Raw genomic sequence first — 65,857 nt, 5'->3', positions numbered from 1 at the left:
TGTGGTCTAATGTAGTACTTAATTTGGAGTGTTTTTCTCCGGATCCCAAATAATCTAACTGGGTAGCTGTTCCAGTGCTACCGCATTCATTTTGCAGTGTTATCCCCAAGATGATTTGGAGTACACTGGGAGAGCACTACTTTCTAATATTTATCTAATATCTGTTCCTGATTTATTCAAAAATTACCACAGAAAAGGTGCGTGTTTAGGAAACTGTCATGGCATCTGCCCAGCAAGGTGTAGTTGTCTTTTGTTTTCCTGTACCATCCCAGACCAATCCATAGAGAAACTCTTCAAAGTACTGCTTCTTTTCCATCTTTCAGATCCTTTCCCTGTTTTTCTACCTTCTCCAGTTACACTCAAGTTCTCTCAAAAAGGTGGTGGCTTTGAGTCATTGTTGGGGAAATAAAATTGTCCAGTCTCATATTCAGTGGGTAAATGGACCTATACAGGGAAATAGCCTTGCCTGTAACGTGGAGGAATTTTACACAATGTTCACAGCAAATGCCAGAAACGTGGGTATTTAGGTTGCTCATTTCTTAACTCATGTTGGCAATTTAGAGGCTCAGTAATCATTGCTTTATCTGTTTTTGAGAACTCTGCGAATAATGTGAGTTGAGTAAGGGTCAGAGTGCTGCTGGGATGTCCATGGAACAGATAGGAAGATTGCTTTCTGCTTTCACCTTTCCTCAGTTCTGTATGCAGACTCTTAACAGTTTCTGCACATAGCATGAACAGTATGATTCTGTCCCTGATGAGCCTGAAAAGACAGGGATTGGGGAAGGCAACTTGGAAATGGAGCACTGTACTCTAAAAACTGAGATAGCAACTTCATTGTTAGATTTTCTTTTTAACAATGTAACTAGTAATTTTTGTCCTGTGAGAATTAAAAAAGTTCTCTAAGTAGGAAGATGTCTTTACACAAGGAAATCTTTAAGAGGTCTATAAAGTTGGCTAACAGTTGGTGGGCATTTTTCCTGAATTTGTGAAGGATGTGATTTATTAATGTTATGTACATGAGTATTTCTGGTTTTGTCACAGAGTGGTTTGACCAGCTCTGAGGCATTCCTGGTAAATTCCAGCTGGAATCTTTCAGTGTCCAGGAACTTGGTGTGGTTTAACTTTAGCTCTTCAAGGCTCAGATTAACGAAAATCCTTCCAAAGTCTGTCTCTGGGGACAAATAAACCAAGTGATCAGTTCCAGTAGGAAAACACTCAGGAAGTCTTTCCAACAAAGAGCTGTGACCCAAAGCAACTTAGGCTGTGGAATAAGCATGGAAGTGAGGCAGTGCTGAGTGGCAGAGGTGGAGGAAGAGTGAAGGTGAGGGGTTTGTTTTGTTGGACAGTCTGCGGTGTGAGTCTAATGGTTCAAATAAAGGTTGAGTTTGGTTGAAAAAGATATGCATGTAGTTCTGTTTTACCTGTTTAAACAATTCTCTTCCAAAAAGACAAGGAAAACCTGTTTTGAAAAAAACTTGTCTAAAGATAACTAAAACTCCAAGGTGGCAGTAGTCTTTTGCAGCCAGTCCTTTGCAACCCAAACTGAGTTGCACTTCAGTACACACTGGAGCTGGACAGAAGGTTCTTGGGAAAACCTTTGGCCAGTTAATAACAATTTGCTAGACCTGCATGCTCTCAGGTGCCAGGGCAGACTTGAGAACCCTTCTTGACTGTCCAGATTTTAATTTTTTTTCTTGAGAGAGTATTATTAAATAATGTTTTTCATACCACTCTACTAATTTTTTTGTTTCACACTCTGGGTACTAAATGTGTGTGTTTGACAGAAGCTAGAATGGAGATGTAATGTTCTTTATGGTGCTAGATGCTACCTAATCCCACAGATATTTCTACTGGCATCAATAAAGTTGCTGACACCTTACAGCTGTGGAATTAATCAGTGCCCCAGGATGTCAGAATTTTAGCTGAACACTGACAGTGGTCGCACTATTCCCTCTCTCTTACATCTGAGTTTCGTTTAGTCTGAGCAACTGTAACTGGCATCCTGAAGGGCAAAGAAAGAAACTGGAAAGTACTGGAGGCTGAAAGGAGCTGAGTAAGTTCAGAGAAGTTCCTATGTTAATCTCCAGTTTTTCTATCCTTGGCTTTTCTTCTTTTTGTAATATACTAGCTTTTCTGCTTCTTGGTTTATCAAAAATTTATCACTACTCAAACTAATTCCCAGTCACTGCTCTCTAAATATGTTTGTAATGCTTTCAAGGTATTACGATCCCATTGTATTAATCAATGTAATAAGCTCATCCTTTAGTTGAAAATATTTTCCACTGTTTAGGATGGAGGAATGTTTGGAGGCTCCTGGATTCTTTTACCAACTTTTTTTCTGGCTCTGTTCTGTCTTTGAACAAGTTGATTTGTGTGTCTTGGTTCTCCCTTAAATGCAAATTATTGCCTCTGAATTGTGGTTGGTTGGTAAGCAGTTTGAGGAACTAAACTGTCAGCCCCACGGTGGTTTTCTTATCTCTTGAAATGCTGGAAGATAAACAGCATGCAAGTGCAAAGTGGCTTCCAAAAGTGGAAATTGTTCTTGAGGTCAGCTCTTTAGGAGCCCTTTATAGGGGCTTCTAAGCCTTGTCTACCTCTGCCTCACTTTTCCAATTGTAGAAATTAATTTGCAAATATTTTCAAATAAAAGGGCGCCTAAGGGGCCTACCCTAACTGTAAATGAATTAATGTCTTCCCCAAGAGGACTAAAATGTCACACTTCAGTGACTGAAGTAAAAGAGATGGAAAAAGTTTTCACATTTCTCATTTTTGAAAATATTTTATATAGCCAGGTTCAGCATCTTAACTTCTAAGTGCCTTCTGGTTTGTGAAGGCAAGGATCAACATTCCAGCTGAACGTGAGCAGCAGTGTGCCCGGGTGGCCAAGAGGGCCAATGGTATCTTGGCTTGTATGAGAAATAGTGTGGCCAGCAGGACCAGGGCAGTGATCGCCCTGCTGTGCTCAGTCTGGTGAGGCCACACCTCAAACCAGGTGTCCAGTTCTGGGCCCTTCACTGCAAGACAGACCTTGAGGTGCTGGAGCATGTCCAGAGAAGGACAACAGAGCTGGTGAAGGATCTGGAGCACAAATTGTATGAGGAGCAGATGAGACAGCTGGGGGTGCTTAGCCTGGAAAAAAGGAGGCTCCAGGGAAACTTACCACTCTCTGCAACTACCTGAAACGAGGATGTAGCAAGGTAGGGGTTGATCTCTTTTCCCAGGTAACAAGTGACAGGACAAGAGGAAATGGCCTCAAGTTACACCAGATGAGGTTTAGATTGTATATTAGGAAAAAATCTTCACAGAGGGTTGTCAGGCACTGGAACAGACTGCCGAGGGAAGTGGTGGAGTTAACATCCCTGGAGGGATTAAAAGATGTGTAGATGTGGCACTTGGGGATATGGTTTACTGGTGGACTTGGTGATGTTAGGTTAATGATTGTGGATTGGACTAAATGATCTTATCTTCTTCAACCTAAATAATTCCATAATTCCCTATTTCATACTCCTGCTCCTCTGGTAGAATATTTCATTATGAATAAAGTTTGCTCACGAGTAAGTTTTAGCTCTCCCATAGCTCCTCCCAAGATAATTAGTGATTTTTGGTTAAGTGTACCAGCTAATCACTTCCAAAGGAGTTCCCTAATTAAAAAGTACTGACCCTATCAAAGAGTGAGAGTAACTAAATCCCTGCATGAGTCTTCCAAATAATTTGATGATGCATTAATAATAACTCTATTCTGACCAGACATTTGTTGGTAATCAGTGAGTGTAGCTTTCTTAATTACAAGGTTGTCATTCAACATTATCAACAGAATGAGTAAATACATTGATTTTTTTTCCTATTATTTTATAATGGTGCTAAGACTCACCACCACCAATCTGTTGTCACTAAATGCCCACACACACAGACACCAGGTGTGCTTGTGATGCTGAGGGGTAAGGCAGACGTAGCAGGTTTCCTGATAATGGTGCCACAAATGGCTGCACTGAGGTTAATGGCAATGCTTTCAGGGCTCAGGTTTTCAAGATGCAAACTTTGGTTTGGGGTTAATTTAAATGTCAGCAACATATTTAACAACTTTTTCTACCTGAAACTAAAAGATTACTTTTATTTTTTAGCTTATGCCAGTGAACACCTTGCATTTCTTTATTCAGCCTTGCTTAAATTATCTGAATGTGTGATGGCATCATTACACTGTTCTCTCCCCACACTCCAGTTTTTCCAGGTACCTACCCAAGAGCAATGGAAGTGGTGACCTTTGCTACAAGAAAGTATTCTTTAGAATAAGTACCTTAATTAAAACAGGGGAATAAAGGAAGAAAAGAAGCTTAAAACAACAAAAGGTGCCATGCCTATGATATTTGCCAGCCATCTTCTCATTTTCTTCTTCAGGGTTCCAGTCAATATTAACTCACTCTTGGTCTATCCCTTAAAAAACCGCTTTTTTGAAAGGTGATTAAATCACTGCGTATCCTTCATAGTGTTTTAATTTGGTGAAGATCAAATTCGACAAATTAATGGATCATGCAACTTTTGATGACCAGTGCCAGTAGTAAACTTCCCTCTCTTTGAAAACTGTGCCAGATGTTTTTACCTGCACTTATGTACTAACTCCCTCTATGCCCAAGACCAACCCCAAGATAACTATTCCACACTAACAAAATAATGTGTAAATAAGGAGGAACTTAATAACCTTGAATAATTTTCCTTGGATAATCCTTAGGATAGTGGGATTGTTATTCACAGTCCTTTGGGCAGTCACATTGATGTCATGGTTGCAAGCAGTTAAAGGCTCTTTCTCCCACTGTGCTAACCCAAGCCACCCTAGAACAATTTTGATGGGTGGGGATTTCGGTGTGGACTGAGGGTGCTCAGTTAGTTCTGCTGCCTATGCTGGCTGGGAGCACACTGGTTGAGTTGTCTTCTTTCTGGCTGGCAAAGACTGGCAAAGCAGGGAAGTATTGGTTGGTTTTTTTTTTTTTCTCTAACAGGAACAATCAATAATTCTAAAGATACACCAGCACTCTTTATGGAAGCATGTGGTTACCTTTAGCACTTGGCACAGAGTCTGGTTAGTTTGACTGGCATCTCATTTGTCTATTTTTCACTATTTAGTGTCTTCCAGCATTGCTGCTAATTTTGATTGCCATATATCAGCCTATACTGAAGACTAATGATGAGGGAATAAAAACCTGGAACATGATGTATTGCCTATGAATAACAACAAATAGAAAAAAAATTATGAGGATGCATGAATCCTATTCATCCTCAGCTGTTGGTTTAGTGTGCAACACGAGGAAAGGACGTGGCTTTTCCCCATCCCTGCTGCCCAAGCAGCTGTTGCCACACAGCTGGGGACCCTCTCCCAAACGCTGGCAGAGAAGTGCCCACAGTGCACCCCCAGGGCTCAGACCAATGACCAAATATATCTCAGGCTGTGAGACCATTAATGGCTGTTACAACCATTATATGCCATTGTGCAAGATTTCTGATTGCTAAGACCTTAGTGTTCATTCCCATTGCATTTTGACTGCAACATAATTAATAGACAAGAGGTGAAGGGGAGTAGATGTTACTGTAATAGCTAATTAACCTGCTTTCTAAAAAAAACATATGTAGGTTGTCTTTCACTGGAAAGTGTTTATATGCTACTATGTTTAACAGAGCTGAATTCCAGCCTGCAATTATTTTAAAGTAGAATTCAACACTGTAGTAACTGTCAGATATTGCTGAGTTAAGCTTTTTCTTCTTATAGAAAGATTATTTCCAGAATATTTGGTTCAAGAGCTCTTTGGACCTGTAAATAATGCCTTTTTAAACCACATTGCAGCTGGAAAGCTGCCTCTGTCTTCCCTACACTATTTCCCTTCGACTGCCCAGCGCTGGAGGATGAAGATGTAACACCTTGCTGGGAAGGCGATGGGTAACCAGACCTGTGGAGAAGGTCTTTGGCAAAGGGCGGAAATTTTTATGGCTTCGATACCGGAGGCATATCATCGACTGAAGGGTTTCACTCCTGATCTCTCTAAGAGGCCCCTTTGTCCGGGGCACCCCTCGGCCCTACGACCGGGGCTGGGCACATGCCGGGAGGGAAGGGGGAGCCCCCCTTGTCCCTGTGACAGGTGGAGGCGGCGGGGCGGCCCGCCCTGCCAGCTGCTGTCCCGGAGCTCCGGAGACACCCTCGGGGTTGGCGGCCGCGCCTCTGCCGCGGGGAGCTGTCCTGGTGGGGGGCGGAGGACACCCTCGGGGGCGCGACCCGGGCCGAGGAGCCCCGCGGTGGCGGGGGAGGGCGGCGGGGCGAGCTGCCGCGGATCTCGCCTCGCCCCCGCCACCAGGCAGGAGGCGCCTGGCAGTGTCTTTCCCTGCGCCCCGCTCCGACGTGCTCGGGGCGGGGGCAGGAAGGGGATATGAAACTGCCGGGCACGGGAACCCGACGCGGCGGGCTGTGGGGCTGAGAGGCTCTGCGAGACGGGACGGGGACGGGCTGTTGCCTCTCCCGCAGGATGCGCTGCAGCCCGAAGCGCGTCCGCCGCGGGGCCGTGGCGGGGCAGCGCCCTGTCCCCGGGGCGGAGGTGCCGGCCGGCTCCCCGGAGCGCCGCTCGCCGCCGCCGGGCCCCGCGGCGCCCTGAGCCCCGCGCAGGGCGGGCGGGCGGTGCCGTGATGCCCGGCGGCGGCAGCGGGGCCCCGACGTAGCGTGGCGGCGCGGAGCCCGGTCCCGCGGGGCGGAGGATGGCGTGTCGCGGCGGCTGCTGCTGCTCCAGCGCGGGTCGCCTGAACGCGGACAACGCGCGGTTCCTCCTGCTGGCGGTGCTGATCCTGCTCTACATGCTGTGCGGCGCCGCCGTCTTCTCGGCCATCGAGCTGCCCACGGAGCGGGAGGCCAAGGAGCGCTGGGAGGAACGGCTGGAGAACTTCACGCGGCGCCACAACCTCAGCCGCGCCGAGCTCTGGGGCTTTCTCCGGGAGTACGAGGAGGCCAACGTGGCCGGCATCCGTGTCGATGACATCCGGCCCCGATGGGATTTCACCGGTGCTTTCTACTTCGTGGGCACCGTCGTTTCTACTATCGGTGAGCAGCGGGACGCGCTGGCGGCGGCGGCTGGACGGGTGGGCACCGGGGCGGCCGTGGCGGGGTCAGGGCCGGGGGACCGGGAACACGCAGCCCCTCTCCTCCTCCCCAGCTCCCGGGCTCACAGCGGGCTCCTGCCGGTGCCGGGCACGGTCCTGTCTCCTCGCTGCTCCCTTTTTACCTTCCGCTGTCAAAGACACGCTGCCGCGGTCGCACCACGCTTGCGGGAAGCGCTCACTTCTGGGAGCGCCCCCGGAGCCCCGGGCAGCACCGGCTGGCGCTGAGGACCGTGCTGCGGGCGGGCAGAGCAGCGGACACCACACTGCTCCCCTCGCCCGTCACTTGCCTGCGCGGAACAACTTGTCCGGGATACGGCGGCAGACTTTGTGAGAAACCAGCGCAACCAAAGCCGAAAGCTCTAAACGGTCGCTCTATGTCTTTAAATTCTGGGAAATCTTATAGCAAATCTTAGATGTGGAGGTACGTTGTTTCATAGGCTGTTAGCTCAGAAGGGCTCTTTCTGAGGATCGTCTGGTTCTTACAAGAACCATGAAATAGATTTTATGGTGTCCAGCTGCAAAGTGTGCAACTTGGAAAGGCTGGCTTTCAAACCACTTGGCTTTTTGCTCTTCAGGCTTTTCAAGACAGAACCATCAAGTCAGTGGGCACGGCTTATTTCGCTGTAATAATAAATAAATAAACACAAGTTATTCAGCCTGAAGGAGCCTTCAGGGGAAGGTGATATTGAATAGAAAATCTGAGGGGTGTGACAGGTGTACATTAAGATTAAAAGGGATAGCACCAGGAACTGACATAAGCACCCCAGGGTGCCCATGGGAGTCAACAGGAAGGCTTCATTCAAGCAGCTGCAGACAGCTAAAAGCCTTGGAGAAATGGAGCTTGCTTTAGTCAAAGACAGGCAATCTGTGTGCAGTTACCACAGTGACAAATGGGGTCACTAAGTCTTAGTAATGGTATATCCAATTCACATTAGACTCCCTCCATAAGCGAAACACACACTGAGGTGTTTAATCACCAACAGCAATTCTTCAGGAAGTGTCCATTAATAGTTTTTTCCTGCAGAGCAGTTTAGAGATGCCTTGCTTTTTGTGGTATGTGTGAGAGTTTGTGCTGTCCTGCAGCACACCCCTCCCTATTACTGACTTTTTTTAGATCTGGGTTTATTCTGTTGTTATAGATGTCATCAGTTTGGTTTAATATTTCCTCAGGGCCTCAAGACTGGGTGTTTTGTGTCCTTAAACCTAAAATCTGTAAGATGCAAGAACTATGCTTCACTGTTCTGCTGAACTGGTAATTTATAGTAACTTATAACATTGTTAAGCCCATTTTTGTGAATTTCTGTAGTTTGTTTGCCATTGTAACATCTCCCTTAAAGCGTGCTTCTTGTATGATCAAAATACTATGTTTATGCTAACCTCTACTACAGCCATAAAATCGTATAAAGAGCCAGGATGAGATCTCAGAAGTCCACCTTGTTTGCCTCTGTTCATAGAGGAGGTTGGTTATATGTGACTTCTTTTTTTTTTGTGATAGCTTTTGTCCAAGCTGCCATTTCAAACCTACACTGCCGGGGATTCCATAGCTTCCACAAGGAATCCAGCCTTGTTCATTATTATGCTGAGGTTTTCCTGATGTCTGCCTTACTGCAGTTCAGTCACTTGTTTTATTTTTGTCTTGCCATCCTTCATACCCAGAGAATGGCCTCTTAGGTACTCAAAGACCACTGTCACTGTGTCCCTTCAGTCTTCTCTCATTTCAGAAAACCGCAGTGTTGTAACCCCCTTTTCCAGTGATACAGTTGCTTCTCACGTGTATTAGCTGATGTTAGTAGTTGTACATTAACATATGTCTTCTATAAATGAGATTGTTAAGGAGAGAAGTGTATCTGTGGTATGACTAACTGTAGTTGCTCACAAACACAAGTATCCACTTATCCACTCACACTTCTTGGTAATATCTCTGGCTTGCTGATTTCCATTGCCCACATTTTACAGCTCCGTCAATGTTTCTGCGGAAAAGTCCTCAAGACTCCTTTTTCCTTCAGACTGTGTATGATCTGTAGGCTTTGACAATTGACATCCCGTCTCTTCTTTTTACCTGACATTGCTTTTCTAAGTCTTATCAATAGTGGCACTTTCTCAATGTGTTTTATCATTCTTTCTTAATCCAGACAGTGGCATTGCACACTTTCATCATATCAGTGGGGACATGATGTGGCCGAGGGAATGGCCTGAAGTTGTGTCAGGGGAGGTTTAGGTTGGATACAAGAAAAAGGTTCTTCAACCAGAGAGCTTTTGGACACTGGAACAGACTCCTCAGGGAAGCGTTGACAACAACAAGCCTGACGGAATTAAAGAAGCATCTGGATGATACTTTCAGGCACATGATGTGACTCTTGGGGTCACGTGGTGTGACTTTGGTGCAGGGTCAAGGGTTGAACTCAATGATCCTCGTGGGTCCCTTCCAACTCAGCATATTCTGTGATACTGTGGCATGTCTCTTTCGTAATCTTCTCATAGCACTTCTGCTTTGTGAGACTGATTGTGCATTTCAGTGTTTTAACTTAGCTTGTGCTCCAGGCTGGGCTCTGCAGGCATTCACAGGATTGTGCTTTGACCAGGTCCCCTCAGATGTGCCACTCAGGAGCATTTTCCTGCAGGGTCTCCAACCACACACTCATGTGTGTCAACCATACTGGCATCCTAACAATAGATTTTATTTTACACACCTAAAATAGAGGGAGCCACAAGGATCATTGAGTCCAACTCCTGGCCCTGCACAGGGCACCCAAAGAGTCACACCATGTGGCCAAGAGCATTGATCAAATGTTTCTTGAACTCTGTCAGGCTGGTGTTGTGACCTCTTCCCTGGGGAACCAGTTCCAGTGTCCAACCACCCTCTGGGTGAAGAACCTTTTTCTGATGTCCAACCTAAACCTCCCCTGACTCAGCTTCAGGTCCTGTCACTGGTCACCACAGAGAAGAGATCAGTGGCTGCCTCTCTGCTTTCCCTCTTGAGGAAGTTGTAGACTAATATGAGGTCTCCCTCCAGTCTCCTCCAGGCTGAACAAGCCAAGTTACCTCAGTCACTCCACATAAGGGTTCCCCTCTAAGCCCTTCCCCATATTCATGGTCCTCTTTGGATGTTCTCTAGTAGAATCATAGAATCAGATGGGTTGGAAAGGACCTCTGAGATCATCAAGTCCAACCCTTGATCCACTACCACCACAGTTACTACACTATGGCACTCAGTGCCACGTCCATTCTCTTCTTAAACACCTCCAGGGACGGAGAATCCACCACCTCCCTGGGCAGCCCATTGCAATGCCTGATTACCCTCTCTGTAAAGAATTTCTTCCTAATATCCAACCTGAACGTCCCCTGGCAGAGCTTAAGACTGTACCCTCTTATCTTACTGATAGTTCCTGGGAAAAGAGACCGACCTCCACCTGGCTACAGCCTCCTTTCAGGAAGTTGTAGAGAGTGATGAGGTCACTCCTGAGCCTCCTCTTCTCCAGGCTAAACAACCCCAGCTCCCTCAGCTTCTCCTCACAGGACTTGTGCTCGAGTCCCTTCACCAGCCTGGTTGCTCTTCTCTGGACCTGCTCCAGCACCTCAATGTCTTTCCTGTGTTTAATATCTTTCTTGTACTGCAGTGACCAAAACTACACAGGTCTTGAGGTGAGGCTGCACCAACACAGAGTAGAACAGTCCAGTCAGCTCCCTTGACTGGCTGGCAATGCTGTGTTTATTTGAATTTGTACAACACAAGGTGTCTTGTTCTTCTAACTGACATCTTTCTCCTTTAAATATTGTTTATGTTGCAAGCAGTCCTAATAATTCAAAACTACCTCCTTTAGCCACTGAGCCATAACCAAGGCTCCATAATCCCAGGTGGGACAATAAAATAAGCTCACAGGAGCTATTGTTTTCTTTCTCGTCAATTCATTCAGTTTCTGGAGTTTTCTTATCATAGGTTCTGGTCTATGGTGCTGACACTCAAGGAAGTTGTGCACATGCAACGTGTCCTGCTGTTTAGATGAAAGCAGTACAAGTCAGTGGTTTTAGTTACACGCCTAGATGCACCCCTCATTCATTAATGAAGTGTAATTGTCATCTGTGTGCTTCATTTTATCCAGGCCAACAATGAGAGTAGAACTCGTTGTTGAGGTTAAGCTCATTTTTATGCCTATAAAATGTATTGTCATTTTGGCCTTTGAATACCAGTTGCCTAATTGTGAGCTTCAGAAAACACCACCAGACCCCAAATCCTGTTCCAAATGTAAACCCATAGAAATTTTTATCCTAAAGAGATTCTTCTTGTCCTTAAAAACACCAGCATGCAGCTGTGTGATTAAAGTTCTGACACAAGATGGGGAGTTTGGGTTTCTCTTTCCTGTTTTGACCACAGCTTTCACATTCTAGTTATTCTTGGTGAAGGCTTCATGTAATGGAGGGCAATGTGTAAACTATAATTAGTTTCCAAGATAACAAAATATTCTAAGAACTCCTAGTTACAGTGCAGAAAACTGAACATTCTATTCTATTGAGTAGAAATAGTATACACAATACAGCCTCTTAAAAATGTCATTGCAGTAATTAATGTATCAACAACTGTATGGTGATAATTTAAAAGTGAAAAGTGCATCTGACTGAATAAGTAACACTGAAAAAGGAGATAGGCAAGATAATGCTTTGAAATATTTTACAAGGATATACAAGGAACAAAATAAAAAAAGAAGTTACACTGATTTTTTTTTTGAGTCTGTTTGTCCAGAAGGTATTGAAACAATCTCGCTGGTCTTCGTTATGTAAATAGAACAGAACAGGTTTGGGTTTGGATATTTTTCAGGTTTTTGGTTTGTTTGTTGGGTTTTTTTTCAAATAATGTAGCACTTGCTTTCATTAAAGATAAAGATAGAAAATATGTCACTCAATAGGTGTGTTAAAAGTGGAGATACAAAAGATAAAGTATCAGTAAGGCTTTTCCTGTTCCAAGAGGAAACAGAAAGCAACTAGAAAAATGAAATTAGAAGGAGGGAAGAATGAAGAGGTTTACTTGACACAGAGGGAGCTGGCAGAGTAAAAAAAAAAAAAAAAAGAAGAACGTTTCCATGTTTCCTCTCTCATTTTGATATTTTGAGAAGAAAGTTTTGTCTCATGTATATGAGACAAAGAAACTCTTCGATTAATTAGAAGCCATCTTTAAAAGTGTGTTGTAATACACCTGCAGTGATAGCCCTGAGAACCTAAAAGGCCTGTGTTCTCTGAGAACGAGGATGGGGCTGATTCCATTCTCTTCAGCTTGGGAAGGTGCCTCAGGAGAGGCATCTCTAGAGCAAAAGGCTTTTTAGGGAAGTTGCAGGTAAACTGAAGCCATTTACTTGCCTTACAGAGACTACCAAGCACTTAACTCACTTAAGTAGTAAACACCACCAGCCTAGGACTACACCTGTTAATGAACTAGAACATGCCCCAGCCTTGAAAGACAAACTTAACTGAATGGTTCACTCTTAAATTTACTGAAAGCTTTCTGTAATATGTGACAAATCTGTATAAAGCAAAGATGTAGGGAAAATGTGAAAAAGAGAATGTTGTATATAATGATGGAGTTATCACCAGTCTCTGCTATATGCAGAACAGAGTAGAAATCTTAAATAAAGCAAACCATGTAATAAAAAAGGAAGTATAAAATTAAATCAACCTGGAAATCTTGCTTTTAGAAACAGGATCTAAAAAAGGTACAGGTGTGATAGCCTAGCATGTTCTCTCTTGGACACTGGTTAAAATACAAGTTAAACCACATGGTTGTAACCCACAAGGTTAGGGGAAAGGCCGGGTCAGTTTTCACATGGAAATTTTCTTACTTCTACTAGTGTCAGAGTCTTAAGTCATCCAATTTTACAGAAGATATCTAAAGTAAGTCAGATGAATTAATATGTCCTAATGTACCTGTTGCTCTTCCCTGACTGGAATAAAACAACTGATGTGTCAAGTGCAAAGGTTGATATTTATACTAGTGTTGAAATTTAGTGTTGAAATTTAGGTGAAATAAATCCCACCCTACCAGCCTCCAGATGGGCACCCAGGCAGTAACAGAATCAGATCAACACACCACTGCTGACAAAATGACTCTAACATCTCTGCCACAGGTTCTTTCTCCCTCTTAAATGAGATCTGTACTCTGTAAAGGAAATAATGTTAGCATTTACATTCTCTTAAGAGATTGGAATTAGTTCTTTTTGTGAGGAGTTGGTATTCTCCAGGGCATGATTTTATCATAATAGGGCATTTCTCTATTTACAGGTGTATGTACTGGAAGCTGAGCACAAGCTCTCTAGCAAGTTTTTGAAACATATAAGCAACTTAAGAAAAAAACTTTCTGTATTTGACTTTAACCTAGGAAGTGTAGAAGGCAAATTCTGTGACCACAGAGTGGCAGAGTTCATTATTCTTTAGAGAAAAAGCAGAAAGTACAGGAAAACAGGGGATTTTGAGAGCCAAACATTAAATAAAGAAGGATCTACAATTTGGAATCTCAGAGGAATCCAAACTGAAGAAGGCAGGCTATCAGTTTTCTGTACAAGAGATATGAATGATGCTGGCTCACAGGATCCAGTTGTGAAATGTAGAAAGACAGGTACTGTAATAAAAGACACACGTGTCTAAATTTTAAGTTAGTTGTTGTTTTCTGTCACAAGAAGGAAACCTATAGAGAATGGGTAGAAAATTAGATCAGTGAAGACAAAATGAATAATATGGAAATACAGGGAACAGATACAAAATGATGTGCTATTAACAAGGAGTGTCAAGGGTGATGTGAACTGATTCATCAGCACAATATTGTTGGAAAAGACTAAGAAAAATATTGGTCTGCTGTATAGAAAAGAGGAAGAGCTCTCAAGAAATGATTCCAAGAAGGCTGAAATGTTTAATGGCTTTTTCTGCATCAGTCTTTTGAAAAGGTCAACTCTGAAGTGATGTGTGGTACAATTAACACTTGTGAGAAAGGGGAAAAATAAAAGAACAGGTTAGAAACCCTAAATCTGTCAGACCTTTTCAAATCACTTAGGCCAACTCAACTGCATTCTAGAATATTCAAAGAAATTACTAGAACTATAAGGAGTACTTTGGCAACTTATGGAAGGGGCTGAAATTCCAGGTGACTTAAAAGGACAAGCATTTTCCCAGTCTTTAAAAAAGGAATGATGGCAGGAAGGAATTTTCAAAGAATGGGCTTAAATTGCAACAAAGAATATTCAGGTTGTATAAGAAAAAAAGTTTCCTAAGTGAAGCAATTGTGCAGTCTCCCTAGAGATACCATAGAGACTTCATCACCAGAGTCCCTTCATCATCATCATCATCATGGCTAGGCTTCGCGAACAAAGATTTGAGAAGGGCTCTACCCACACTTGCTGCAAGTGTGCTGAACCAGAGTCCCTTACACTCAGGTTAACCAGGCACCCTAAAAGAATTACATCAGAATCTTTAATTCCATCATTGGTCAGTGAGTGGACAAGATGACCTTTTTCTGCCTCTACTGAGGCATTTTTTCCCCAGGTTCTATTGTAGTATGTATTCATTATCCCTGTTATCCAAAAAAAAAAAAAAAGAAAGACAAAGTGTTGAACACACAGCATGTAAAGTCTTGTTCTTTGGCAATTTTTCACTTGTATTTTTAGAGTGCAGGTAAAATAATTTGACAAATTTACATGGAACTTCTTAGATATTGTTTTTAACTTTTGGGAAATCAAACCAACATTTTAATTTTAGGATGAAGCAGGCTATGAGATGTGCAATTATGCTACCCTGCTTAGTATACATCTCAAATTAAATAAACTTTAAACCAGCCCAAAATAGAACTGATCGTGGACTGAGAAGCACTTACTTAATTAAAGCAATGAGATCAGATATAACAATAACTTAACTGCTGCTGGAATAAAAAAAAAAAAACAAAACAAAACCAAACAACAAACCTGGATGGGCAGCTAAAAATAAACAGAACATTACTTTAAATAATTTAGTCCTACAAGGAGCTAAGTACTTTGCTGGAAGTCTGTGATTTGGCAGCTGTAATTACTTGTACCTCCCTCTGCTTGTGTTTCATGTACTGGTATGTTTTGGAGACAGAGAGCATGAAGAAAGTACTTCTACTGTCCTTTTTTTGCACAAAACACTGATGAAAATGGAACATAGTCCTTTGGGTGGCATGCAGCAGGGACCTTTGTAGGAGCTCTGTGTACCTGAAGGAAATGTTGCCAGTTTGCTGGGTGGACAATTGGAAGGAGTCTCCATCCCCAGTCTGTTCCACTGCAGCCCTCTGAAGAGAGGGGAGGAGAAGAAGAGCACATCATGTCCGTGGCTGCCAGTCTGAGCGTGCAAACACTGGGACAAGAAAAACTCCAGTAGGTGTTGGGTTTCTCCAGATGGACCAACTGGAGAATGGGTCTGTTCTCCAGCCAGGTTGCTCTCAGCCAGTGCACCTCGTGAACTGATAACCATGCTGAAATTCTACTTTGTCTGCCTAATACTTACTTCTAAAGCATCTATCATATTCCAAGCCAGAAGTTCCCTAGGGAGCATATACTACTAGAGATCAGTTTTATGTGCTGCTGTTTATGTACTGCAGCACTCAGCAAGTGAGGTTTTCTGATGGGAGTGTTGACACGTGCAATGCTAAATTTCCTATTTCCTGAAGGAAAAAAAGCTCCTTTAATTGAAAGCAGAAGCCTAATCAGGGCTGAGAACATTAGACATACCATGAAGTGGGATAAGTTGGATGGAGAAAAGAAAAACACTAATTTAAACAAATTACTTGCTGGTTATAGGAGCAGTCTTAGTTTGTCCAGTGGATGAATTCTAGGAATAAAGAGGGCCTGGATATGCCAGATAGTGATGCTGTTAAAATGAAATGAGAGGAACTATACTTACTTAAGTGATTAATAACTAGTCAGTTCAAATAATGATTTATATTATAGTTATTAATATGAAATAATTATTTTGACTTAGGTTAAACCATGTATGCAAAGAAGGAGAATTTTGTCCTAAATTAAGTCATAAATGCTGGGGGAAGGCTTGCAAACTTGAATCCCAATATTAGCTGACTGTCTTAACTGATTTAGAGTAATTAGGTCAAGATATAAAATACTGAAAATAAAGGCTTTGTTACTATTTATGTTTACTTATGGATAGCACAGTATGCAATGCATGCTCAGTGGAATTATTTCAGCTGTTAGAGTGAAACATTTGTTCAAGTGACTGATACACCAACAGCTAATATATTAAAACTTTTTCAGTGTGGTAAAATACTTCAAAACAGAATTGTTTCAATATTAAAAATGAAAAAAAAAAATTTTTTTATATGAATGGTGAAATATCTTTGAAATACCATTCTGTAATTTGTATTGCCAGAAAATATATTTAGGATTATAACATTGTGATTTTTGAGGCATTCATGAGACATGTGTTTCATTGATTTCACACTGCCATCCCTGAAGGCAGAATATGGCTTGTGAAAGTGTTTCAGTCTTCTTGACTTGTGAAAATTCAATATATCAGTAGGTGCTGTTGATTGCAAATATAGCCCAGGCTTTTTGCAACCACAAACCAATTTTGAATTTGAGGTGGTTTTGTTCTCACTGTGAGAATGTTAATAAGGCCTTAAGTGTGATTTTATTCACACAAAAATAATCATACCTATTTTAAGTGTGACAGTTTTGAATAGAAAACAGTTCTGCTGATAGTCTGATAGTCATCAGTTATGAGAAAACTAAAGAAGTGGAAAGTATATATTCCATCAGGGTGAAACTGTAACATTGTAAAAAAAAAAAAACAAACACAAAAGTAGCAAAACATTGACTTTAAAAGTACTAAAGGTGCAGACTGAAAAAAAAAAATTATATATATAGTTTTCTGCAATGGTCTTTTGCAGTAATTAGTCAGAACTTCACAGTAACAGCTGTCCAGCCTTCTTGCTAGAATAGACTGTTCCTTGTGTGCACCTGTGCTTGTGATTCTCTCATTCATGCCTGCCTGTATGGACAGCTGAGCTTTTTTCATTCTCTCTGGTAGAGGACAATGCCTGCCAAACAGGCATAATACTGAATTTTGTGTTCTTATGCACACAGAAAAAAGTAATTTATATAGTCAAGCTTAAAAATCCTGAACATCTTAGAGTGAAACTGTGTTCCATGAATTGTTTTGAAAATAAGGAAATGTTATAATCCAGTTAGAAGCAGAAACTTTTTTTTCTGAAGTTATTTCTATAAAATATAAATAGAATAAGGCTGTTAAGGCAGAATTTTCTCTTTAACTACAACTTTTCTTTCATATTGCAAATTAATTCCTTTTTTTAATATAACTTCCTTTTGTAGTCTTCCTACATCATCTCTTTTCATTCCCTGTATGCTGTACACTGGCATCTGTTTCACTGTTTATTCTAAGAAAAGTATTTTGTAATGGCCAGTTTCTCTTATTTTTCTAAGTAGGAGTTAATTTTGTTACACAGGCTGCCCTTCTTCCTTTCATCTTTCATGTATAGTGCTTTAAACAGGAATTCTCATCTGCTCAAAGAACTAGAGTCTGCATCATCCATCTCAGGCTGCAAAATTCCTATTTCCTTGAGTCAGCAGATGCAAGTTTGGATTGAGGATTAATGAGAAAGTTCATGAGACTGTCCTATGTGCTCCAGGGAGCTGTACTGGCCATTCCTTCCTCTTTCACCAAAATTTAAATGTCCTTGTGCTGAAGGCGTTTTGCCTTTGAGACAAGATGTAAATCAAAACCCTGTAACATTAGAACGGTCCTGGCACCCTCTTTAAGGGTAAAACTTTAGCCTTGCCTATATTTTAATTTGGATGCTCCTGGTACAGGTACATAAAAGGAATTCTCACCATGTTTTCAGCTCGACATTGTATTCTGGCTGTTCTCTGATATCCCATGGAGACATAACTTTAGAAGTTATAATATTGAAGTACTGCAAAAAGAAATAAAACATTTACTCATGGGTGCCTTTAGTTACTCTTGAGGCCCATTAATGACAATTTCAAGGTTCCCTACATTTCTTTCTTCTAATTTCTTTGCCTAGAATCCAAAAGCGCAGAACAATAGGAGGTAGCATGTAACAGGTTTATCATAACAAAGTATTAAATATTTTGTAATTTATGCAGCTGGAGATGCATTAAAAAAAAAAAAAAAAGCTTTTCAAATTGTCCTTTTATAAGGAGAAATGCTCCTATCAGTGGTGGCTTTTCTCTGTTGCTCCCCCTGAATGAATTATCTCCTCCTTCAGGAGCTAATTCAGGAGAGTACTAGGAAAAGAAATTAACTGGATGAGGTTTTATTGAAGAAACTTTTGAACAGTTTTTCTGATGTGTTTAAAATTGAGCATGTAATTAACAAGGTGGGTGAGTTTCCAATCAGTTTAAAAGTCATCTTTTGCACTGTACTTCTGTACTGATTGTAAAGTGTTTTACTATCCAAATCAAAGACAAAATACTAGTTTTGGAAATAAGATTTTATTTAGTCTACAGGTCTATGTCTTGTCTTGGAGGTCTGTTGCACTGATGCAATTGCAAATAATTTTAAGATTTTTTTTTTTAATCTTACCAGTACTCAAAGGAATAAATACTATGTTTCATACAACCTGTCTGCAGAGGTTCTCTCTCTAAAGAAGACATTGGTATACCTCAAAATACACACAGAACAGATCTGCTTTGTTTACTGGGTGATTTTACCGTTATGTTTCCTAACAGACTTGCACTTTAAAAATCAAATTTTGTTCCCATTGAACAAACCCATCAAATATTATCCATTAATACTAGTTTATGTATTTGCTCTTCCCAAAGTTCTTTCCCATTATCTCTGAGGCTCAATAACCTAAACATGTCCTAGAAAAGGATGTATAAATCCTACTTTTAACCTTCTGTCCATCCTTAAAGGCAGAGCTGCAGTCATCTGGGTACCACCACTCTTTTAAAAGAAAATGCCTGGGCAGTGGGCTGGCAGAAATGAGGAGGGGATGGCCAGTAGTGATCAAGGCAACTGCAGGAAAAGAAGGATGTCCTTGTAATAGGCCAGTAGGCAGACAAGTGTTTAGGATGAGGATCACAAGCTTAGAGTCACCTGCTGAGCTTCACCAGCAGCACAGGCACTCACTGTGCCCTGCTCAAACTGAAGTGATCCATCTGTCTTTTAGTGACACTGAATATTTTCCAGGCTAAATGCCTTTGTCTCTCATTCACAGGTACTTCAGATATTTTGAAGGCATAGGTTTGGAAAAAGAGCATGTTCAGTATAGACACTTGCCTTTCAACAATGATGCTGTACTCCAAAATCTTCTGGCTTGCATGCTCCTGAATTGCTTGATTTAATGGTGCACTTGGCAGTGTCAGGTTAGCAATTGGACTCAATGATCGTAAGGTCTTTTCCAACTGAAATAATTCTATTTTTATATATATATATAATTATTCAATAACCAGTCCTAAGATAGATTTTGTCCCTTACACATGACAATTAGAGCATCACAGAGGTACTTTTTCCTGCAATATTTAATTTCTTTATGAATGACTTAGAGTTTGAGGTTTGTTGCTACTGGCATACCTGTAGTTCCTGAAGATGAAATACCTGTAATATAATAAAAGAATCCATTCATTAACAATGTCTGTTCATTTATTTCACACAGGGAATGCTATTCTTCTCACCATTTCAATGGGAAACATTTTAGTCACTTAGAGCATATGTGGAAAATGTTGTAACTTGGAGCAGATACAGCTGGTACAGTTTTCTTTAACTGTGGCAAAGGCTTAAAATTTGTGTAATTTCTTTATTGTATTTCTTTATTGTTTATTCTTCATTGTAAACAAGAGCTGTGAACTTAAAACTTCATTTTCAACATGGATGGATAGGGATGCGACCCATCCTATGGCTGTTGTAAGAATTTCGTGAACGAGGAACTAACATGAACCCAGAACATATTTAGTGTAAAAATGACCTCTATGTACATCACTGTCTGTCTTGTCTCAGCTTCAGCCTGGCATTCCTGCTCAGAACCTTCTCCCAGCCTGTCCCAGGCATCCTGGGAACCTTCCCAAGGTTTTAAAAAATAATGCAGATTTCTGCACAGTCCTTGTCATGGAGATACAGATCACATTGCTACAGCTGCACCATGAGTGCCACTGACAGGACCAACCTTGATGGCAGGAAATTCTCCTCCAGCATAAGGAGTCACTTTGCTCTGAAACAGCCACATTGGTATTTAAGCAATCACCAAAGTTGATGAGGAAAGGGCACAACAAGTGCGATAACTATCGCTGACTCTGCATACTTTTGGGGCATCCTTTGTCAGAGTCTCTTGTGCAATCCTAGCTAGGAAACTGGTCTGATTCAGTGGAGTCCCTGGGTTGATCCATTTGCACACACCCACACACCCCCATACCCACTTGTACGCACACCCCACCCACTTGCTCAGGAGAAAATTTCCTTGCAGTAGAGCAATCTTTCTGACCATCTGGGGTGTAATTCTGAGCATACTAGGGTAGTGCTGGTTAGAATAAATAACTAAAATTTGTGGGTTTTCATCTCTTTTTTTTTTTCTTTTCCTAGAGCAATGCATTATATCAACAGCACTTTCAATTGCAAACAGATATTTTTTTTCCATGACAGAACATGTTTCATGAAAACAAAGTAATAGGGAGTAGCCCAAATCAAACATGAAAATGAGTATCTAGAAGCATACAAAAATATCAGGTCATTTTTCTACATGTTTATTTGCTTCTAGAGCTGTGAGATACAACAGTCTCAGAATTACCTCCCCAGCAGATTAAAGGGAGAGCATTGGTAAGTGTTTGCAATCCTGACAAAATCATGTCTACTCCTGACAAAATGAGTAATAAAAAAAAACCCCAAAAGCATGAAACACATTAAAGTGTTAGTTTGAGATATCTTAGAGGTGACAGAGAATTAGCACTTGGTCAGCGGAGAGTGAAATGAAAGCAAGAAATATGGGTGAGCAGAAACGCTGCTCTGACTTCCACAGCGCTTCCCAGCACATGCTCCAAGTGCAGGTCCGAGGTACAGCTGTCTGCAGCAAGGAGACTGTGGGTGTCAGAAGCCGGATTTTGCCTTGCTATGATATTAGAAGGGTCAAGTGACTAAGCTGTAAGTTAAAATAGCTGTGGAAGAAAGAAATAAATGTAAAGGGCTACGAATTTACAGGAAAACAATGAGTATGCACAGCAGGGGAGACTTGTCTGGTTTGGCTGAAGCATTAGAATCACATCATTTATTTACCTTTCATCTTACTTGCATCTTGGTTAAAAATACAGTCCCTTGTTCTCCCCACCCCTTGCTGTTCTGACTGTTATCCTATCTACTAACTGGAGCTGTGCCCAAACTATATAACTGGGAAAACTGAACCCTCATGCCATGGTTGATGCCTGTGATTTGTGAGAAGGAAGATGTTATCATCAAAGCAGTATGTAGAAGTTTTTTGCTAATACTGGCTATTCTAAGTCTCCTTTAATCAGAAATGGGGTATCTGTCTTACTGTCTCTCAGTATCCAGTCCACTATTCCCCCACTGCCTTGGAATTATGCCTCTTGTAGCTGAGGAAGGACTTGTTTTTGACAAAGATATTTTTTCCCTCACTCTTCAGTTCTGTTCTGTAAATCTTATTTTCCATGTAATGCCTCGTGGGCCCTGGCCCTTTATTCTGCTGTAATGCTAAAAATATGGAGTCCAGATAACACAGAGGTGAGTATTAAGTCTCCTGACAGCAGCTGAATTTCATCTTCTGACCTGAAATAATGAGTATTTCTCTTTATCTGAGCTCTTGTAAATCCAAACATTTGGTCATCACTTTGTTTAATGGTAAATTAGGCTGCAGAATATCTGTGACTTCATTTCTGCAATGCTACTGCTTAATACAGACTAATGTATAAAATGTGTTTCTTAGCAGAACTATTTACAAACCAGATACTCTTTGAGAAAGGAGCTTGCTGGTAGTCAGTAACTGGCCCACTAAACCCCTTAACTCTGCAACTGTCCCAAGGCACAGTGTTGGTGCTCAGAGTGCAACAGGAGAGTTTGCAATTAGCACCATGTTCAAAGGAGTTACAGGTGACCTAGTGGAGCTAGTTCAGGCTCAAGATAATATTTGCACAGAGGCTCCAAAAGTTTCTACAGATCGTATACAAAAGTTATCTGCAGGAATACTTGGTTTTTTCCTCATTTTTCAGAGCGACATGGAGCAGACAGATATGTCATGTCAGGGGTTCTGCGTGCTGCCAAGTGCCCCAAGGACTCCACTTGCTGAATCTGAAAAGGAGTGGGGTTTGGAGCGTTTCTGGTATTGGGACAGTTGGAGACCTTTTCCTGGAATAAGGGTAGTTTTTCCCCATGCCAAGGGAAGCCTAAGAAGTGCTTTGTGTCTGAGAGCTGCCAGCACAGCTGGGCTGTCATGAACCTCCGGCTCTGTGACAAACTCTTGCTTGGTCTCTTACTTGTCACCAGACAACACACAGAGCAGGGCTGTCTCTGAGCCACACACAAGGAAACAGGGGTTTTTAGCAGACCACTAAGGAAGATGGCTTCTCAACTGTCAGAATCCTGTTTCTGTTTTGGGAAAACTATGTCAAAACCAAAATGTTTCCGTGAATCGTTTGGGTTTGAAGCTTTGTTGTATCCCATGAAAAAATGTTTTGTTAGAAAATTCCTAGTTAATTCTACTACAGAGAAACAATTAGAATATAAGTAATTTTCTTTCTTTGTTCCGTTATTGTTTTTCATTTTTAAAAGATACCCTTTTTTAAAATTAGAAACTAATCAAGCCTCTGGCAACAAGGGCTTTTCTTCAAGTCAAGTAACTATTATGGGACTTAGTAAGAAGTCAGTGCGTTCTGCCTGGTGAAGTTCATCTATGGTGGCCAATGGAATCTTACTTGAATCCAGAAAAAACAAACTTTTTTGTTCCATAGAGGAAGTCAGAAGCCTCTGTCTTAACCACAGAACTAAATTCAAATTCTCCTTGGCAAAAAACCCAACAGTGCTGATCAACATGAACATAAGACAGTGAAGTCAGCCCTCCCCACCGTTCTGGGGCTTGTGCTCTTGCAGGGCTTTGACTCAGAGAACAGATAACCCAAACCAGTGATCAAACACGGATGTAGACCATGAGAGGTGTGTAGTCCCCTTTCATTGTTTTAATGAGACTTTGTCCAGAGCAAAACAACAGGATCCTGTTGCATTTTAAGTATTTTGTAAACTTTGTTTTAATGAAGCTTCCTAAGAGTCAGGAGTTCTGCAGACATTTCAGCTCTTCACATATAATTGCTGCTTAATAAAAATATTTAAGTGGAATAACTTTACTTGTTGATGCTCCCAGCAGCAGTGATGCAGAAAATATTCATGCAAGAAAGGAAGGTGGGTAATGACAAACTTTAAGAACATGCTTTGCATTAGATGTAAACGTAATTGATTGTCATTATTTCATTAATTAGGAGGTGATCAAAGGCCTATAGAGAGAAGCAAAAGCTTCAATTACATCAAAACCAACTTTTAGGTACTTGGAGTAACAGCCATTTTGAAAGAATGGCAAGTGCTTTTGAACCATATGACTACTAATTTTCTAGCAATGTATTGTCTTTAGCACTTGCCCTTCCAGAAGACTTCCAAAAAGTAAATCTATACAAGATCCCACACAACTAAGCAACATAGAAGAATAAGATACTCAGCAGAGTAGATGCATAATTAAACACTGGGTCAGACCATGAAATACCATGAACTGGTTAGGTTTTGTTTTCTAAAATAATGAATTCAGTTTTGGTCAAATAGAAGAAGTAGCTGAGGTTTGTTTCTAAAATGGAGAGTGTAGTATTTGCAACTGGTCCATGTGGAGAAGAATATCCCTCTCAGAACCTCCCTGGGTCTTGTTTTTTATTGCAGGACTCAGTAAAGCTGTGGAGTCTGAAGTCAGCAGGAGTCCAACAGACACTACTATGAATGGCTTTTCCATTTCATATGTAGTTGATTTCAACAGCCACAGACTTTGCACCCAATCTTCCTTTCCTACCCCTTCTTCTTTCCTTGTTGTCTTCTTGATCATTTGTTCCTAACCATTACCTCGCCCTTGATGGCAGCACAGGCATGACTGAGGCTTTTGGGCTGTGTTGGACTGCATTTTGGCTTCTCTGAAGAGTACTTCTCTGGAACAGAGCTCTGGAGAAGCTCTCTGGGGCTTTTACCTGAGCCCGCTGTCTTGTGGGACAAGCTAAGGAACTAACAGAAGGGGTTTTTCCAGGAGTAGATTCATATGAAGAACCTCATTTTCCTAGGGCAGGGATGAAAAATGACTCCTTTAACAGCAGTCATAAGTGGTGACAATTAGTGTGAGCACTTTGCTATACTAGTAAAATGAAAGAGTAGAGGTGACACAATCACCTTCCCTGGCAGCTCTGCGTCCATACTCCATTCCTCCTCCTGTTATGGTCTGCACCATGGCCCAGGTCCCTAAGAAGGGACAGAAAAGGATTGGTCCCAACCTTGTGTTCAAGTTGGTGGTTTAGATACTGCTCTGGGGAACAAAAGCAATGCTTTAAACCTCCCTGTGGTCAAATAGGACTTAGAGTTGAAGCTTCTGACTTCCCAGATGCTTGGTTACTTCAGTCCTCGCCCACTGTATGCAATAAAATTGGACACCACCACTTGTGATTCTGAACAGAATTTGTAATTGCCAGTATCTAATAAAGTCAGCAAATAGAAGTCAAGGATGCAAAGAGAGTCATCCTTTCCAACTCAGAATATTCTATGACTCTGGGTCTCTTTGCATGACTTCTAGAACACAAGGTTTGGATAGTCAGGCTGAACTGCTGTAGGGTATTCACGGCAACTGATATTTAGGTGCATTGGCTATTTTGTGGAGAAACAATGAAATACAATCTGAAATACAGTCCAAATTTATGCAAGTGCTTGATTTTACACATCCTCTGTAATGACCCTGCAGTAACGGAACGACTTACTTTTTTACTAGGGTCAAGTAAAAAATATAAACAGGTCTCTGCAGAAATGGATTTAATTTTTTTCTTCTGCAAAGACACACAAAACATATAATAAATGTACTTGAAACTTCTTTTTTGCTTTTTTTTCCTCCATTTATTTCTTCATAGGACAGTGAAGTATGGCTGGTTTTCTTGATAATATCATTTCTTAAAGTGAGGTGAAACAAGTGAAGTATTCTGTAAAACCACAAACAACCTCAGGAGAAAAAAATAGCTGTTTTTTAGATTATTAATTTCAAGTTTTTAATATCCATCTAATTTTACTTTTAAAATTTTCTTTTTAAACTATTGTGAAAAAAAAAATAAGCTTGAAGCTCTGATGTGTGAAGAAAAGAATAAACCTAATACTTGCTGGTGAGTAAATCCTCCTGCTGTTGATCTGAGAACTGCAAAATCTGCCAAAACTACTCATAGCAGCACCATGGGAACCTCTGGAACCATCAAAGGGTTCAGTGATTACTGTCAAAACATGCACAAATCAGCAATAAAAACAGCAGCCCTGCAGCATTTCAGACACTATTATCTCCTTTGAACCTTTCTGGATTGTAATGGATATCAGTTCAGTTTCATTAAATTAAGAGTATTTTGTTGAAAAAACAATCATTGTCCGCTTTGACATAACATAATGAACCGTGGCAATAACAGTTTCATGGTCATTACTCAACTGTATGCCTGAAGTGTGAAGTGTAAACTGTGTGGCTTCCTGCCCTTGTATCACAAGGTCTTGGCACAGGGGGCTGCACTGCCAGGGACTTCCTTGATGTACTGCCAGGGCCATCGTGGCTACAGACTGTGTTAATCTGCAGGTGCCAGGCTGTGATATTAGCTTAGACTTGGGTAAAAATTGCTTTTTTTTAGTGCATCAGCACTAAGAAATGAAGATTTCTAATCTTACAGGCTCCTTCCTTCACAGAAGTTATGGAGGAGGGCTGCCCAGGCTGTTGTGTCACCTCTGTATGAATGTATATTTGACACACCATGCTATAGGCAACCTGCATTCATTTACACACCTACGCAAAAGTGAAGTAGTAAATAGAAATAAACCAAATCTGCAAAATTTTCCTCAAATTTATCAATGTTTGATATGAGATTTTCCTGTTTGCAGACAGTATGTTTTCATGTAGAAGCAATATGTATGATTTATCTGACTTCTGTGTTTGGTAGGTAATCAAAAGGCAGGAGTAATGCTCCTGTACTGAACACCAAAATATGTGTATCTGATCAAAGTCATAGAGACATGATGACCAGTATGACTGTGTAGTCCATGTAGAGAAACTGATTTTAGGGGTTATTTTGGAGATGGTTCTAGTTGTATCAGGTGCACTGGCACATCTGGCAGTAACTTCAGGAAACAAAGCAGAGGTTGTAACTTAGATTTCAACTGAACTGGGAGTATGTGATATCCCAAATGGCCTAGATGTTTCCTAGGATTTATTGAAAATTAAGAATTTATCAGTTCTGTCAGATTTCTTTTTAATTTTTTACCTGAACTCAATTTCCTTTAATTTATTCCTTTTATTCCCTCAACCAACTCTTGCTCCAGGAAACACTGAGTATCTTCTGATCCCCTTCATTTCACAAAAATCAGCACGTGCTGACTTATCAAGAGCTACATTGCTAAATGCTGGGCGATGTGAATATGCTGATCTCAGTTAAGCAAAATATACAGAAGAACTCTTATTTTCAGAAAATCTGTAGGATCATAATTATCTTGGGAGACTTCTAGCCCAGTTTCAGATGTGACAGAGGCTTATCAACAGCTCCAAAAATTAGTCAAGAAGAATATGACTGACTGATAATCAGAGGCATAGGCAGGTTGTCACATAAACTCCATTTTATTTGAAAGCCCAACTAATACCATATATATCTATATACTTTTTCCCCTCCCAGTTTCTATCACTACAGGGCTTTCCTATGCCAAGCTTTTCTTTAGATTTCTGAAAGCCTTGAACTTCACAGTGTATTTGTGGGTGTAATTGCTTTGTTGTTAGTTACTGGCATGGCAAGAATGTTTTTTGGTGTTAACATGTTTTATGTAAATGTACATTGATAGGCTCAACAGAGGTATAGAAGGCTTCTCATGACAGAATTAGACAGGGAAACCATGATCTTTGTCTAAAAATGGTTTTGCTTTGTAAATAATAATCTAAATAAACTAGAATATAATGGATAAGCAGGAAGAATATAGACTGTGGATATTCATACTTGAATTAAAACTTGAAAGTGACTAAGACAAAACTGAAATATTTTATGAAAATGAGTGAGATGAAACTGTACTTTCATCTCTCAGACATTATAATCTGACATCATTATTGATACCTGCACCATTTTTTCTGCTGAAAAAATCCATTTCTTCTCATTATTATGGGACTGTGAAAAAACTTCATGATTCACCAAAAAATTGGTGAATCATCTTTGGCTCTTAGACATCGCTCATGATCACATTTAATGAAAATCAAGAACACGATGGATCTTTCTCAGCAATTTTAAGAAAAGAGTTACTGGAGAAAGCAGCCTTTGAGTCACTTGAGGGAAATTCTGTGGAGATTTTCAGTTTTCCATCCCCCGATTTAATCCTGGTGCTCATAAATTATCAGAGCTTTCAGTATCCAACAGGGAAAATCCAGGATAAATAATCAGCCTTGAAATGTAAAGAATGAAAAAAATACACTGATTTATCCAGGTACTTATAATTTCAAAAATATGGAACCACCATTTAGAACCAATATAAAGTACCAGCTAGAAAGAATAGTATTGCAGGCATAGGCAAGAAAGCCTGCTGTTCTTGTAACTTTGTTAGTTGCTAGGAGAATGTCACTGCTAATGCGGTCCTGTACCTGTGACAATAGGAGTGTGTGAAGACGAGTTTGCAGCTCTCAGGTTCTCCCGGTTTCCATACTGAAATGCAAGTCATCCTAAGACTTCTATCCTCACTTCAGGAGCCATATAACAATGAATTAGTTACAACAATGAAATAGCTCTGCTGTTGGAGACCAAAGGTAAACGTTGGCACTCTGCCATTAGGAAAAAAAATGGTGATTGTGCATTTTACAATGCTAATGTTCTTGCTCAGTGCATTGGGAGGTGAAACTTGCTGTTAATTGTGATTTTAAATCTTCACCAATAGAGGCAGTGGCATTGATTATTGCTGGGAAGTGAATGTGTTTTGAGCCACAGGTCTTCACTCTTAGATTAGAGCCAGATGGTTAATTACCTAAGTCTAGAAAGTCCTGAATTTGAAAACTCATCAACACTTTTATTTTTTGCTGGTCAGTTCATAATAGAGAAGGGCAAAAGGAAATGATGTCACAGTTTCTGACCTACACAACTTTGTATTCCATATTTTTTCCTTATTCCGAACTCTATATTACTGTATATATTCCTTCAGAACTGATGCTTTGTTCTTAAAAGTTACCATGAGATCTGAAGGAAAGAAATGTCTGTAAGGAATGGATCATTTAATGTTTTCATGATGATACATCCAGTTGTGTTAGTTGTAGTGGTTTGTATTTAATCCTGAAATATCTTAAGATTAACTCAATGCTTTGGCATGGGAAATATGCCAAGAAATCAGCAAGCTACACTTGCCAGGTAGTGCTCAAAGGTATGACTTGACTGAGGTATTTACAATACTGCAAAGAGTGTCATCTTGCAAAGGTGCCTTGACAACATATTTTAAGTAGAAAATTAGAATAAAATTTTCCTCTTGAACTTTATGGACTTCATTATCTCCATGCAATGGGCTAGACCCTGAAATTAGTTTTCACACTTGAGCAGATGTGGCAACCAAGATATTGCTGTCAATTTGATACAGATGGTCTTGAACATTAAAATTGAAGTGGACTATGCTATGATCTGAGTTTCAGACACCTCAGAGTTCCCATTTATATAAAGTCAAGGATGATTTGCAAGATGCTGAAAATTAGTGGTTCGTTAGCTCTGAAGTGATGTTTTCCTGCAGATCTTTCTGTCGTTCCAAATTTGATCTCATACTGCAGTGATATTTGGGGCTTCCTCTTCTCAGAGTGAAAGTGATGAATGCCTCGGCAGGCAGGAACGTGGGAGTATGGTTAGGACTGCAGGACTTCCCCATGCCTTTTAAATTATGTGGGATCTTTACATCCCACCTCCACAGCATCTGGACGTGAATAGAAGAAACACTGGCTTAATGTTTCAGCATGAAGAGAAGCATTTATTGCCTTCTGGCCATTGATAAGCACTACTCGTCTCTCCTTGCAGGAGTAATTCAAAGTAGAAACGGAAATAGAGGTAGATTGACTTCACTGGATGAACATCTCTTGTTTGCCTAAAGATTTCTTTGCAAAGAACCAAGACCCATGTATACCTGCATCATATTAGCAAAGTTGTGCTAATGCCACTCAAGCCCAATATTTCTCTAATGTCTTTCTCTTCCTGTACGTCAGCTGAACAGAACAATTAAATTCTGCAAGAGAAACATATGCTCCCTGTCACAGATACCTCACTACTTCAGTTAAAGCTTGCCAGATCAGGCCCTTGTTAATAATAACATACGTATTTGGTGTTATTTCGATAGGAAATTGTTGATAACTGTACCACACAAAAAGCCCATTATACTGTTTCAGCTCAGAAATTATTGTCTTTACTACTACATGATGTCAGCTGGCCATGCAATAGAGATCTTGCATGTTGCACCATACAATCTGTCTGCACCTATGTGAGCAGGAAAAGGAAAGAAGGTTGAATTTCTTCTGTGCAATGATATTGTTGAAAAGGGCTAAATTTAGCTCATATTTTGTGGGCTGACATGCATCTGAAGATGTCTGAGTTTGCTAATAAAACAATACTTCAATTATAATACAATAATACAAATTATAACAGATGCAAAGCATTCAGTAATTATATTCTATTTTTACCACCAAAACAAAATTTGCAATGCAAAGACTGACAGGCATAGGATCTTGAAGGGTTAAGTAAACTAAGGAGCAGGAACTATAAAGTTCACTTGAGTCCAGGTCTGGCTCCACATGGGGGCAAGACGTGAGCACACCTGAGGTGTTGCTCCAAGCAGTCAGAGGTTCTCAGAGAATATATTTTATGAATCAGCAAAGTACACATTGCAAGTACAAACTAAAAAATGCTTGTATGCTTTTAAGAAATAATATAAGAGATACATAAGATATGTACAAATATATGTGTATATGGTAAATGCTTATGAAGTATTTTTGAGGGGTGAAGACGTTGTTATACATAAATTCTTCATGTTGTTTTGCAACATGTTGTGAATGTTGTTGATTTGAGCCCCTGGCCTTTACAATGGTAGGATTAATGGTCTAGCGTTCCCTGCTTCCCTAAAAAGCTCTCTAACCAAAAAGAAATAACTTGTGATATTCTGCCAGGGTAAAAGGCAGTCACGAAAAATGCTCATCTTCATGAGGTTGTCATCACGCATCTCCCCATGCAGTGATGAAGCATTTGTTTCACAGTATAAGCTTAAATGACAGGCAAACAGACAAATTGGACCATTTGGAGGTTTTCAGCTTAGCAATATTTATTGCCTCTTGTGATGGCTTTACTTCTTGCTGTGTATGAAATAACCACTTACTCACTTGGAACCTAAAGAAGATGGAAAGGCAATAAAAGACTGTGAAGTTATCCACTGAAAATGAGCAGGTAGAAGTTTAGAAGTGCATCAGAAATCTATGGGAAAATATTTTGTGATTGCTTTCCTGGAAGAGGAAGGATGGAGTTTATCTTAAATTGTCAGGGAACACGTGGGCATAGTTTGCTGAAGAAATCATAAGCTAGTTAAGAGACATGCAATAAGCAGTAGACATAAAATAGGTAAATACACAGTGGGAGTTATAAAGAAAGAAAATGCCAAAATATTAGTAACAGCTTCAAAGGCAGATTTGAAGTGGGCCAGTGACTGTTGTGGTGACAGACAGACAGAGAGTCACTGTTATCCGAGCGCTGAAATGCAGCAAGCGCTTACAGATCAGAGAGTAACTTCCCTGAAAAAAAAAAGTCAGAAACAATTATGCAATATCTTGACAAGTTAAGCCGTGACAAATGCAATTTTGTCAATTGACCAACTTCTATTTAAAAAGAAAATGTTCTTAACTAAATTGTGATCATTTTATAAAATAATTAAGTACCTAGTTCAGGAGATGTTATATGCTATGTTATGCTATGGTGTAATATATACTATTTCATAGTATATAACTTGTATATAACAATGTATATTCATGTATATTTGATAATTTTGCCAGATATGGATTATTTTTTGGAAAAAAACCCTCCAATTTGTATTGTCTCTTTGCAATAAAAAGAAACAAATTAAGTAAAAAACACATTTTCCAAATAACAACAAAAATATTTTTTAAAATGAGCTTTTTTTAAAAATCTCAAATTTTCTGAAACTTTTTTTATCGATTGAAAAGATATCTGGAATAAATTGGAGCATTCAAATAGCTTGATGAGAGCTATTTAAAAGTTACAACTGTAACTTTTAAACACCAGTAACTTTGTTACTGGTATTAGATTGGGGAGGAGGGGAATGTTCCATAGAAATAGTTAGAAAATATTCTTTTGAAAAATAAGTTTCTTCTATTCAAAAAAATTTCTGGTTTTTTATATTTTTTTGTGAGCAATGAATCTCAGGTAGGAAGAAGAAAGAACCAGTCTGAGAATCAGGTGAGGTTGGGCATGCTAGGTAACAATTCCTCAAGTTAACCATTTTGGGGTGTTTTTGTTTGCTTTCTGTGAACGATTGTCTCTTGCTTCTCTGAACTTTTTCCCCACTGGAAATTCCTGCCTGGTCACACTTCAGTATTCTTAATTTTAGATAATTCCAGTTTTAGACTATTCTGACAAAAAAACCAAGTTTCCTGATGTGTTTTGCTAGTTTTTACCCCTATGTAATTGCAAAGTCAGGGAAAAGGGAAGTCTGAAGCTTGGATCTCTGCATTTACAGGGACTACATAAGATGCGAAAACTTGAGCAGAAAGAAAATAGTGGGCAAAACCATGAAAGTGTATGAGGGATGGCCTACATGAATTAATTTATTTCTAGACAAGGCAGAGGGCCTTTTCAGTAGGAAAATAAACCATTCATCATTTCAGCCCAAATTTTGACACCGTCTCACTTGGCTTTTCATGCAAACACAGAGTAAATTACTGTAAAGTGAGTATAATCTGTTTGCAGAACTCTGTGCAAACAGAAGTCATCCCTGTGAGTGTGTGTACGTAGATCAGATGGTGGTCCTCAGCTGGGTAATCTGGTCCCAGTACAATTAGTCAGTATTTTTGCTGGAAGTCTTTCAATGAAAAAGGACATAATTTCCTTACTGAACTCATATGAACTCCATACTGAACTCCTTACTATGCCATAACTGTGGGAGGGGTGCAAGCCTTTGTAGTGGCAGGATGAGAACTCAAATTGGAGGCAAGATCTGCAAGAAGGGGGTAAGATCTAATACATGGGAATGCAAAATCCTGCACTGGAGAACGACCAAGTAGGCAAGTGTAGGAGCTGAACAATGTGTTGTATAGAAATTCTTCATCAACAACACCTGACATTATGGAGGATCACAAACTAAACATGAGGAAATACTTTACTGGAAAAGAAAGGAAGGTCTCCCTCTGTAGTGTATAAGCAAGAATATTCAAGTAAGTCTTGCAAAGCAAGCACTGCTGTCTGCTCAGACGCTGTTTGCAGTTAGTGGAGCACTCCCCAGTTCTGGATGCTGCACCGCAAGAAAAAAGTGGAACTACATTTAAGATAGTCCAGAGCAGATGACTGAGAATGATCAGAGCCTTAAAAGACCACCTGTTAGTCAAAACTGAAGGCTTAATGTGCTGAAGAAAGAAAGAGGAAGAGTAAATGGGATAAGAGTCTTTCACTATATGAAAGAAACCTGCAAAGGCAGAGGGAGCAGTTTGCCCTCTGTCTGAAGAAGAGCAAAGGATGTGCCAGGAGAACCGAGAAAGCTTCAGACTATATGTTAGCAGCAAGTTATTTTAGTGCCTTTTGGATCTTACTAAGCAATTAGACAACCTCACTCAGCCTTGCTCTGAGTGGAGTAATAGATGAGATGACCTTTGGAGTTTATTCATATTTAAATTGCAGGAGTGTATAGAGTTCTCATTCCCACTTCTGGGTTGCTTTGTGCAAGTGTGTGGTAAAGTGCAATCCCCATCTCTGATGATTTATATAATGCAAAAATATTTTCTTCTTCAATATTTGTATTGTGTTTAAAGAAATACTCTCTTGTTCTTGGATTAGAAAAATAAGAAATAATGGTTCACTTTCTTTACACTGTATCTTTTTATTTTTATCATAGTATACCTTCCGTTCATATTTAACAACCAGAGCCTTTTCAGTCTCTCTACATTCAGCAGTTTTACTGTGCTTTTCATAATTTTTTTTTATTCCTAATCCTCTTTCCCCTACGCTGAGAAACCCACAACTGAGGATAACTGTGATGGGATCACACCAGTGATGTGGACTAGGGCTTCACTGAGCTGCACACTCTGAACCCCCAGCTCCAGCAGATAACATAAGTGCTTACTTTAAATTATATATAGCACCTTACCCTGCACCGTAAGGTGACTCTTTTCTCCTGTTATTTTTGTTCTAGCATTTGTTAATTATTTCGATTGCTACTCAGGTCTATGTCTTTTTAATGATAAAATAGTTTGATGTGGCGAATCAGCTTCTCTTTTTATTGTGGAAGGCTCCGTCCTTTCTTGTTATTTCCTCCAGAGGGACATATTTCTCTAACATTAAACAGGTTAATTTAATTATTTTAATTAATTTAATGAATTTATTTAATTAAAATAGTTATTTGAGTTTATACTTCTTCTTCCACGTATAATTTCTTTTTTTTTTTTCACACTCTCATGATGTTTTCTGTTTCTTGGGTGAATTCTTTACTGAACTACTCCCTTGGCAAAATTCAAGATCCAGTTGTGGTCCAATTTCATCCTTCCTGGCCAAGGACAAAACCAGGAGGAGAGCCAGTTCGTGCATGCAGTTTCAGACAGGATCAAATCCAAATGCTGTGTTGAAGCTGTCCTGAAAGCCTCAGAGCCGTGACCAGCCATGGGCTTGCAATGTTTTTCCACGAGGGAAAAGTCAGGGTGAATGTAGAAGTAATTCTTATATGAAAAAAGGGTTGAAGTACCTCTGAGATGAGGACTTGCAGCGCTGCAAAATCTTGCCTTAAATAACAGGAATGCTTTCACACTTGCCATAGTAACAGCAAAATTGCTAGTGATAAAATTAAATCATCCTCTGTATACTTTGTATGATTGCCATTTTAGCACTTGGTATGCTTTTTAACTTTGCCCATGGTCAGACTATAAAATGAAATCAGAAAGGCTACAGTCTATTAAAGTAACCCTTGATAGTGGTGGTAGCCCATACATGAGAACAGTGGTTTAAAATTGTTTCTTGGAAAACAAGTTTTAATTCAGTCTGTCTTCATCAGAAAAAAAAAAACCTGAAAAAATTGCCTTTTAATCTAAAACACAGGATACTTGATACATTTACTGCTAACTGTACATTTTACCACTGAAGCTGTGTTTGGATTTTGGAGAGTCACCCAAGCTTTAACAGGGACCTACCTACAGGCTTTTCTCTTAAAGTGCTCATTAGAGCTGCCCTCAGTTAACTCTAATATATCATTGTTCAGAACATGAACATCAGTGGAAATTGAGTTTTGGAGCAAGTAACAGTATTAGGCTGCAGACAGCATGAATTTCCTAAGATATCTTCATGTGATTGTTGCAAGTATGAATAGATCACACATTCTAGTAATTTTGAAAGAACTCTGAGGAATCAAAGTAACTTTTACAGAACTTTTGTAATAAACCCTCACTTTTCTGAGTATTTTCTTTAAAAAACAACCCAACAGTTTTCTTCCCTCTCTGAGTCACAAGCACTAAAAGCACTAATAGCAGGTCCTCACGATAAGTGCTTTAGTGGCAAGGAAAATAAAATTGTTTTTTGCAAGTCAGATTATGTATTTCCATTGAACTTCTAGAAACCAGAAAACTCAGTTATTGCTTAATCAATTCACTGAGTTCTGTGGAGGCAATGAGGAACTAGAGGAAAACATCCTTCTTTTTTGCACAAGTCTTCAGTCGGGAGCTCTGCCTCCCTCATTTAGGTAGCAGGAGAGTGCCAGCTCTGGCACTGCCTCTCTAGCACTGACCCTCTAGGAATATCTTTAAGCTGATGCATCTTGAAGCCTCCTAGAAACTCATTTGGGTGTCAGTGTCTGCACAGGGTTTGGCAGTGGAGCAAACGGGTCATCTGCCACCGTCCTTGTCCACACCCAGGCGGAGGAGAGGCAAGTGGTGCCGGTGGGTGTGCAGTGAGCTGTGGCAGCTCCCCACCTGAACCAGTCCCTCCACACACCCAGCCAAAGTGGTGGAGGCTTTCAGGTGGAGGCTTTTTGAGTGCCTACTCACATCTTAAGAAAATGAGATTCTTCATTTCTAGCAGATTATGCCTGTATCAAATGCAAGAAGGAGTAAAATGGGCAAGAAAGCTGAATGAGGTCTTCAGGTAGAACCACACCTAGTTAGAAGATATCTCAGTTTTTTCTATGAGGTGCTAGCAGATTCTTGCTGTACCTGTTTAATGATGCTAGAAAATATTTGGAGACCTGAAGATGTGACAGTTCCTGACATGATTACTTCAATTTATTAAAGCTTGGATTGGATAAAATCATCCTTCACTGGAAAAATGGCAATGAAATATAAACTGTCATTGACTATTTCACTATGACTTCTTCAGAGAACTTGCTTCTATTCTCTGGGAAATAGAAGACTTAAATAAATTACATTATATTAAAGATCTCCTTGAAAATTTCAGGATAAGTTCTTGTTTATTTTTGCAGTCAATTTCTTGCCTTAAAAAGAAATACCATAAAGCAGGAAAGTTAAAACTGCTCATGCATAATGTTTGGCTGAAAATGATCCCAGGAGTCTTTGGTCTCACTTGAGTTTGTGTTAAAAAGTGAATAATTCACCATACCTGAAAAAAAGGTTGATTTAGCTGAGCTGCCATCATGTAAACCAGAGGTGGATGGAGTCTAATCTGAACAAGTGTGTCCCGAAAGAGCCTAGTTGTGTGACATCCCTCTCCTCCTGAACTGGCTGGCAGGCAAACAAGATAATGCTTTATCTTGGGTCTGGGAAGAGAAAGGAAACAGCAATGAGATGGAATATTAAAATAAGAAAAATCAATTACTTGATTGTCCAGGTGGCCTTTGAGATGGAAGCAGCAGTGTTGCTCTCCTGGTTTCCCAGTGCCTGTATCCAAGGGAGAAACCAGGACAGCAGGAAAAGGCGAACTGGAGGACACAGAGGAAAAACACTGTCACAGGTTTCCAGCAGTAGCACTGGCAGAGCTGATATCCTGCTTTCACAGTGCTTTCTGGCTCAGTGATATACAGTCATAGGAAAGTTACCAAAGCTGAGGTATGGTGGCATGCATGGAGTTGTCCATCTTCCACTCCTAAATACAGTTGGAAAACAACTGGAAGTAAAAGTCAGCTTTTAAATTCAGGTGTATAATAGCTTTTTCTGCTGGTTTTTGTGTTAATAGAAAGAAAGAACGTTTTTCTTCAAAGTAGGGTTGCACAGAAGGTAACGTTCTCTTTTCCTGGACAGCTGAACCGCTCAGGTTAAACTGGCTTGCACAAATGCCTGTCAGACACTCTGCAAGTGCTTTTAGAGAAACTGAATTTCTCTAAAAAAAAACTTGAAGTGAGTTATGATGGTTCCAAAAACAAACCAACAAAACACAAAAAATTGTGCCCAACTAGAAATGAGGAAGGTATTAAATTAATCATGATGAACAACTCTCCCACTGCAGATGTCAGCTCCTCTTCATCTTTCACAAGAGGAGAGAAGACAGGAGAGGAAGGTGCAGAGCTGACTGCTTTGCTGTGTCTCTGTCTGCTCCCTGTCCACAGAGGAACAGGCACCTCAGCACCCTCATTTTAAGAAGGAAGAAAACTCATATCTGCTTCCAGAAGCAATAAACAATTCCACTGGCACATTGGCTGTGATTTTTCGCAATTGCTAGCAAACTGCTTGAGATGTCACTTTATCCACATTTTTACCTCCTCTGAGAGCTTTCCTGCTGGGCTGTTGTTTCTACTCCATCTCCCTGGCTTTCTCAGCCACTTCCTACGTTCTCCTATATGTAGTTGCCCATAGCAACACCCTTTTGAAAAGGCCCCCGGTGCTATCATGTTCCCCACCCTCCAGAGGCTAACTCTGCCAGAGCCAGCAGCAGCACTTGCAGACCTCAGCTCTCTGAGCCTCCCCTGGTGAGTAAGGACTGAGGAAATGTACCTCCTGAAAACAACAGTTTCCAGGAATGAGAGGAGAGCATATCCAACACCAGAAGCATTTGTTGAATCACTCCTGCTAGAAGCTGGTCTGGTGGAAACACCACATCCCTGATGTTCTTCAGAGGCAGCTCTGCACCCCATAGCCCTGAACCCATCCCACACCTAGAAGCACTCCCCTCTCCCACCTACCTGCTTCTTGTGGGATTGTGCAATTAGCTGGATGGAGAGACTCACCTGGTTAAAAATAGTCTGACAAAGGGGTTATTTTAAAACTGAAAGAGAGCAGGTTTAGATTAGATATTAGGAAGAAATTCTTTACTGTGAGGGTGGTGAGGCACTGGCAGAGGTTGCCCAGAGAAGCTGTGGATGTCCCATCACTGGAAGTGTGCAGGGCCAGGTTGAAAGGGGCTGTAAGTAACCCTAACCTGGTGTACTGAAAGATGCCCCTACCCTTGGCACGGGGCTTGGAATTAGTTGATCTTTAAGGTCCTTTCCAACCCAAGTCATTCTGTGATTCTGTGATTTTTAATCTCTCCTCTGGATCAATGTGAGGCCACAGACAGTTGCACTGGCACAACAAGAAAGCCAGTGCCAGGGTTAAGTGGACAAGAGCTGCTTCTGCTGCCATTGCCAGTGAGATAAATGCTTATCATATCTCAGTGGAAATCGAGAAAGCTACATTTTTTGTCAGTATAGCTGACAACTTGTGCATTTGTATGGCATTGCTGGTGTAGCTGCAGCAAAAGGGCTCAAGCAGAACTTAGTAAGTGGAATCCACTTACTTTGGAGTCCTGCACTCAAATTTGCTATCACCTGAAAGTATAAAGGATTTGATAAAAGATGCACATTACTGATATCTGTCAAGCCTGTGTTCCTGGAGATCCAAGTCCCAGTCTTTTCCAACACTAATGTTAGGATGTTTGGAGTGAGGTGTGCATACACTTTTTACATCAGGTCATTTATCCTCACGCCAAGCTCCTTCTGCATCCTCTTTCTTTCCTTCCTTTATCCCCAACATATGTCATCACTTGCCAGTTCTGTGAAATCATGGATCTGTAGCTTTTGATCTGTCAGATTACGCAAATTCCATTTAACCAAATAGCAGAACTGCAACAGTATTTAGCAAGGCTTGACGTGGTGAGGTCTCTGAGCAAGAACTGCTGTAGTTGGTATGTTGAAACTCAGAACAGTGGTGCAGCTCAAAACTGGGTGCTGGAGCTTCAAAGTCCTTGAGCCTGCCCCTCATCAATGGTAATAATGCTTTCATTTTCTCATTTGGTATGCATTACACTTTATTTATCTTAATAGGAGGGAGTTATATTGTCTCTGTTCTTATGGCTATGGTTGTTCTCGTGTCCAAATACAAATTAGAAAAGAAGTGTGTGTGGCAGATCTGTAATAAACATGATGAAATAGAAGTATATCATAGCATTTCAAACTGAATATCTATTTGTCATGTAGAGCTTGGGGTTTAGAGACACTGGTAAAATACATAGTAGGTGTGTAAATCTTGGGAGAGAAGCTTATGGAAACAGTAGTGGGAACCTAGATTTTTCTTAGCCAGTGTAGTGGGTAGAAAAATTTAAATACTCACAGATACCTTCCTACTTAAAGCAGTCCACCCATGGTTTAAGATTTTAAATGTGTTCAACCTGTCAAACTGTATGCCTGATCCAGCTCTCAGGGGATCAGTACAGGCAGCGCTGTATGCTGTGTGCTTCGGAGTGCAAGCCTCACTCCAAAGAGAGCACTGATGCAACTAAGGCTTGTGTGAAACGGGTAATACAGAAGTTTAAAAATTATGTTCTAGCATTTTACAAGGCAAAGCAGTAAATGATGTTTCATTTTTAAAGACATCTGTACCAGTCAGGTATCATTATGTTGTGGAAGACCTGGTCCTTGAGCAGGCTGCATTGGTGTGTTCCTACTCATAGAGCACTGGAATAACTCTGCTCACATCCTAAAGTTGCTGAATCACTGCCCTCACTCTGCTGAGTTTAAAAACAGTCACTTCAGCCTATTTAAAATGGAATTAATTGGAGGATGCCATAATAAAGGCTCAGAGATCTCCTCAGACTCAGTTGTTCCAAGGGAAAAATGGCAAAGTGTTCAACTGAAATTGTTCATGTTCTGTAGAAAGACAAGAGTGGAAGAACTGCACATCCACTTCCCCACAGGCTCCAAGGCCTCAGTTCTGGCAAGAGATGTAAAAGGTTATCTACACACTGTGTGTTTTCATAAATGAATTGTGAACAAAAACTGAAATACATGTAGTCATGCTTATTCTGTGTTGAAAGGAACTACGTACCCTAGTACTGTATGGAAACAATACAATGATTTGCAATTCAAACTATATATTTTTAGCCATATAATCTTGTTCTCCAATTTAAACTGACATGAAGTAAAGTAGTCCTGCTTTAATAATATCCCTTAATAATTTCATGAGAACAGATTGGTTCTCACTTGAAAACTTGTTTGGGAGGAGATACCCAAAGTTCAATCCTGTGGATGATGTCAATCAGCCCAGCCTCCCTCATCTTTGTGTTTTTTACTGTGTCAGTAAGTGTGTCATGTTTGATCTCTGTTGGAAGCGGATTAATTAGATGTTTCTAAGATAGATGTTTTCATAGTAGGTACTTTCTTAGATACATGCTGTATTAAGTAATGAAGGTACAAAGGATTTTTTGAGCTTGAATTAATACTTTCGCGAAGGAACACAACTGAGATATAATATCTAAGCCAAGACTAAAGGAGAAGATGGGAGGGAGGAAGGACAGAATTTTCAGCAGAGTTGAATTAACATGCAAATCCTTTGATCCCATGTTCTGTTCCAACAGCAGCAGAAGGTGATGTCATTTAGGGATGAGAGCCTGGTCAAAGTCACAGGTCCGTACCCCCTGTATTCCCTCAGCATCCAAAATCGTTGGATGTGGATGTTAGAAGGTGACTTGTGACTCTATTCCCACTTCTCTCTGTTTGTAGACCCTTTGTCTAAGAATTTGTCCAATTCTTTTTTGAGTTTGCTACTACTGTCTGACTCCATGATCTTCTTTGGAAGAAAATTCTAGACATTCAAAACTCCTTATGCAAAAAAAAAATAACTTTCCATAAGTTTTGAACCAGTTTCTTATTTGTTTCATCGAATGATATTCTAGTTCTGGTATTTCAGAATTTGGGCAATACCATACCCCAACTCAACTTTTCTGCTGCATGGATTTTGCAACCCTTAATCAAACTCAGCCTTAGCTCATTATTCTCTAAATAGAGAAGCTCTATAGAGACTAGAGCTGAATGCAGTTCAAGGTGTTTTCATCAGGATTCTTACAAAGCAGCCAAATTATGCCCTTGTTTCTATTTTGTACCCTTTTTCTTTTCTTCCTTCCTTCCTTCCTTCCTTCCCCTCTTTCTTTCTTTCTTTTTTTTTTTTTCTTCTTTCCCTCTTTCTTTCTTTCTTTCTTCTTTCTTCCTGGCTTTCTTTCTCTTCCTTTCTTCCTTCTATCTTGATCTACCTATGGTGAAAGTCATGTCTGACTTAAGCATTATATAGGCATGGTTTAGATTATTTAGATTATTTTTGCCCTTACTATGTTTCCTACATTTCTACACTGAAGTTTACCTGCTAGCTTTCTGCAAACTCACTCCCTTCTGTGAAATCCTTTCTTCTATCAGTGGTATAGGATTACCCAAACAAACTCAGTATTATCCACAAACCTGGGGATCTCACAGTGAGCTTCCTTCTAATTGCTTTCCTGAAACTTTTTGTAGCCTTTACTGTTTGCATGCAAAGACTGATGCTTAACATCAGCAGGAAATAGGATTTAAGAAATAAGTAAAACTTATTACCAGAGTGAACAAAGAGAGCTTCTGAGTTACCTGAGCAACACCAGGTCTTTTACAAAACAAATTTACTAATGACATGAAAGCAGAAATTAATATGATTTTCAATAAGCTCAGTTAGTGAAGATCTAAGAAAACATGATAACCTACAGGCTGCACCCACACCAGGATTTGGCAAGGAGGTAAAGATATTGCTAGGCATTCTGCACTGGCAAATACTGCATGGGGCATGCAGTAATGACTTACAGCTACTCAAGCAGCTGGACTGGTTACTGACAGTACAATTCTTGGGGTAGTTCTCTAAGTTGGGTTACTCTGGCTACTCAGAGCCCCATCCAGCCTTGTCTTGAACAGCTCCAGGGATGAGAAGTCCACCAAACTGTTCCAGTATCTCACCACCCTTATAGTAAAGAATTTCTTCCTAATATCTAATCTAAACCTACCCTCCGTCAGCTTTAGGCCATTCTCCCTTGTCCTATCCCTACATGCCCTTGTGAAAAGTCCCTCTCCAGCTTCCTTGTAAGCCCCCTTTAGGTACTGGAAGCTGCTCTGAGATCTCCCTGGAGCCTTCACTTCTCCAGGCTGAACAGCCCAAACTTTCTCATCCTGTCTTCATAGGAGAGCTGCTTCAGCACTGGGATCAACTTAATGGCTCTCCTTTGGACTCGTTCCACAAGGTCCACATCTTTCTTGTGTGGGGACCCCACAGCTGGACACAGTACTCCAAGTGGGATCTCACAAGAGCAGAGTAGAGAGGGAAAGTCACCTCTCTTCACCTCCTTTGATGTAGCTCAGAATAAGTGTGGCCTTCAGGACTGCAAGCACTCATTGCTGGGTCATGTTGAGCTTTTCATCCACAAACACCATCAAGTCTTTATCCCCAGGGTTAATCTTGATCCATTCTCTGCCCAGCCTGTATTTGTGTTTGGAATGGCCCTGACCCAGATGCAGGACCTTGTACTTGGCCTTGTTGAACTTCATGAGGTTCACACAGGCCCACCTCCCAAGTGGTCATTTCAATTACTTAAAGCTTGTTATTCCAATTCTTCTATTGAGAGAATTATTAGTGGTGCATTTTGAAAAGCATAAATCATAAAGCCATAAACATGTCATGACTATATAAAAATGTGTTTTAACAAGCCCAAACACACATCTGGTAAAGAACGTTACTGTCGTGTTTGTAAGCAAAACATCACTCTTGGGACTGCAAGACAACTGGTGGCTTGTTTTATTTTTTTGCAAGTTTTTCTTTAAACGCTTCTAAGAAAGCATTCATTGTGACATTTTAAAAACATAATTTTATTCAAAGTTAAACTTTAAAATCCCATTTTTAAGATATATATAAAAGATAAATATATTTATATATCTCAAAAAATACTTTAGCCAATTTTCACTTTATAGGAGGCCAGAGAGGAAGGGACAGTGGTAGGTTTTGTCAAATCCAGTGTGTGTGATACAGATTTTTCTAGTGTTCCCAGAAGTCCTGGAAGGCAGCAACACTTAGGACACAGTGAAATACAGCATCACCTTGTCAGCCATAGTTTTCATTAAAGTATCAGCACCCTAGGAGCTCTTATAAACTTGATGAAGTCAAGTGCTTTGGCATAATTAGTAAACAATTTTTGTTCTACGACTGCCCTGGTTATTTCACAAAATATTTTTGCACTGGACCAGCAAATTTGGTCATTCAACATTTTAATATTAGTACACGTTTAAGTCATACTATACTCCTAACAATAGCCTGGTGGGGGTTGGTGGTTGGGGTTTTTTCCTATATTTTGCACTTGTGGCAGTTTGACAGTTATGGTCTGTGTATGCTGTTGGAACAGGGGTAATTTTTCTCAGTCCGCATCGTTCTGCATCGTATGTGTTGAGAATTTTTTGAAAACACATCATTTAAAACTGTCTTTTGCAGAATGTGACTTATTTCTCTAGCTGTTAAGAAAGTTGCTGTGACTTTGAAACCATTAAATTCTTCAGCTTCTGGATGTGTGGATTTATTTTTTTTTCTATGTAGTTCACAAACCTTGTTTTCAAAAGAAAACAAGGCTCTAATGGAAGTCTAATAGACTCTGCCTCTTCAGCTACTTCACTAACAGGCTTTTTATTTTAAAATAGAGTCCTTTGTGACACAGGATTTTGCACCTGTTTTTCAGCATGTGTGTTATATGCTGTATCAAAGCACTATTGCTTTTTCATGTATGGCAAACTGTTTTGAACGTGGCTTCCAGGAAGCCATTATAGAGAGACCAAAGATGTCACAGAGTCATTTTAGTGCAGAAAGAACTTTATAAATATCCTCAAAACGTTCAGATTTCTTTTCACACAGATAGCCACCAGACACTTTCAGTCCTAAGAAATTTTGTTATTTAATTATGCGCTTCTTTTCCAGAGCAAAACGTGCTGCTCAGATGGGGAATAAGTGCTGTGAATGAAGAGGATAGAAGTGTTTAAACCTATTGCCAGTACAACTGGCATCTTCAAAACTTCTAGAAAGAGCCAGGACTTTCCTTTGTCAATTTTCCAAGGGTTTAAAAATGAATCAAGTATACTGTATTTGGAGTTATCTGTGCATTTCTTCTTCCTCTGAAAGAATACGTAATTAATTAAATAGGTGATACTGCAGTTTTGGGATAAACATAATTAGTAAAATCTTTCTCAGCTTCGCTATTTTCATAAGCAGAATGTGAAAATAATAGATGGTAGATGGTATAGTCTTTGGAGTAGCCTGGCATTACTCAGGTTGAGCAGCCTGCTCTAGAGGAAGGTGTCCCTGCTCATGACAGGGAGATTGGATGAGATGATCTTTGAAGGTCCCTTCCAACCCAGACCATTCTGTGATTCTATGATTACTTGACAAACTCAGATTTTATTCCCATGTCCATCCATCAGCCCCCTCAGCATAATTTTTTGCTTTCAAAATGTCAAAAAGGTGAGAAATTGTCTTTGCCCCTTTTGTAACTCCTAGCTCTTGAGACACTGATCAATGGGTAAGAAATTCAGAGCTGATCAAACAGAAGTTCATCATCATATGCTCATCGACAAGCACTCGCAGAATTGTCACTTCTCACTGATATATATTCAGTGATGAATATTCACTGAAATCTCTGATAATGTTGGCTGTCATCACTGTCTGCCAGGTTTTGTAATTTTAATCACAATATTAATATCTGGTTCTGCTTTTATATGGAATATTTCTAAATCCTTACTATACACCATGCCAACAGCCTTTTCTATGTGGTGTGAGCTCGTGGGCCTTGCTTTATATTTGTAGTTCCTGCAGCACCTGCTTGGAAACTGTGAAATTTTCTGGCTTTATTCTTAGCTTTTTGGGGCTTTCCGTCAGTCTCCAAGGAACTAAAGCAGTGTTTGTGCTGTCTTTTATGCTATGCTTCTTTGATCAGTCCTTCAGTCTGACGTATCCAAGCATTAGGCCAACCTAATTTTCTGGGTGAGGTTTTCATTTCCTTGGAGGTAGCAGGGCTGAGGCCCTTGGCACATGGTGGTTCTGGTAGTGATGGCTACCAACCTTCCTCTCTGCCATCAAGATAAGACTTGAAATTGATTAGGAAAATGTAATCACACACAAACACACCTGCACATATACTATTTCCTCTCCTACTGAAAATGTAATTTTCTTATCTGTGTCCAGCTTCCTTACAGCCTGTAATGCTGCAGATTTTTTTCTTTACTTTTTTGAGCTTAACACTCACAGCTGAGGTCTTTTTGCTTTAGTTGAACCACAAGTGATATTGTTGCATAAAGCTGTTTGTATTTAAAGCCAGGGAAGAGGATTCAAACAGACACCACTTGTTTTTTTCACCAGAAGTGAACCAAAAACCTGCCTTATTTCCCATAGTTTTGCCCCCTAAATGAGAAGACATGATAAAGCTTTACTCCAGAAAAAAACTGTATATGCCAACAATAAAACTCACAATAAGCAAATTTAAACAGACCTTTGAAAATTCTTAAAATACAAGCAGCTTTGTATTATTTAAAAGGAAAATTTTAGTGTAGATGAACCTGTAGCTCAATTAGTACACCGCATTATGTTCCTATTCCTTGATTGCTGGAGTTATTATGTCTATACAGACTGATTGACTGCAAACAAACCCTTGGAACAATGTTAATTACATTCATGATTCAGATTAATTATTATCCTACCACAGTGAATAATGGCTTGAGGTTACTGTTATTTGTTAGTAAGGTCCACTATTCCACAGAAAAAAAAGGTTTCTATACATATATATCAATTTGATTCAGATGCAATTATATGTATTTTTCAATTTTGCATAGATATGAATCTTGTCCCCAGAACTAACACTCATCAGTATTACTGTACCCTTACCAAAGCAGCAGCTGTTAAGGATATTTCAGCACAGGTTTTCAGATTGTCTTGGTTTCAGGCACATGCAGGCACAAGTACCTCTTCATACAACATACTAAAATTAAGATGTGATTAAATATTAAAGACAAATGTTAATAAAATGTATATTATTTAATTAGATAAATGTTTCTATGTTTTGAGTCTAAATAAAAACTGCACAAACCTTTAAATGACTGTTACAAGGAAATTCAAAAATAGCAATAAGGTATTTCAAAACTGAGCCCTGTTCTATCCCTACAGTAACATCAAAGATGTACAGACTTACTAATCTATCTGGGGCTGATGGAAAGGTACTAGGCATAACACCTCAAGCATCGAAAACTACATTAAAATTATAAATGGAAACCCAAAGGTAGGCGTAAAACATTTATACATTGAATTTATTATCACACAGGAGCTGTAACAAGGCTGTGTACATTTCTTACAGAAGACCTGGAGTGAACTTTAAATAAAATATTAACCTTAATCATAAAAAGCAGAATGACAAGGTTTCCATAAACTATCTTATGTAAAGAACTTATAGTGATGAAAATTACAGACTCCCAAAGTGTCATGTATTATTTAAGGGCCACACAGACATTATAACAGTGGTGCCAACAGACCCGTCAAGGTGTCTATTAAAATTGATGTTTTATTATATTGTTCATTTAATGTTGTCCCCTTAGCGTTTTTTCTATGTATGTCTTTTAGACTTCTTAGCATTGGAAGCTTTTCTTAAGCTAGGTTTCTGTTCGAGGCAGAACATACAGTTTCTGTATGTAAAGTGAGAGAAGAAGGGCAGTGACAGGTACCCAGCTCTCCAGACAGGTTTTAACAGTGACTCACTGTGAGCTGAACTTTGCTGTGTTAAATACAGGCATTATCACACACACTAACACAAAACCAGCTTTTCTGATGCTTTCCAGAACATATCAGTGAAAGCCCAAGGTTTTGCTGTTTCTAACCTTAAAGTCCCATTCACACTTGGTGTAACACTAGCCTATATTTTTGTCACAGAGTTGGGTTTACAAAAGCCTTTTCTCAGAGGGTAAGCACAATCTCTTATGTTATGCACAGTCTCTTACACAAGTCCTCTATCCCCGTGGTGGCCCAGACTGAGCACATGACTCCTGCAGTCCTTGATGCGTTGTCTCTCTCCAGACCTTCAGCCTCTCTGAAACTGGCAAGGCTGCTGTTAGCTGTGACAAGTCTTCAAACAAGTTAGAGAGAGAAAAAGATCTCTGTATGAGAAAGTGTAGCTTGTATTTGAGTAACTGTATTTATTGTTTCATCTATACCTTATAGCTTTAGTTTCAGCATGAGTATTGTCCTTTAGGAATGGACTGAACCCTGCTTGGAGCTCTGCAGAAGATTACATCTCTCGTCCTGCCTGTGCATGACATTGCAGGTGCAGACTGGCACAGATGGAAGTCACAGTACTCAGGGCAGGTCCCAGGTCACCAAGCAGCTGGGCACTCATCATAGCAGTCTGTCTGCAGATATGACTCAGCTATAATAGCCCTGGAGACATTTCCAGCTTTTACAGCTCTGGAGTGCTGGAGATGCCCAGGCAGGAGGTTCAGAGCACTCAGGCAGGTAGTTCTGGAAATAGAAGAGCATATTGCACAAAGGAGTGCTGTTATAGCCATGTATCCCTGCCTCCCTGGGCAGGCTGAGCCTTTCTCCCCCACGTAGCCATCTGCGCAAGAAAATAGCGTTACCAATTAAATAAATGCTACCACACAGCAGGCTGTCCCCAGTAAAACTCTGTTTTGTCAAATAACTGTTGCAGTAAAGGAAAGGTTCGTGGCCAGCTCATCCTCCCCTCCTCATCAGAGAGAGGATCAAGATGTTGAAATTAGTGGTTGTGACAACATGCATGGTTGTGTCTCACCAGCCAGCCACACAGTTCAGATGCTGATCTTCCACTGTTGGGAAATCCCAGAGGTGTCTCTGTGTGTGTGTGCGTGCGTGTGTGTGTGGTTTTCTGCTTAGATTTAGCAAAATGAATGACACTAGAGATTTTTTTTCATATCAGGAATTGGACCTAAGTGCAGGTTTGTTGCTGTCAGCAACAAACTCTTAGCTTTTAGCTGCTGTTATCTGTGACAACACTGTGCCTGCTTCCATGGTTGTGTCCTCCTACACAGTGGAAGTCTCACAGAAATGAGTTTTTTCCTTCTCTTTCTGGAAAGAAGGACTTAATGTCCTCATTCCTTCCTGGAACAGGACACTGTTACAAACTTGCTGATATAGCGATGTCATAAGGGCAGTGATGTAACGATATTTGAGAGTACTTTAGCTGTTGCTTTAAGAGTCCCTACAGCTGAGAATTACTCCAGTAGAACTAGCTTTGCTAGGACAACTTATTCTTCTCACAGAGCATCAGCATCTCACAGAGGCTATCATGGCAGAAGTGAATTTTGCCAAATTATTAGTGTCTGCACACTGTCAGAACAGGGCACAGTACAGGACATTTTCTCAAGTCTTTGAAGTACAGCTTCTGTTAGAGTTGTTTCTTCTGTACCTCTTTTAGAAGCACAAAACATCCTTATGTAGATAGTTCACTGCAGAATGTATTGATCCTGTTTAGTTTGGTTCACACCTGTCATGATCCTCAATAATTTTCTTGTGTCTGTTCCACTGGTGAAATTCATCATTTCCCCAGTGAATCACTTATGAAGTAGAGCTGATAAACAAATAAATAGAAAATACATTAGGAATACAAACACAACATCACAAAGAGTTCTGATTGTAGGCTACACTGGAATGCTGTTTTCTGATGATATTTATATTCTGACTTCACAATGATTCATTATTGTTGCTATAGCATTGCCCCCTCTTTCTACCCACTTCCTCTTTGTGGGAAGGGCAGGAGCAGCAAACTGCACACATTCAAAAAGGAAATGAAACCTCTCAGAAAAGAGAGATATTTTGCAGAACGATAGAGAGACCCAACCTCGTGATATAAGATTAACTTGAAATCTATATGTCTGTCCTAGTCTTCCTACATACACACCGTATGAGGCACTCCAGGCTTCATTCATGAGGGATTAGGTTTGATGAACTGTTTCTCATAGTCTCTCATGGTACCAAGTGCACCAGGAAATGAAAACTAAAGTTTAAATTGATGCAACCTGTGAATGTCAGGACATACAGAATTAAAACACAAAATGTCCAACTGTATATCACCAGGCAGAGAGAGATAAGTGTGGGTAATGACCCAGGAAAAATGCTTACAGTGGTTGGTAGCACTGAAGCAGTTTACAACAGAAAAGATGAAATGAGCTAATATTGGCCTGAAATAGGCAGCTGGATTCTCTGAGGCTGAGTGTTGAGTGTGTGACATGCCAGGATGTGGGTGATACGAGTCCCCTGGGCTGTGCACCCTGGCTGTGTCTGGGGAATGGGATGTGATGGGTCTGGGGGACCTGGGCAAAGTGAGAGGGGCTGGATGGGAACACTGCACAGCCTCATAGCAGAGGGATGGCTGTTGGAGGGCGGAGGTGTTTTAATTCAGCTTTTCTAGATTTTCAGGGGCTGATAGATCAAGGTATTGAGGAAAGAAAATAGAGAAACCAGATTTTTTTTGTGGAATTGATTAGTTATAAAAAGTTGATGCCTATTTCCTCTTGTTAGGTTTCAATATAATCATTTTACTGTTAGATTGAGACTACTCTCTGCTTAACATTTTTTACTGTTTGCCCTCTGTTGGAGGATTCTGCTTTAGGAGAATTTCCTATTGGACCTCAATCCTTCTTATCAAACTGGCTATTGATAAGAATTATAGCTGCTTGCTTTTCTCCACTTATACCCAGTACTTACTTCAGGAAATCATGAAGGACGATTATATTATACTATCAATGCTATTTCACTTTTTAATTTTTCTTTTGTATGAGTTTGTCCTTTTGGAATGTCCACACAATATAAACTGAACACACAGGTGAGTTTTATAATGTTTTGCACTAACAGATTGCATACTAGAGAATTTGCTGCCAAAACAAAATCTGAAAATTTGTTTTGCATAGGACGTATGTTTAGAAAACTTTTAGTGACTCTACTTGGAGTATAAATTCCTTCCAACTTAAAAGAAAATTGAAGGTACAAGGAATGTACTTAGTTGAGCTGAATATTAGGAAAGATAAAACCAGTTTATAGTGGTCAATGAATCATGGGACACAGGCAAAGCAGTACCATACTGATTTCAAAATAGGAACCAAAATTTCTACTAAGAAGGCTGCCTTCACTGCTGGGCTGCTAATGTTAGGATTTGTCATGCATTTCTATCAATGGTGATATTACAATGCCATATTGGCAGATGTGTCTAACAAATCCATCGAAACACTTTTTAGTACCTTAAAAACATTCAATTTTTTCCAACTCAGAATGATCTAATTCCCACTTGATTAACTAAAATTCCAATTGCTACTCAAAACAACTCTTTCAAGAGATGCCACCCAACTTGTAAAATAAAATTCAGTGAATTTGATCAGCATTCTCTCATATCATAAAATCTTCAGCATTTTTTTCCTGAAATTGCTTCCTGTTTTTATTTCTTCATCACAAGAAGCAATTTTGTATTTTCAAATAGTCTCCAAGTGTCAGCCACTGCTTTTATTTCCTCTTTTATACAATTTCATAGTTTCATTCTGTATTTGCTTCCCAGTCTGCAGTGTAACTTCTCACTCCTTCACTGTTCTGCTCTATGAGTCAGATTGGTACTGTCATTGTTTACTAAGTCATTTACCTTTGATGTATTTGACTGTTGGTTTCTCTTCTCTTCCTCATATTTGAGTTGTGTCTTTCAAACTGTCAGGACTGACGATTTTTGTGAAGGACTTATGAAAGAACTCAAACATGAAAATGCTTCATAACAGAATACACGTTATAGCCTAAAATCAGATCTGGTGCACAAAAGGTAACAAGTGTAGAACATGCTGTAAAGATGTTCCTGGAAACCATGGGTCAATAAGTCTGTCTTCCATAGAGGCACATTAGGAAAGTGTAAACAAGAATATAATAAGTCAGGACATTTAAAAAAGTAATACAGCTTTTGCAGAGGGAAGTCACATCTCACAAAAACTACAGTGTACCTGGACTTTCAAAAGCTTTTACACAAATGTCTTCATCAAAACCTCTAAAGAAATAAAGCAATAAAACTAATGGGATGAAAAGTGGAGTTCTACTATTGATAATGAACTGTTCAAAAGGAATAGCAGAAAAGTCTGGTTATCAGTAATCAGTTTTCAAAATGAAAGCAGATTAACAGCAAAGTCTCTGAGCCTCTTTGCTGACAACTGCAAATTTTAACAGTCCAAAAGCCTAAAGCCATGCAGGGTGTGAGCCTTAACTGCATTTCTCTTTCCAGGGCATTTGCTTTTTGCTGTGGGAGATGCATGCCAGTCCCTAATACTGTTCACCCTGTGCCAGAGGATCCCCCCCTTTCCATCTCTGCCCAGCCTGCAGCTGCTTCTCTTCTTCAAGGAACAGGGTGGGCCAGGGTCGTGGCAGCCCCTCACTGCCCTGCCCACCGCTGCTTTGGGCAGATCCCCCAAGGCTGCAAGAAAATTCCTCTTGTCCATTGGTCTTTACACGTCTGTCCACAGGGTGGAGGTCATGACTTGCGTATAAGCCAGCCTGCACAGAAAATAAGCATCAAAGCTAGGATTATAGGAGCATCAGGTCATGAACCAGAATGGGAAGGTGAAAAGCAAGAGGAAATATTTGTGTGCCAAGTGGAACAACAGCAAAAAGATATCGTCATGAAGAACGTTTTGCCTTTGTGGTTTGTCTCTTGTTATGTGACACCCCCACAGAGCTGCAGTCCAGCTCTCTCTAGCACAGAAATTTAATGAGGAGGCTGGAGCCTCCTGTAGGACCCCTTGATGCTGCGTTTTGATTGTGGATCAGGCAAAAGTGCAGTGACCCTTGGGAGCCCACGTTTGGAGCTGTTATTAGCGGGGATTGTGCTGGAGGGGTGAAGCCGAGGGCTGTCGCTTAACAGTGTGAGGACCATTAGAAAGGAATCTGTGTTGGTAGCAGATCTTCAGTGAAGGGAAGAGGAAAATAGTTCAGCACTGATGGAAAGATGGTCTTTTCACAATGCATTTGTCTTGTCTTCCAAGCACAAGTGTATCACATTAAATACAATTCCCTTTATTTCCAAGAGCCTTATATCTTTATTTCATAATCAGCATCTCGTAGTTAGAAAGAGAAAAAAACAAATAATGTCTCATGTCCAGCATGATTTTTCTGTCCTCTCAGCAAGATTGTTTTGGCTTAGTTGGTCAGTTATGTAATCCCTTATTAATCCTAATAAAACAGCAGCAAAGATTTCTCATGAGTGTTACTCCAATTTGCTCAATGATGTTCTGAACATGTTTTTTATTCTTTACTAATATCTTATTAAAGCAAGGTTGTCTTATCAACAGCTTTAACTGAAGCAAAATTACTATTTTCCGGCTTTAGGATGGGAAGGATATGAGAGAAGACTGAAGCACTTCTGGCCTGAGAAATCCCATTACAGGAATGAGGCCAGAGGAGATTTCTGATAAGACTCACATTCAGACTTGAGCAGTGGAGTGGGACACAAAGAAATAGGAAAAATTCAGCAATGCTGATTTTAAAAGAGGTTGATAATGGGTGACAGACAGCAGAGTCAGATGCAGGACATCTTTAATGCCTACTGGGGACCCTCATGAGGGTCTGCTGATCCTGTTGGGAGCTGGTGTGTGCCCCCAGCCTAGGCTACAGTGGGTGCTGAGTGCTGGGTGATGAACCACCTGCACTTACAGCAGGAGCCAGGTGAGCCTCAGAAAAATTTCAGCTTGTGTTACAAAGATTTGGTGAGGATGGACCCCTGGAAGGTAAGAGCCACCCCCAGGACAGACCCCTGCTGCAGAACAGCACCTGAGAGAAGAAAGTAGGTGTGGTAACTCCAAAGCCTGGAAGCAATCCATGGCACAAGGAGAGAAAGAGTGAACCTAGCAACCCAACCAAAATTCAGATCTCCACTAAACTCTCTTTTCTTTCCCATGCATTTTCTTCTGCTTTTTTTCTTTTTGTTCGTTTGTTTCATTCTGATTCTGCAGGAAATAGTGCCATGCGTTCCTTCCCCTTGCAGCTGGGACAAGGTCAAGCACAAGTGGGTTACAGCTGGGGAGAGTGTCCTCGCTTTTTTGCAGAGCTGAGCTGTACCACAGGGATTTGCTGCCAGTTTGCTGGTCTTGCATGTGACGAAATTCCTGATGTGGTTTATTTTTCCTACAGGTTTATTTTTTTTCAACTGTTCTGTTTTGTCTTCCAGGGTTTGGTATGACCACCCCAGCCACCGTTGGAGGCAAAATTTTTCTGATATTTTATGGCCTTATAGGATGTGCAGGGACCATTTTGTTCTTTAACCTGTTCCTGGAACGCTTGATCACAGTCATAGCTTATGTCATGAAGTCCTGCCACGAAAGACAGCTGAGGAGGAAAGGCGTTCTCCCTCACAACAGCCGGCGGGGCTCAGGGACATCTGAGGTGGACAGCCTGGCGGGCTGGAAGCCCTCTGTGTACTATGTCATGCTGATTTTATGTGTAGCATCACTCATCATTTCCTGCTGTGCCTCTGCAATGTACACACCAATTGAAGGGTGGAGTTACTTTGACTCACTTTACTTCTGCTTCGTGGCCTTCAGCACCATAGGTTTTGGTGACCTGGTCAGTAGCCAGAACATCAAGTATGAAAGCCAAGGCCTTTACCGCTTTGGCAATTTTGTCTTCATACTCATGGGGGTGTGCTGCATCTATTCCTTATTCAATGTGATCTCTATTGTGATCAAACAATCCATAAACTGGATATTAAAGAAGTTGTCCTGCAAGTGCTGCCACAGATGCCAAAGAAGATTATTTCGTTCACGGAGGAACGTGGTAATGCCTGGAAATGTGCGCAGCCAGAGAAACATCTCCATCGAGACCGATGTTGTCAATGAGAGTGACACAGACGGACGCCGTCTGTCAGGAGAGATGATCTCCATGAAAGATTTCCTGGCTTCAAATAAAGTCTCATTGGCCATCATGCAGAAACAGCTGTCAGAAACTGCTAATGGGTATCCAAGGCAAATGAGCTGTAATTCAAAGCAAAATGGATTCTCTGGTGGGGTTGGAGCCCTGGCAATTATGAATAACAGACTGGCAGAGACCAGTGTGGATAGGTAAAATAATAACAGTAATAACAGTGAAACAATGTGAACCATTTCAGCAAGTATTGAAACAATGTGAATCAAGTGGAAATAGCTAGGGAGAGAGAGTGCCACCAGAGGCTGGGATGGATGTGAAGGGCATACCTCCTGACAGAAGATCTCTGACACTTTTTTGGGGCTGTCTCTTAATGTTTTTGAATTGCACCAGTCCCAATCTTTTTTATTTCCCATCCTTCTGCTTCTCAAGCAGGTCACTGCAGAAGGAATTTAATATAGCCTTCAGATCAAATTTCCATTCCTGTTCTTTTCCATTTATGTGAAACACAGATTTCAGGATAAGAAATATGTGTGATGGGAAGAAACCAAGTGTGTCTACTGAACACATTCTTAATTCAAAGATTTTTTTTTTTTTGAGTTTTCTGTCTTATTCTCATCATACCTGTTTCCTGAAAGAGAAACAGGTCTCTCTTATCTGAGACCAAAAGAGGAATCAGCCTTTCTCTGTGATATTGCAGACCTAATTTAATGAAAAATAGTATTAAAGTTGGTAGGTATATTCTGGAGTTATTGTGATGTGAATGAGGAGAGAATTTTGCCCTTAGAATTTAATTTAGTCTTTCCTTTAAGAGGATACTGTCAAAAGTGATAGAATAAAAATTTATCGTACTTTTATTTTCTTCTCTTCATTTGCAAAACATGATTTTTTCTTTTTTTTTTTTTTTTTTTTTTTGAGGCTACTTTTTCTTCTAGAATCACTGTGGCTTTCTGTTTCAAAAATATCAAATGAAATTAAAACCAGATATATTTATGAGTGGTATGAATTATCCCACAGTAGCAATCAGACACTTTTCAAATTTCTGCTTATATTTGGCTCAATTGTGACTGAAGCAATTGAGTATCAGCATTGTGCAGTGCAACTGGTAACAGAGTTTACACAACAGGCTTTAGTATGCAATTACATGCCAGCATCCAGGTATTATTATAAGTGACTGTGATCACAGAATAATTTTGGCAGTGTCCTTTCTGTCTTTCATGTAATTCTGTCATTCTTCTCCTGTTTCTCTGACTTTTGGTGATGATAATGGCAGGGTCTTGATTAGGGAAGTAGAAAATGTTTAACTTCTCATTTTTTCGATGAAATGTTCTGAGTGTTCATTATGATTAGAAAGGAAATTTCAATGACAAGAATAATAACAGTGAAAAGAACATGAAAACAGGAAAAGAGGTGATCTTTAATGACAGTGAAATCACCCTTTTCATTAGGTAACTGGAGAAATAAGGGATCAAATTAACATAAAGTCTAGCAAGAGTTTAAGGAAGACTGGGCTGAATTCCTGTTTCTCCTTTAAGCACACAATGCATTAAAGCTAAATAGTATATGAGAGTGTAAATAAGTAGAATTGGTCACAAAGGACTGGAAAAGAATAGTACATGCATCAGGACTAAATGTTGCCTCACAGCCAGAAAGCTTTTCAGAATACTACAATTTTAAGGAATTTAAAACACCATTATGTAGTTCTCATTTTCTCTCGTACAGAGCAATGCAAGTAGCCTCTTCAGTTTAATTTGTATTGGGAATTAATATCATATCCTATTTCTTCATTCTGGCCAAAAGTTCTTTTATTTAGGTTTCTAATATTGTAGAATAACATTTTGATACTCATTTAAAGCAATATTTGAATTTGAAAACAAAAGCTTGGAATTCTTTCATATAATAAACTTACCCCAGATAGTCAACAAATGTACCTAACTAGTGAAAAGAATTGCAGTCTCTTTTGACTTTATTAGAGGTAAAATCCTGATTTAAATTCAAATCCTGCTGTCCTTAGTTACAAGGAAAGCTTACAGCTGAAGTCATTAGTCCAAATTCTGATACCTATCAACTCAGCTGTGCAGCAGTGGAATAGCCATAGCAGTATCCCTTCATATTTGCTTCCATGTATCATCTGAACCAGTTCCCAAACCCGAACTTTGCTGAGAAAAGCAGTCCTATTTGGTTTTTGTGGGGTTCTGTATTAGCAAAAATTGCCACAGAGTTAATTTAGATGGTATTACAATACCCAAGATCCATTACATTGTTATACTTTTTAATTTTTTTTATCCCAAGACATTCTTTGTCTCAATTTCACTGAATAAAAATACTTGGATATAAAAAAAGCACTACTCTGAAGCCTTCTTTTCAAATTCATTCAGCAATGCCTCTGTTCACAGCCTATAACCCTAAGATCTCATTGTTACTGATGTATTTCTCATGCTGCCAACCAGCAGAAATAGTTTAGGACTATTAAGATGCCTCCAGATGGTTTCAACTGCTCTCAAGACATGAGACTGTAATGTTGCTCTGTTTCGTTGTTTGTGGTACCAAGCCTTGGTTATTCATCACCACAGAGGGATCTTATCAGCTATTTTCAACAAATCTGAAAACACCTATGGTTGCAAAAGCCAAGGGACTTATAAATAGTCAATATTTATTTATATAAATAAAAATAAATATAAAATATTTCTAAATAATCAATATTAAATACTAAATATATCAAGGAGATTTGGCAAGGCTGTCTGAGATCACTGGTGTACACTAACTCTGCTTTCATTGAATCCTGACCTTCTGCTCTCCCAAGCACTGCCTTCTTTATGACACAAGCCTGCCAGCTGCAAGGCTCTCTGCACTGGTTTTGTGGTTGGATTTCATGTCCACTGAGGATAATGAGGGAATAACTGCACTGAACACCTCTATTCAGATGTGAATTGCTGTTCCAGAGATGAAGAACTGGCATATTCTGTCCCTTGTATAATGATGTCATCCTGTACCTAAATGACCTCTGAGTTTTGCCATTGAGTTCGTCTCATAGCAGCCACACTACACAATGAATGAGGTGGCTTTACCAAGGAGACCAGTATTCTTACAGAATATTTGGGGATAAATAATAAGACTTTTAAGATCAGAGAGGGAAATTTCTAACTCCAGTCCCATGGTACTACTACAGTTGTTTTTTCTAGAGGCATTGGACAGAGAAATCCCAAAAAGCTCTGTGCATAATGTAGCATCAAGTTATTAAATTCATAAAACATGTGGAGATATAAACTTAAATGTGCCAAAAAAGAGCAGAATTTAGCGTAGGAGTGAACAAATGCCCATCCTGTGTGAAAAATAAGTTATAGTAAAAATACAGAATACATTGCATTTCTTGCATTACTCTTAAAAGTAGCAATGAGGAATTAAAGGAAATAGTCAAGAGATCTTATTTCAAAGCTGTGTAAATTTTAATTGTTTAACACTAAAATCTCAGTCAACAAGAGCAACCTGCTTTCAGAAGTAATGAGTGTCCTTACTGCCTGCTATGAATTTGCATGATGGCTAATGAGATAGGGGTGTGGGTTTTTAAGGCAAAAATGCTTTGGTGGAAACCTTGGATGGACTGAGCCTCTGAATCTGCACTTAAGAGGTCTGCACTTAAAGAGTACCACTAAAATCAGTGGATTAAACTGCAGGTTGCAGCCTGGCAGACCGAAACTGAAAGTCCTTAAAGGAGTAATCTACCAGAAGTTAGCCTTAGTTACGTCACAACTTAATAATATCATTACTGAACAATATCATTTTTACATGTTGAAAGGTAGTATTAACTGCTAACCAAAATACAATTAAATAAAGATAGATCTTAGGTTTTGTAACACTTGTGCATCAGATGCTTTGCTGGGTACGTAGATGTCAAAGCAGGCTTTTCAAAGGCATTTAATTCCTGCTGAAAGTCAATTCACTTCCCACCACACATTGACTTTCAGTAGAAGTCAGGTACCTAACTCCCTTAGGCAATTTCAGAATCCCAGCCATATATTAGGTTTTGAATGTAAGCTGACCTGACAGTGTCCCTGAAAAGTTCAAACACTTGGAGCAAAGTTTCAGTGCTGCAGCACTCTAATAGCTGAATTCATTTATCTGAAAGCCTTTTATGGTGAAAGCTTTGCATCAAGCAAATAACACAAGCAGTGTTTACAGTTTGTTTGATTTAATCTTGGCCTCTGACAGTTTTAATTATATTTGACACATTTATAAATTAAAGAACAAAGAGAAGGTAGGGCTGGGCATACAAACTGAACCAGCTCCATTTCTCAGACTGAATCAATCAAGAGACAGAGGTCAGCTTGGTAAAAAAGCTTCTTGATTGACATTATATTTGAATAAAGTTTCTCTGGAATGAAGGGTATTAAGTTGCTTGGGTGACTCCTCTCCAACAACTGTGGAAGGGGAGCTGTTTGTGTGACCCACTGATGTCCCCACTCTGGGAACAGAAGCTCAGTGAGCCTCAGCTGAGAGAAGGGTCAGCATTTCAAGCAATACAGTTGGCATCTCTTCTTGTTTTGATTTAGATTACTAACACTCAGCTAATATAGTGATTTCTTGGATTCTTCAAGAGGTAGTGATTTTGTCCAATTTTGTGTAGAAGCTGTGGAGAATCACTAAGTTTTTTCTTTGCACTGGGTAGAAAATGCTGCCAAATACACAGGTATGATGTGTCTATTTGAGAACACTCAGAGTAGTTTTTTGCTTAATCCAGGAAATAAGAATGCAATCTCTTCCCTGTTCCATATTTTCCAAACATCTACTAGCAATAATGCCTACACAATACTCTGCTTATTGCTTAGAAGGTCACGATTCAGTAAGAAAATTAAAGCCATTGCTCATCAAGGTGGACCAACAGAGTCTTATTTTTTATTAGATTTAAGAGAAACACAGTGTGAACACAGAAAATAGCACTCCAGGTCCAAGTAGTCAGAAGCTTATTGATATGGCCTATGCTTAAAGAGCTGGTTCATGTCAAACTAGAGAAAAACCCTGTCACTGCAGGCTTTTAAGAGCATTAATAAACGTAAGAACAACCTTATGGAATAGATGCCCTAAGTTATATTTTGTTTTTCTACAGTTTCACTCTGATATTTGCCTGCAGATTTTTATTATTTGAAATTATTTGTGGTAATAGAATAAATAATATAAATCTGCAAAGATTTTGAGAGGCACGATAGTGAGATATGGTTTAAATTAAATACTCTTTTCCTCAGGCTGCCTAGCTTTTTATAAAGGGGAACTTTGGGAAAGGCAGAATCAACTCTTTCCAAGCAAGGGTACAATTTCTGGGTTCAAATGGATTTCCTAAGAGGTGTACATGCAGAAGCTCAGAGAGAGGCAAGATGGCTGAGTTTTCAAACGTTATCTTTTGCAATGTCTTTCAAAGTGATTCCCCTTTTAAAGCCATAGAACACTGTCCATTTTTTCAGGGGGTTTTTGTAGTCTTATCTGAAAAAGCTTAACCCTGCTTTTTGATATATTTAGAAGAAAAAGATGCTCATGAAGAAAAATGAAAATAACCTTACATGACGTACTGCTTGGAGCTGCTGAAATCCTCCTCTTTATCCTAACTTGAAGTTTACATCAGAGTTTAACTTCTCCAGCTCACCAAAGAGTTTTGGTCTTACTAGTGAATAGTCACAGTTCAAAACAAAGAACTTTAAAGTTATATTTGTTCATCTGTTCTAAATACTGTGATGAGCCTGTGGGTGCCATCTAGTCTCCAAACCCTTTTCCAAAGCAGGCCTGGCTAGTTCCTGCCCTTCTCAGTGCAAATATTTGTCGTTTGCTGGGCAGTGCTGCTTCTGCAGGCAGCAGTCTGTTCACAGTGTACTGAAAGTGCCCATCTCACATGAAATACTGACCACCACCCCATACCAAGAGAAAGTCACAGCCCTTTCCCTGAGCTATTGCATTTGGGCGAGTTCTTAGCTCTAAGTTAAACCCATTTCTTTGAAAATAGCATCCAGGCAGCTGCTTTTCTCAGTCTAATACATAGCAGATGGGTATTTTGATCCCTAGATATCATTATTGTTGGCAGTCTTATTTGAGATGTCAAGGACTGAAAAGGTCAGTCTGTCTGCCCCATGCTCCTAGGCAGGGGCATTACCCTTTTAGCAAGTAACTCATGGCACTGTGGCTTGGCTCTGTACACTGGATTTGGCTGGCTTCTCACTCAGGAGTGAATTCTGATCCACTGAAATCAATGAAGACATTGCTTCTGAATTCTTTATCTGGCATTTTTCACAAGAATTAATTCCACTTCACAAAATAATCCAAAGAAATGTAACTAGCCTTTTACTTTGCTTTTACCACCAGCTGTGCAAATGTTAATTCTACTCGTGCAGTACTGTGTTCTGTGCTAGGTTACTGCCCAGAGACCATTATTTGGTCTACAAAATAATAATCTACTTCTGATGAAGACCTGCTTAAAATTGAAAGTATCCAGATTATTGTCTCTAAGAATTGTTTGGTAGTCATTCATTTCCTCAGCTGAAAAAACTGTCACAAATAACACCTCTTCCATGAAACTTCCTTCCATTCTGCAAGGGTAGATTTTGCTCTGTGCTGACTGTGTCAACTCATTCTTTCCCTTAGCTTTCTTCTGTTAGTCCACACCTGGAAGATCCTTCTCCCTCCTTTTTTTCTTTCCATTTATCTTTATCTCAGTTCATTAAATCCTTCTGCTAGCCAAATATACCATGGGGTTTGTCTCTGCTGAATATTGTACTGGGAAGTGGTCTCTGTCAAAAAAAAATCAGAGCCATACCTCATTTACTAAATGTAATGATAAAGATGTGGTTTATTATTTTTCATTCATAGACATTTGAGTGAAATTTTTTTGGATCAGTATCAGAGGCAGTGATAAGATGTTCTTAAAGCATTTTTGATGTCTTTTGGAAGCAAAGTGCAAGGGGTCAGACTGCACATGTGTCCATATGCCTCTGATCTCTTTTAAACATTGGCCAGTTTCCAAAAAAATTGCCAGAAGGGATGACATCTCACACAAAATCAACATCCTACCCCTTTTGATAAATGTTAGCACCCCACCTGAGAAAAAGTCTGAGAGGCAGGCTCACAACCTGTTAGATACAAGAAAAGCCACACAAAGCAAGTCAGGAGGAAAAAAAAGTGAGGCACACAGAGAGACTGATGTTCTGAATGTTCCATCAGCTGAGAAAGTGTCAAACAGAGCTTACACCTCCTCAGACTTGCAGTATAGATCCAAAGGGTAAACAACAAGTTTTGTGATATTTTAGCATCTTTTTTTTTTTAAAAAAAGATACCTTTATTCTCTCAGGATTTTAACTTCTTTATTCACAGCTCTATCCCTGCCCTTAGCTCTTCTACCTTCTTGGATGCCTAAGACTTAACAAATATGCATAAATAACCAAAACTACAGAGATGTTTCACCTTATTTGCAGAAGACCTGGGCCTTGTTTGGCACCATGTAATAGGTCTGTGCAATAGCAAGAATTATAATCCCCAAACCACAGCCCATGATGATAAGAAAATGGAGAACTTTGTCAAGCTCTAATGAATTTCCAGTGTTAGAGATTTCACAGTTGTCCCAGGCAACCTATTGCAGAACATCTTAATTTTAAACATTTTCTCAGATGCTTAATTTAATTCTCCCTTGCTACAGCTGAGGCACATTGTTTGTGTTTGAGCCATGCTGCATATGGGGAACAGAATATTCCCTTCCTTTTTGAAAGGGAAATATTCCCTTCCTTTTCCGTTTTTTACAGTAGCTCCTGTCAGTCTTTGCTATCCCAGACTAGAAAAGTCCCCTTCCATATGTGACGTTTTCTATAGTTCTTCTGCCATGCTCCAGACTGTGCTTGATCCCTTGGTCCACTTTTTATTTTCCTTTCAATTACAGTGCTCAAAATCAGATACAATGACTAAGAAAATACATTGTTAATTGAGCATGGAGCAGAATGATTACTTTCCATATCTTACCTATATATCCTGTTCCTTTAATTTCTGGGCTGGTGCTTGCTTGCCATTTTAAAACACTATTGATTCATCTTCAGTTTTTCATGTGCCATGAATGCCAAATTCTATTTTTGCAAAATTGTTACCTAAACTGTAGTGCCTCCAGTTAGTGTCTATGTACTATTTCATGTTATGTTGTTGAATTATTTCTATTCTTTCAGATCCCTTTCCCATATCCATTTTGGTTTGAATCCTACTCTTTCAGCATCTTTGCCATACTTGACTGTCTGGGGTCATCTCCAGACTGGAAACTGTGTTTCCTATCCTATCATCAAGTTAGTAGTAAAAAGGGCAAGTTTTGCAAAACCTTCTTCCAGTTTGAAACTAAACTATTGCTCTGTACATATTGTTGTCTGAAAACTGTTCCCCAATCAATTTTGCTCTCATGTTATATTAATTTCATAAAGTGTAAATGACAGTAAGCTGCAATTGCAATATTGTTATTCCTGATGTTCAGATATGAGCTAGAATAGATTTAACTTTCAGATCCCAATAGAATTTGCACAACTGGTGAGTTGGTGGAAAAGTGATTAAAATTTAAAATCAAACAAAAGTAAATCTTGATTTGCCGGATCTCCAACATAAAACTCCACTGTCTCCTTTTACAGTCACATATTATAAAATAATTGCCTACCCAGAACTACGGAAGTAGATGAAACCAATAGAAAGATCAGGTGGAAGGATTCAGTCTGAAGAATACAAAAGTGCTTTGGCAATACATGGAAGAATTTGAGCTGTTTGTTAGCTCCACAACGTGTATTTCTGTTCTACAGATAAAAATACATTTTTAAAAAATACATTTTAATAAGAGAAACATCAGCATGGAATATTTTTCTATACATATCATTTTGATTTATATTTAGCCTAATTGGCTAAAAGTATTGAAACACAGAACAACTATTTTATTGTGTGTGATAAAAAGGTTTTTCTTCCCTTGATGTGTTAGCCTGTTCATTATCTTTTTTGAAACATTCTTATCCTTGAGAACAGCAGGAATAGAACCTTGCAACCAGCAGATGTTAGAAACTTCCTTGCTTCAACACCCAAACCAATCCTGTGGATTTATAATGAATATGTTGAATGTGAGGGAGTGCATTATTCATTTGTCTAAGGCATCTTGGCTTACGGTCCAAGCAAATGTTTGTCTGACAGAAAAAAAAAAAAAAAGGGTGTTAAATGTACTTTGTGTTCCCACCAGGTACCCATCATAAGCAAATCTTTCTTGGAGGGAAGCTGGCCTGAGCTAAGGTTTGCTGGAGGGAAGTCATGCTGTTCTCTCTCTGAACCTTGGAGAGTTACACATTAAATATACAACATGGGCTCTGTAGGAAGTATGTCAATACAGTAAAGCCATCACTCTCTTGCTTTTTACAAACTTCAAATGGGCTTATGATAGGAGTTGTATCACAAGTGTTTGGCAACAGTAATAACTGTAGTAAGCTCTTTACAGCACAGAGCTAAAGGGGACCTCTGAAAGCAAATATAAGTTAATAATAACAGAAAACAACAATGTAGAACAGGACCACAGAGAGGAAAGTGATGAGAATTCACTAAACATACTCCTCATCTTCTTACTCCCATTAGGAAGGCACACTGCATGTCAAAGACTGCATTTATGTTGGGACTTTTAAAAGGGAAGCACAGGTCTCCTTTCAGAAGCATGGTAAAGTGGAAAATTTGAAGGCTGATTTTTCAAGAAATGTGTAAGCAAATGCAGCACCATGGTAATCCTACTGTCATGGTGAACTGCAGCAGGAGAGTGTGTGATAGAGTGTATGAGTTGTCAGTGTAGGAACAGAGTATTCTTCTGAAGGGAAGAAAAGGACTTAAATATCTTAAACAGTCTAGGCTCTTCACAGATATCATTTCCAAAATATCCATATTATTTAGGTTCCTGAACTTGAAATTGGAATTATTTTTAGCCAAGTTCCACTGGTCACTTTAAACCAGCAGCTATGTTTCCAACACCAGCCCACTTCAACAGTCCCCTTAAACCACAGCACCATAGAAAGTGGGCAATGTGCCCATGTCACCCCAAATGCCTCCTTTGACATGAACACAGCCACCACACACTTCCCTCTCCACACACAGAGCTGCGGCCCCTTGGTGCCTGGAGGGTTCGAAGGCATGCAGGGCCCCATCCCATGAGGGTTTGCAGTAGCAAGGGATTTCCCCACTCTTGCAACTTGTTTCTATGGTTATCCAGCTCTGATTTTCCCTGGGAGTGGGCTCTCCAGCTAGGCAGCCGCTCATACTGTGGGTTTTCCAAGTACCACATCTCAGGGCTCCTTCCCAGCCATACACAGTTCATGCACCACAGTAGCACAAAAGGCTGTGCCTGGGTCTGTCTGCCCAGTCTCTGCAGAGATTTCACTTTTGAGCCAGCAATTCAATTGTCCAGACCCCCTGCACGTTCTGGGGGCAGGTACTGCATCTCCTTTCTTCACAACTACAGCCTAAACCAATACCCAGCATTCAGATAGTCTCAACTCCTTTCTGTAACTATAGCAAGGCCACTGTGAAATCCCATTTCCCACATTTTTAATACCCCCATCTCCTGCACTGCCCCTTCCCCCCCTGCCCAGAGGTGGGGGGAAGCTGGCAGTGGCTGGGCAGGCTGCTAAAAGGCCGGGGAACAGCTGGCCCTTCCCTTTCCTCAGGCACACTTCTCTCCTAGGCACTTATCTTTACAAAATTTGTAGAAATTTAGTACCTTTCACATTTCTACCTCTGCATATGATGTCTTTGAAAATAACCGAGAGGTTCAAACGCTTGAAAAGAGTCCCAAACAATTGCATTCCCAGCTCATTACCACCAACAATTGCAAGCAGGAGGCTGTAACCATGACATACCTCTAATACTAATTGGGAATTGTGATGGGGGAAAGGAATCTGCATCAGACTCAGTCCGACTGCCAGGACAAATAGTCTAAAAAACAATTAGAGTCAGGGTATTTAAAAGTAGAATGCCAGAATATTTCAGAGTCAGTGGAAAATCTGAACAAAGAATAGTATTTCACATTTATGGAACTAGAGAAAATTCTGAGGCACTCCAGAAACACTGGTATTAGCAAATGTAATACTACAAGCCACTTGAGTATATTCTGTTTTAAAGGGAACACATTAAATTGCATGAGATGGGTTCTGAATTATATTTATAGAGGAAAGTAAAAAAGCTATTGTCTGTATTTCCAAAGGCAGCAGAATGATGACATCTGCTCAATGTGCAAAGCAAATGAAAAAGAAATAACAAGTTATAGTGTATTTAGAAGATGTGTTATTGGGCTATATAGATCATATATATGTCCTTATTCTAGTTATTGTTTCAACAGCTTGACAAAAAGATGGCTATGAAAGTAAAAAAAAAGGCCAAAGAAAAACAATTTTAAAAATCCAAATCTGAGGTCCCTAAATGCTTACTTCCAAGGTACATACACAGAAAAATTATAGGACTATTTGCAGATCTGAGTCATTAAGTAAGAGTGAGTCTTGCTCATACTGTGACTGGAAGGAAGAGGAAAAACAAGGAGCAGAGGGCATGACTGAGAAAAGCCAGTCCTTCAGCAGGAGCTGCACCGGGTGCTCAGGAGGGCAGCTATTCCCTCCTGTGCGGGTGCAACAGAAGTAAGGCTCACACGTCTCACTCGAGTCCCAGGGTGTCCAGTAGAATAACCAAATTAACTCTCGTAAAATAAAAGGAACAGAGCAGATAAATATTGAATATTTGTTTATATCTCCACTGAAAGCATTTTAAAGGATTAAATTTGGGGGGGGAGGGGGAAGAAAAATAAAAGCAAATAAAAGGGGGGGAAAGTGCACTTCTAAGATTGTGTTTAGTTAAAGGAGTACAATAATCATGTAAAAAATGTAGCAGAATTTTTATAATAGCATAAATAATAATTGTGCTATCTGATTAAAATAACACTGCTGAATTTCATTCTTCCAGGCAGATGATGTTAAAAAAAAAAAAATTGCCTGCTCCTGTAAAACATAATTTTTAATAAAAAGTACATATGAAGTTTTTCACCTTAAAAGTTGACCTTAAGGATTTTTACCCAAACCAATAAACCTCTGAAGCTATCCCAAACACTTTTCCTGGGTTAATAAAGCTCAAATACACAAGCAAAGTAAATTT

The 65,857-nt window shown here is 39.8% G+C and overlaps 1 protein-coding gene across 1 annotated transcript; it reads left to right on the top strand.

Moving 5' to 3' along the window:
- Positions 1-6,732: 6,732 nt before the first annotated feature.
- KCNK13 (potassium two pore domain channel subfamily K member 13) lies at positions 6,733-65,487 on the top strand. The gene is made up of 2 exons (XM_050335366.1): positions 6,733-7,072; positions 53,007-65,487. The coding sequence occupies exons 1-2, from the start codon at positions 6,733-6,735 to the stop codon at positions 53,897-53,899; spliced, it is 1,233 nt and encodes a 410-aa protein (XP_050191323.1). The 3' UTR covers positions 53,900-65,487.
- Positions 65,488-65,857: the final 370 nt, after the last annotated feature.

Source organism: Myiozetetes cayanensis, unplaced genomic scaffold (genome assembly GCF_022539395.1).
Source record: "Myiozetetes cayanensis isolate MyiCay16 unplaced genomic scaffold, myiCay2020 scf6-25, whole genome shotgun sequence".
NCBI classification, from domain to species: Eukaryota; Metazoa; Chordata; class Aves; order Passeriformes; family Tyrannidae; genus Myiozetetes; species Myiozetetes cayanensis.
The sequence above is the reverse complement of the archived record's forward strand: the minus strand, read 5'-3'. Positions and strand labels throughout refer to the sequence as shown.

Excerpts from the sequence above, each read along its gene's own strand:
- KCNK13 (XM_050335366.1), top strand. The coding sequence starts at position 6,733 with ATGGCGTGTCGCGGCGGCTGCTGCTGCTCCAGCGCGGGTCGCCTGAAC. Across the intron at positions 7,073-53,006 it reads CACCGTCGTTTCTACTATCG|GGTTTGGTATGACCACCCCA; the intron begins GTGAGCAGCGGG and ends TTTGTCTTCCAG.